The sequence below is a fragment of the Salvia splendens genome, chromosome 18 (genome assembly GCF_004379255.2).
Source record: "Salvia splendens isolate huo1 chromosome 18, SspV2, whole genome shotgun sequence".
Classification (NCBI taxonomy): Eukaryota; Viridiplantae; Streptophyta; class Magnoliopsida; order Lamiales; family Lamiaceae; genus Salvia; species Salvia splendens.
This window is the reverse complement of record NC_056049.1, coordinates 6,812,685-6,873,632: the sequence shown is the minus strand read 5'-3', so window position 1 is coordinate 6,873,632 and position 60,948 is coordinate 6,812,685. Positions and strand designations below refer to the sequence as shown.

The 60,948-nt window shown below is 36.3% G+C and overlaps 9 protein-coding genes and 1 pseudogene across 10 annotated transcripts; 4 read left to right on the top strand and 6 right to left on the bottom strand.

Moving 5' to 3' along the window:
- Positions 1-221: 221 nt before the first annotated feature.
- On the bottom strand, positions 222-2,479 carry LOC121776477 (uncharacterized protein At3g28850-like). The gene has a single exon (XM_042173651.1). It carries the CDS (start codon positions 1,707-1,709, stop codon positions 552-554), a length of 1,158 nt encoding a protein of 385 aa, XP_042029585.1. The 5' UTR covers positions 1,710-2,479; the 3' UTR covers positions 222-551.
- A 116-nt stretch (positions 2,480-2,595) lies between these two features.
- On the bottom strand, positions 2,596-5,314 carry LOC121776478. Of its 2 annotated transcripts, none has more exons than XM_042173652.1 (10): positions 5,061-5,314; positions 4,410-4,505; positions 4,144-4,228; positions 3,919-4,040; positions 3,807-3,831; positions 3,631-3,714; positions 3,512-3,541; positions 3,326-3,428; positions 3,099-3,163; positions 2,596-2,908 (listed from the first exon to the last, which is right to left on the bottom strand). In XM_042173652.1, the coding sequence occupies exons 1-9, from the start codon at positions 5,151-5,153 to the stop codon at positions 3,100-3,102; spliced, it is 702 nt and encodes a 233-aa protein (XP_042029586.1). In that variant the 5' UTR covers positions 5,154-5,314; the 3' UTR covers positions 2,596-2,908; position 3,099. The 2 variants fall into 2 exon arrangements, with proteins under 2 accessions (XP_042029586.1, XP_042029587.1); XM_042173653.1 differs by lacking the exon at positions 5,061-5,314 and adding an exon at positions 4,658-4,747.
- Positions 5,315-10,076: 4,762 nt separating this feature from the next.
- Positions 10,077-11,574, top strand: LOC121776391. Its single transcript, XM_042173565.1, has one exon. The coding sequence runs from the start codon at positions 10,548-10,550 to the stop codon at positions 11,250-11,252; it is 705 nt and encodes a 234-aa protein (XP_042029499.1). The 5' UTR covers positions 10,077-10,547; the 3' UTR covers positions 11,253-11,574.
- Positions 11,575-15,815: 4,241 nt separating this feature from the next.
- LOC121777941 lies at positions 15,816-22,243 on the top strand (annotated as a pseudogene).
- Positions 22,244-23,517: 1,274 nt separating this feature from the next.
- Positions 23,518-25,165, bottom strand: LOC121776106. The gene is made up of 4 exons (XM_042173241.1): positions 24,985-25,165; positions 24,455-24,515; positions 24,197-24,389; positions 23,518-24,023 (listed from the first exon to the last, which is right to left on the bottom strand). Exons 1-4 carry the CDS (start codon positions 25,108-25,110, stop codon positions 23,981-23,983), a joined length of 423 nt encoding a protein of 140 aa, XP_042029175.1. The 5' UTR covers positions 25,111-25,165; the 3' UTR covers positions 23,518-23,980.
- Positions 25,166-25,950: 785 nt separating this feature from the next.
- LOC121777960 lies at positions 25,951-28,008 on the top strand. Its single transcript, XM_042175307.1, has 3 exons — positions 25,951-26,108; positions 26,355-27,155; positions 27,682-28,008. The coding sequence occupies exon 2, from the start codon at positions 26,409-26,411 to the stop codon at positions 27,147-27,149; it is 741 nt and encodes a 246-aa protein (XP_042031241.1). The 5' UTR covers positions 25,951-26,108; positions 26,355-26,408; the 3' UTR covers positions 27,150-27,155; positions 27,682-28,008.
- An 11,044-nt stretch (positions 28,009-39,052) lies between these two features.
- On the top strand, positions 39,053-42,291 carry LOC121775759 (delta(7)-sterol-C5(6)-desaturase-like). Its single transcript, XM_042172799.1, has 3 exons — positions 39,053-39,410; positions 40,034-40,339; positions 41,660-42,291. Exons 1-3 carry the CDS (start codon positions 39,194-39,196, stop codon positions 41,950-41,952), a joined length of 816 nt encoding a protein of 271 aa, XP_042028733.1. The 5' UTR covers positions 39,053-39,193; the 3' UTR covers positions 41,953-42,291.
- A 416-nt stretch (positions 42,292-42,707) lies between these two features.
- LOC121776658 (LEAF RUST 10 DISEASE-RESISTANCE LOCUS RECEPTOR-LIKE PROTEIN KINASE-like 2.4) lies at positions 42,708-45,762 on the bottom strand. Its single transcript, XM_042173843.1, has 4 exons — positions 45,759-45,762; positions 45,008-45,673; positions 44,872-44,925; positions 42,708-43,956 (listed from the first exon to the last, which is right to left on the bottom strand). The coding sequence occupies exons 1-4, from the start codon at positions 45,760-45,762 to the stop codon at positions 42,797-42,799; spliced, it is 1,884 nt and encodes a 627-aa protein (XP_042029777.1). The 3' UTR covers positions 42,708-42,796.
- Positions 45,763-46,044: 282 nt separating this feature from the next.
- Positions 46,045-47,151, bottom strand: LOC121776657 (PR5-like receptor kinase). Its single transcript, XM_042173842.1, has one exon. It carries the CDS (start codon positions 47,071-47,073, stop codon positions 46,045-46,047), a length of 1,029 nt encoding a protein of 342 aa, XP_042029776.1. The 5' UTR covers positions 47,074-47,151.
- A 191-nt stretch (positions 47,152-47,342) lies between these two features.
- On the bottom strand, positions 47,343-48,701 carry LOC121776656 (G-type lectin S-receptor-like serine/threonine-protein kinase LECRK2). Its single transcript, XM_042173841.1, has 3 exons — positions 47,878-48,701; positions 47,490-47,823; positions 47,343-47,393 (listed from the first exon to the last, which is right to left on the bottom strand). Exons 1-3 carry the CDS (start codon positions 48,699-48,701, stop codon positions 47,343-47,345), a joined length of 1,209 nt encoding a protein of 402 aa, XP_042029775.1.
- Positions 48,702-60,948: the final 12,247 nt, after the last annotated feature.

The following is a 60,948-nucleotide window of genomic DNA, read 5'->3' as shown; positions in this document are numbered from 1 at the left end:
TTATTCTTTTTTCACATATGGTTTATTTACCGAAACGTAAAAATTAAATGAGATACTTATTAATTTATGAACGGATAAAAATAATAAGTAGTTGAGACAATTATTTGCTGACATAATAAGTTTATTGTCAAATGGATCCCATCTTGATCCAACAGCACATCTAATTTCACCATACATCTCTATCTCATAATCATCCAAGAAGATTGAAACGCATCACCAACAAAAACAGATAAATTCCACATTTCCTTCTAATGAACCTCCACAAAATTTCAACAAGTCGTTTTCTGCATATTTTATTTCGACTAAAAATTGAATTCCCAAATCATGTTTGGTCGACCCATAACCTCCTCGTCCTGTCACTATTCAATCCCCATATCTATGTCAACAACATTTCTCAAAAGTATCAAACAACATTCAATGCACAGAAAGAGACACTTCGCGAAGCTTGCAAATTACACCCTAAAATACATCTCAGAATGCAAAATCAAAACTCAATCCATAAGGCTGCAAGCAAATCAATCCTTACACAAACAAACAGCAAGTGAGATAACTTACACACATTTAGGGCACTGAATTAGCCCATTCTCATTACACTTGCCACACTTAACACTCTTCCTCCTATCCTCCCCCACAACCCTACAACTCCCACTGCACTCCACACACATCACAAACCTCACCCCTCCGCACCGCCAGCACCCGGCCTCGGCCGCCTCCGGGATCCCCTCTAGCAAAATCCCCAATTTGCCCTCCTCATCCAGCCTCACCATCTCCTCCGCCCCACCAATCAACCTCCCCTTCACAAACACCAATGGCACCCTCACCTCTTTGCTCCCCATCAGCACCCTCACCTCCTCCTTAAACGCCGAGTGCATCGACACATCCCGCTCGATCACCTCCACGTTCCGTGACTCGATCGTGGATCTTGCCACATTGCACTCCTCGAACGTCTTCCTGATCCCCCTCAGCGTCGTTGTGTAGATCACCACCGCATTCTCTCCCCCGGGAGGGCATTTCTTCTTGTAAGATTCAAGCAATGTATTCGAATTTCCCGATGTGGCCTTGTTCTTGTTCTTAATCATCATCTCTTCTTCCTCCTCCGACACCTCTCTCTCTAACGAAGCCACGAGCTCGGGATCGAACAGCGGCCCTAGGCTTCTCCTCCTCGACGACGCAACGACGCCTGAATCGAATCTCGTGCTATCGCATTTCTTGATCGAAGCCCACAGTTTCGGAGAGGGCTTCTTCACGCTGTGATTGTTATTAGCATTGCTCTCCTTCAAAATCGGTTTGGGGCTACTTTCCGTTGACCTAATTCCCTTATTCTCCTTCCCCGCGGCCTTCTTCGCCTTCCTCGGAGAAGCCAGGAACTTCATAGGGCTCATTGAGTCCCTGAACAGCTTCGATTTGGGGCTTTTTTTTGATTGGACGGCGATGGCAATTTCCTCCTCCAAACCCTCCATGAGCTCCCACGCGTTGATTATCTCCGCCGGATCTTCCCGCAGCGGCGACGACGAAGATTTCCTCGCTGCTTCCGCCGCGCATTCCTTCTCCTCCGCAACCGGATTTTGAACCTTTGCTTTGTCTAAGGAGAGAGCGCCGTAGGTGGTTGAAGTGAGGGAGACGACGTGGTGGGCGTAATCGGCATTCCTCAGAGATTTTCTTTCCTCCTGAATTTGTTTAGATACAAGCTTTGACGAAACGCAGCCCATTTGATTTGGGGGAGACTGATTTTTCAGAATGTTGCTCTGTTTTTTTTAAGACGGTAAGAAAAAACCGTTACTACACTGTCTATTGGCCAACGGTCTGAAATTTGAAAAATAAGGTGGTAATATTTTGGGGCAAGCCCTTGTATCTTCTGTTATCTTCAAAATGGACCCACAAATATTTTTACTTGTGAGTGATGGCTGGGGTCCAAGACAAAGAGTAATGGTTAAAAGGAAAATACAAATTTGTAGTGGAACAAACATATTGTCCAAACTTCGATTTTTTGAATTTTAAGTGGTGTCAAAAAAGATAAAACAACACTACGATTTGATTATTTACCGAACATATTCGTCAATAATTTGAATGTCTTTCTATATTTGTTGTAGTTTTGTTTTAACTAACAGAATTAGAATGATAACTAACAAGGGAGAGCATTAGTCTCTTGAAACTAAGCTATTGTGACACAATCCTCTCCTTGATGGTAAATAACTTGAGAAGGGGAGAATTCAGTGTGCACGTTAAACGTTGAAATGACCGTGTTAGAATGATGATTCAGTTCAATCTACAGTTGTCTGAAAAGGAGTGAAATGACCGAGCACAAGTGGTCCTTCCATTTGAGAATCAAGGTATTGATTCATCTTGAATTTGTAAATGATTCTTATTGACATTGAGTAGGTTTGTGCCGAGAAAGAGGATTCGGGCAGGAGAAGATGATCCATTTTCGTGATTCAGACGACCAGATGCCTTATTCAGACGAGGACCCTGACGATGACTTGGATATATGATTCTGATCTATCTTCTTACCAGTTAATAAAATGTGTTTAGTTTGTAAGGCTGTGTTTGGTTAGTAGGGGTTGCTAGTGCTACCTCAAGATTAGGCTAAATAGAGCCTTAAACTAATTGTTTACTTTTATGACGATAGTTGAATTTGTAAACACACTTATTACAGGTGCTGTATCCAGTTTTGGCATTGAATCATATGCTATAAAATTTGAGTATTACAATCTGGAAATAATTTCTAAAATTATAACCATTCGACAGAATTGGAACCAAAATAATTCAATTTTTGTTAGAATGCGAAGCTCGAGAATCCAACTTGATCCTGCAGCCAAATAAATGAATTTGATTGCTATGGAGATATATCATATATGTATGGATAATGTTGTTGCAACTCCTTAATAGGCCAACTCCACTATTTTCAACCCTGAAGAAATGAACACTGAAATTGTCAAATAAGGACTACACAAATCCAACAAGAAACTAAACTATTTTCTGAGTTGAAGATTTCATAAAACTTTGCATCTTTTCTCAGTGGTCATTAGAAAAACTACCATGGTTAACTTAAAATCTCTCATCATATGTTTTCGTGAATATATTACAGCAAGGTAACGTACCTCAGGACAAGATGACGAGTCCAAGATATATCGATGCAGAGAGAAACAGTAAGGATATCATTCCCCTACAAGAAGGGGTTTCGTCAATCATTAGTAAATTCTTTAAAAACAGAAAAAACATTGAGCTTCATAAGCATAAGAGATTTAAAGGCTGCTAAGTTGTTTCTGATCATATCCTATTAAACTTGCACTCATTCATTTGTAATTTTACATGTATACGTGCGTACCAGATTACTCCCCAGCCAACTCCCGTGCAGCAGGGGCAAAGCTCTGCGAATTTCTCAGCGTCACTTGAGTGAACCCTTCGAGATATCAAATCATCGTATATATCTGCATCATAAAACACGGTAATATTAAGTCCCACCAAGTGATGAGGAGTTTAATTTACTGATGGCGACAAGTCGAGTTTCTACCGTAGATGGAAAACAGGCTATTCATAACACCTGCCATCAGAGAAGAATGTGTAAGAAACACAAGAAAATCTATTGAAAGCCGGTTGAAGAGACATCAAATATAATGTGTAAGCCTATACCAATGAAGAGAATAATGTAGTGAAGGATACGAACTTTGGTTGTTTCTTGAAGAACCCAGACGACAGCAAGAGAAACAATGAATCCTGGTAAATTAAACCACATTATCCAAGAAATTAGTATCTTGAATTCGTAGAAATTACAACATCTCAAGAGCAAGAATGTTTGACTGGCTTACCGATACAAAGCACTCGTAGAGTCCACTGTGCAACGTTTGAATGAGTCAGTCAATCATCATAATATCATAACAGATGTAGTACAATTCAGGGACGATTTCCTAAGAAACTTACATTTTGTGCAATGAAGAGCACAATAAAGAGGGAAAGAATAAGACAACCAGCAGCGATTCTCGAGGTGAGGAGGTTTGTCGAAGCAAGTATGAGAGCCATACCCCAAAACGATGATCCAAGGTCTGTAATAGGAATTAGGATGCCATAAAAATGATTAGATGGCATGTGGCATATGCATCAAAATTAACCAAAAACAGAAACATAATATAGAAAATGAAGTGTTACATCCAGCCGGTAAGATCAACCAATATACACCACCACGTGTTTGAGTCATGCCACCTTCGTTAGCATGAACTTGAATGCCCTCGACCTACATCACATGTAACGGGATATCAGATGCCTCGGACTCAACAAAAAGGAATGCACTTTAGGGCGGTAGGAACACACACAAAGCAGAAATATTAGTAACATATTTGCGAAGTCTACTGAACTTCCTAAGTCAATATAACCAAAAGCCCTAATGCAATACTGAGCTTAAGAAAGATTTCTACCTCGCCACAAGTAAGCTTGCACGCAATTGCGTGGCTTGCTTCATGAAGAAACACAGTGATGAGCTTAAAAGGTGTCAGCAAAAATGTCCTCCAGAACTGTCATCATCACCACAGGAAGATCAAACTGGAAAGTTATTTCACCGAAAATGGCTTCTCTAAAGTGCGAAAAATCGAGAAAGATCTGAATTCCCCAATTCATTAGCTATACATATAGCATAAAATTACAAAACACACACACAAAATCTCACCATGAAATGCTTGAAGCTTAGAAACCCAGCATTCATTCAATCAAAGATCTCTAAATGTGACTTAACTTCAACAAAAGCTTCAAGCTTTACAGCGTAATCGACACCGGATCGAGCCAAATACAGGTAAGAGAGAGCCAGTTGTGAATCCTACTTAATTCCTTTCATTTTTTTTTCAATACAACCACATTAACAAAGCTCAATACACGAAATTTAGATCGAATGACTTGGCCAAAGCTTCAAAATTAAGAAAGATTTCACCAACGAATTAAATAGTTTTTGCAAACAAGCTAAATGCCTATGTTTGTTTGCTAATTAAAGCTCTCCAATTTCAATAATACCCAAATCTAAACCAATAAAAACAACGGAGTTCAATAAAACCAGAGAGATACATACGAAGACTTACAGCAAGAATAACAACGGTGAAGATGCCAATGGTTGCTAGAAAACGGACTTGTTCATGTTGACAGCAATTCGTCAGCTCCCAGTTAGGCTTCATGTTTTCAGATTAGAGGGAAAAAATAAAAAGGGCCCTCGAATATACACAGACCGAGGATCAAGAATCCACTTGCACAAGATAGAGTGAGGAAATTTTCAAAAAATTAAAAATAAGGGAGTCTCTTGATATTTGAGAAATTTTGAAATCTTCGAACTGAATTCGTTAATTTTGTATTTAATTCAATTTCTGTATCGACGAATCAACCGCGGACGTTTGTTGTTGTCGGTTGACTATAGTCTCAATTACACTATTTACAAGAAAAAGTCAAAAACCTTAAACTCAATTCGGAGATTAAATGACTAGTTTTGTCATTTTCAAAAGAGGGAACATCATTTTTTGTCTACGAACTTTGTCAAAGTATCATTTTAGGTCTGTAAACTTTGAAAATATCATTTTAGGTCCGTGAACTTTTAGTTAGTATCATTTGAGCTACTTTTTACTATTTCCAAGTTTTTTTGAATGAAAATACCATCAATACCTTAAAGTGTATATATTTTTAATAAATTTATCATATATTCATATTTTTTTATAAATATCTTTACAATATATTTTTGACAAATTTTCTAAATATAATTTGACCTTAAATATTATCACTTAATTTTGTGACATGCAAGTAAAATTGCTTCTTCAATTTTTTATATTAATTTTTTTAAATTGAATAAAGAACTTTCTTTAATAATAAAAATTTGAATAAAGATCTTTTTATAAATATCTTTACAATATATTTTTGATAAATTTTCTAAATATAATTTGACCTTCAATATTATCATTTAATTTTGTGACATGCAAGTAAAATTGGTTCTCACATTGAGTAGATTGAGGGTGTATTTAATGTCTATTTTTTGTAAGATTCCAAGTGGAACAAATTTTGTGGGACGGACGAAAATGGTAAAATGGGACAATCTTTAGGGACGGGGGGAGTAATAAATACACTACAATTACAGAAGCGAAACCACTAGATGCATCATTTTACAAGGTGCAGGATGAACAAAACGTGATATTGAACTCAATATCTCTAGTTAAGGAAAGTCTAGTGGTGCCTCAACCCCGTCACTTAGCATAGACTATGGCAAATAAGTAGGAGTATCCTATTTTCGAAAAAAATGAGTATGGAATTATTTCAATGTGTGCATATATGTAAGTCCAAATGCACAAATTAATACTATTAGACCAGTTGACTCCAACAGTACTGCAAAACCTAAAATACAGTATAATAATATCTCCAACAGTACTGCAGAACTAATCTCATTATAGATTTTTGAAGAAAAAATATACGTATATCTTTAGGTTTGCACTAAAACTATATCAAAAACACTTTTCAAATTTTGATTTATTGCATTCCATTCTAAATCAATTTATATTTATCAAAATAGAAGAAGGGAAGGAAGAGAAATAAAAATACAGAGGCAGAAAAACTTACATGAAGAAAGCAGCGGCATGGAGAAGAAGAAGATGTGAAATATTAACCTAATTTTGTTCTATATTTGATTAGTTATTAATTAGTGGGCTAACCCATATTAGTATATAGTATAAGTTAACATTATTCAACATAATTGGAAAAAGATAATCTATTATTTAAATTAAACAAAAGGACGATAACTATTTTGTTTTGTTCCCAAATAGAGAATTCAGTTTTGCTTTGAATATAAATATGTGGACGACAATTCAAGCACATATTAATTAGTTAAATTAATCTATAGTTACAATAATATTATTCACGTACATTATTCAATATTAAGAATTGTTTATTTCAAAATTTGTAAATTATGTAATTTTTTATTTAATAAAATAATGGAGGTCATATATAGTTATATTAATTAATAAATTTTATCATATTATTTAATTTAATTTAAATTATTGAAAGTATTATGGGGTTAGGGTGTAATTTAGATAAAATATATAGATATGATTGAAAAGTATAAAAAGTTATGGAAAAAATATTCTTTTGAATTTAAGTTTAGTGTAAATAATTGAAGTAAAATTAATATTTAACATGACATTTACGCTAAAATTGTATTTTATGTAATAATTTGAGATTTCTATGCACTACTATAAGAACACCCGCAACGCGTTACGCGGGTGGCACGAGTCCCGTTCCTCCGTGATGAGACGGGCGCGGGACGCGTTGCAGCATCCCGTCCCGTCACCAGCCCGCCGGATCACCCGTCACGCCGAGACGCCGCGCAAGACGTCTCGGCACGCGCTCCCGCGACGTGGCGCGCGCTGGGGCCATGCGTGACGCCCACTCGCCGGCCCGCGAGTGGGTTTCGTCATTGGAACAAGTGATGAGCTGTCATCTCTTAAGAGATGCAACGTCTCACTTATTATTGCTTTAAAAAATGTGTATTTTGTGTGAAAGTTTCTTTTTATTCATAACTCATTTTCTTGATTACATAATTTTAAAAAAATGATTATTAAATTCTAAATTAAATCATAGTTCTTTCTTGTCTAAAAATTTCTTTTTAATCATAATTCATTTTCTTCATATAATCGATGCAAATTTAATAACTATTTAGAGTTTAATCTATAATTTCAATAGTTCTCTTTTATTCTTCTTTTTCTAATTCTATGCAATTTTTTTATTTTTTTTAATTTGTCAGATTTAATCAATACGTGACTATTATATTGGAAATATGACAAAAAACATGCTATGCAATAAATTTGTAATTTAATTTGATTCAAGTACTCTCTATATTATTTTATAGAGAATATATGGTACCATTTTGAGTTATGCATTAGACTAGTTTTATTTATAAATATTAATGCATATCTTACATTAGATGTTATTTTTCAGATAATACAGAGGTTTAACATTTATATCGTTTAAGTTCATATGAGTGGTAACACAAGAAGGTCATTTATGATTATAAACTAAAACGATCGAAAAATGACCTCTGTATTTCGTTGTCTACTTATACATTTTTTTTAAATTTCAACTCTCTATCTCTATACATATAATTCAGCCCCTATTAACAAAATTTTCTGCGTCCGCCATTTACTATAATGCAACTGGGGGTGAGCATATAAACAGCAAATTAAGTTAGATGACTACATAAAGCACAAAATAAATATAAAATGGAATAGAGGATCAAAGCATGTGGATAATTGAATGCCAATGTCCTGGAAATAAAATAATGCGACCATTATGAAGTGAGAGCATTTAATAATTAGTTTTGGAGATGCGAAATATGTAGAGTGTGGGAGTGGGCTATGTATGTACCACATACTATAATTAGTTATTTATGTTATTGTTGGAAGAAGCACATGTGTGTCTTCATTATGTCCCAATTTCTCCTATATACTCAAAGCATCCCTCCTCTTTACTCCCTACCCTAACTACCTTCATACTCACTCTTTCATTCATCATACTAGTCACAGTTGAAGTTATAATTGCAATGTCATCCACAATTATTATTTTTTTAAAATATTATCAGACCGTCCCATTATATTGATATAATATGGATTTTACAATTTTTAAACTCCTTTTAGACTAAAATACCCTCAAAATATAAGAGATACGAGTATTTGTTTGTTTTTTTCATAAGAAAGAACCTTCACTTCAACAACATTTGGTTCATTTGTTTATGTTGTACTCTCCCTAAAGAAGTCATCAAAATATGTGGCAAATAATTGCTCCGTCACGACACATACTGAAGGGAAATGAATGAACCAAAGTGACAGTTTTCTCTTCTCATGAAAAAGACATAAATAACTCTTATAACCTAGAGGATGTTTTGGTCTAAATAATATAAAAGTTCTTCCAACAGCATCAATGTCTAGGGAAATCGGATGATACATAGAAAATGCAAATGATGTTAGTCCAATGTCGAAAGACAGAAAATGGAGTTCTTTTTAAAAATATTTTATCTTAGAAACTTATATTTTTAAAATATTATTTTTCATTTTTCTAACCGAAAAATTCGCCTTTATTAGCTTGTGGTCCTCCTCAACTTAAAAAACAATATAGAAATTAAAAGCATAACACAATAATATAGTTATTTCATTAGCCGACGTATCCTACAATCACGCTAGCAGTTAGTTAGTTCTGCGTGTCTTCAAAATTTAAGTTTTATTGTAAACTAATTACTTTATTTTTGATATACCTCTCTTCGACTCTCTTATTACTTTGATAATATAAATGGAAAATTACCTAAAAAACTCATAAAATTTGTCAAATTATACTTCTTTTATCCTATTAAAAATAAAACGTTTTCTTTTTCTGTATGTCCCATTAAAAATGAAACATTTCCTAAAATAGAAACAATACTCTCTCTACTTTTTCCTCTCTCTTACTTTACCTTCTCTTCATTAACTCACAAAACAACACTACATAAAATCTCGTGCCGAAACCCAAATGTTTCATATTTATTGGGACGGAGGGAGTATATTATAACTTCAACAGTTTTCTTCTCGCATAATCTATGATTTGACATATGAAAATTATTATCCAGATAAAACATTCGGTCACTTAATATTGATGTCATTTAATACACTTGGTATCACGTCATTAATTTTTACACTTGTATGTGTTACATCGATAAATTAATAACATAGTATAATGAATTTTTTTGCCATGAGACAATGGAGAAAAATATCAAAATTATGATACATTTGGTTATTTTTTAAATAGTAAAATTGACCAAAATTTGACTAATATAATTTTTTTTTGCCAATTTACCCTAATATAAAATACACAAAACATTTTTTTGTTTTAATAAAAGACAAATTGAATATTTTTATGCTCAAACAATGCACAAGCTGGTCTGTAAGGGTTCCATAAGGTTATACTAAAAAAAACTTATCTTTTGGGAATACAAAAAATTGAGACGCAATCACTTATGTCAGAAAGTTTTAAAAAATAGCAATCACTTATGTCAGAAAGTTTTAAAAAATAATAACACTTGAGACACAATCACATGATTTACATTGCTCCTAGCAATAGAATAAAGATAAAAAAACAATTGAAATACACAATTCGAAATAGTACAATACTAGTAGTAACGAGAATGGCAAATGTTGAGGAAGGCGCGGGAACACAATGGGGTGGAATGGGGCCATGGGGATTACTATGGAATGACAATATGAAGATGATAAGATAAAAGTGAAGATGTGAGAGTTTGAAAAGACGAGGAGAGGGTTGAAGTGGCATGGATTTTATTACTCCATCCATTCCACAAAACTCATATATTTGGAATGTTAAATTTAAATGCACAATTGATAATTAAGTGCGAGGGATGAAAAAAGGCTATATGAGCATGTTTATTTATCATGATTCAGTCAATTCACTACCTACAACCCACCTTTAAATCCTTGTCCTCCCAATTCCCATCATCATCCAAACAAGCCTTCCAATTGTTCGATGTTTTGACCTCTGCAACAAAATAGCGACTAACAATGGCGGTCGAAGTCCTCCCCGACAGCCCGAGCGCCGAGATCAGCCCTCGCATCTCATTCTCCCACGATCTCCTAAACGACGCCGTTCCAATCGAGCACTACGTCCCTTCCTCTTCCTCCTCCAGCATCGACTTCGACTTCTGCGTTTTCCGCGAGAGCTTCGACCACGAATCCTCCTCCGCGGACGAGCTCTTCTCCGACGGCAAAATCCTCCCGATCGAAATCAAAAAGCGATCCTCATCGTCGATTGTCAGATCGGCGGCGCCTCCGCTTCCTCCGCCGCCGCGGATGAATCCGATAATTTCAGGTTCGGAGAGGCAGAATCAGAGGGCGGCCGCGACGACGACGTCGTTTTGGCCGTTCAAGCGGAGCGCGAGCTTGAACTGCGGCAGCGGGTACGCGAGGACGTTGTGCCCGCTGCCGCTTCTGTCGCGCAGCAACTCGACCGGATCCACGGCTAGCGTGAAGCGGAGTAATCAGAAGCAGAATTTTCAGAATTACTCGTTGCCAAACAGCGTCTTAAAGGAGTTTCCGTCAAGTAACTACCATAAGCCGTCGGTGAAGAAGGTCGGCTACTCTCCGTACAATGGCGCCGTTAAAGTTAACCCCGTTTTGAACGTTCCCTCTGCGAATCTGTTTGGGTTGGGTTCTATATTTTCCGGTGGAAGGGAAAAGGGCAAGAAGAAGGGATTCTTTTCAATTTAGATTTTAATAATTTTTCCATGCTTTAGCACAAAAGAAAAACTATTAAAAAAAATAAAATGTTTAATTAGGAAAAACGGGATTTGCATATTTACCGGTGAAATTTGTCATAGAAATTGGCTGCTTTTTTAATCTTCTTTTTCCTGCACATTATTGTCATTTTAGTTGTATATTCTCATTAGTCTTGCTTAAGAGTTAAAACTAGGAGTTTATGCTCAGTTGGGTTCGATCAGGTGATTCGATCTTAACGTATTTATTTCATGTTCGGTTTTTGAGATTGAAATTCACAACATAATTTGGGATGGTCAATCACATAATAAAGAATTATAATCATCTCTTCCAACAAAATTAATCTGCGATTAGCTTGAGATTATTTTTTTATTAAATTAGGAGTATTTGAACAAATTATTAAATACACATGCATACAATGTGTACACAATTATGTTTTTCATCCCAATCAAACAATTTCCTTTTTTTTTATCATGATTCAATCTTTACAGTTGCAATGCCCTAATTAAATTCACAGTTGCGGCCAATCGAATTTAGTGGGTTTTTGATTTGATACTTGGAGATGTATTTGCATCCTTTGACACCCTATTTAGATCAACTTCATGCTTGTGTATACTAGGTTTTTTATTTGATAAATATTTGTTAAACCCGCAACGGTATTAATCAATTATCTAAAATATAGGACCCACAAATTATTATTGTGGAATTAAATCTTATCCAAACATCATTTGATTGATAATGGTGATGGACTAGAAAGAGCAATTAATAATGTCTGAGTGAGTTTACCATTTTTGGTTGTCAGTTGTCATACACCAACCTATCTATGACAAGCTTAATCAAAATTATTGAAGCTTAATAATGACCAAGGGAAGCTTAATAATATCTAGCATGCTAGAAAACGTATGTATGTAACATATAATTGATCATCATGGAAAATGCATATATACTACTCATTGCCAAAATTCTAAAATTATTTAATAAGAGTAAGATGGTAGTAATAAGATACTCTCAAATTTAAAATTAGATAGGATCAAGGGAAAAATTTGTACATGTTAATCGCATTGATGTCACATGGCTTTATATATAGGGGATACATATATCTTTGCGGAACTTTTATTTGGTTGGACAAAAAATAACAAAAGCTAAATTGTTACAGAAATCTTATACTATAAATTAATGGGTATAAATGTAAAAATGACTAATATGAGTATTCTTTTTTTCATAAGCTGTAGCCTATAGTTACAAGTGTGGCCATTAAAATAAAAATCAGCAACAACGATAATAGTATTACATTATTTTATATGAAAATTTATAAGATTGTTGACGGAGAAGTAGAGCTGATGTAGCTTTGTACGTTTTCTGTTTTGTTTTATTTATTTGTTTTTTTTTCAATTAATTTTTTTTTGTTACTTTATTAGTTTCAGCATGTTTCTGTGGACTGTTCTGCACGCTGTTTGCATTAATCTCATTTGTAGTTGGCCCATGTATGTTTGTTTTTGGGCTCTGCATTTTAATGGACCGTTTCATATAAACTCTCACTTTTTTACTCTTACTGTAGCGTGAAGCCCTTATATAGAATAAAATAATAAAAATCATCTTATTATTAGAAATTTAGAACCCTCAATTAAAATTTAGATCCTCAATATATAACTCCAATAAAATTATAACTATACCGATTGTAAAAAATTCTCTGAGAAATAAAAACCCAGGGTTGACAAATCATGCGGATTAGACCGTTATTGGTATCGACTCAATTCAATAAGGACAAACCCTAACCAACCTGAAACGGTCGGGTTCTTATTGTGTCCCAACCTATTAAATTCGTGTGTGTTCGTGCAATTGTCGAAAATTGTCAAGCCTACCGTTTGTTAGTAAGTTATAATTTAGTTTGAAACGACATGATAACGACCTATACATGATGTTAAATGAATAAAATCTGATATTACACTATAAATTACTCCATTCCTCTCATAATAGAAAACACGTAGATTATGGCACAATATTTAAGAGACACTCCCTCCGTTCCACCATAGTTGAGTCATTTTTCCATTTTGGAAAGTTCCTTCATAGTTTAGTCATTTCGATAAATGACCAACGGGTCGTAGCGCAATTGGCAACGCAGAGCTATGGTGACCCTTGAGGCCACGAGTTTAAACCCGCCACCCGCTGAGAGACTTTCGGCCTTTATCCGCAAACCCGATCGAATAGGATTACTCAGATTTCGCCAAAGTAGGTTCGGTACACCTATGGTCAAACCAAACAAAAAAAATAGTGATTTCGCTATATGTCAATAAATAACTCACTTTCCTACTACATTTTCTCTCTTACTTTGATCTCTCTACTTTATTCAATTTTCTACTTTATACCCTCTACTTTTTCATCTTTATTAGTACTTTTCTCTCCCTCCAGTTAACATAATAAACATATTTTTCTTAATTCCCGTGCCAAAAGGAAACGCCTCAACTATGGCAGAACGAAGGAAATACTATTTTGTGTATTAAGTGGAGAGAGAAAATCGTTTATTTATATTAATGTGAGAGTGAACTTTTTTCAATAAAGGAAAATGTGACATCTTTTGTGGGACAAATTAAAAAGAAAAGCGTGACGTCTATATGGAACGAAGGGAGTATTACACAATTAAAACCTGTTATATCATCATTAAAACTTTATCACAACCAAAATTTTGATAGTAAAATTAAAGTTTAATATTTTTAATAAAATAATAAAATTAATAATTTTATTTCTTATCCGATAAACGCAACTCGACTCAACCTGAAATCATCAAGTTTTTATTGGGTCAACCTGGTAAGGACCCAAAAGCAATAAGAATTGACTCAAGCCCAATTAATTTATGCGTATTCATGTCGAATTATCGGGTTATACAAAAAATTGTTAGCCTTATAATAACCCCAACCCAAACTCAGATTAAGGAGCACTCCATGAGTGCATTCAATAACTTGAAATCAGGTTTAACCCCTACCTCTGATAAGACACAAATGAGCTTGTTGTAAGGGGAAAATTCTGGACAACTTAATAATGGGTTGAAATTTTTTCCCAAAATCGTGAAAAATTATCCCCTATTTTAAGACATAAATATAGCATATATAATCCAAATCTTATGTAATGTTAATTTAAAGTTCAAATGAGTTCCTATTCCTATGAATAACATGAATTTTACTATATAACCTAACCATGTTATAAATAAATATATGTATGTATTAATTATGCTATATTTACACACACACACGCACATCATATTTTTTGTATAAATGATATTGGCGTAGAAATTGGATCATTTTCTTTCCTACTAGTATAAGTTCAATTCTAATATTAGTATATATATTAATTAACAAAGTTTCCCATATATTGCTCATCATAGAGCACAATATGACATGTATGTCGCACAAGTGGCAATAAAAATCTAGAATAGAGAAATTATTTGAAACACAAACCACAAGAGATGGAAACTCCCTTATTTGAATTGATGCAGCAGTTTCAGTTGACACTAAACTCTAAGCCCAAATAAAATGGGTGGTATTGGCAATTTTTTTAGGGTTTAGTATTGGCAATCAGTTCACCATATTCTTCTTTCATTGTAGTAACAAGAGTATATATCACCAACGGGTTGTAGCACAGTTTGTAGCGTGGAGTTGTGGTGACCTTAGGTCACAAGTTCAAACCCTGCCATCTGATGGGAGACTTTCGGTCTTTATCTGTTAGAGTAAAAAAAAAAAGAGTGTACATCTTTACAACTTAAAAACTAATTGATAATAAGTAGACTCATAATAATCAAACAATTATATAAATGGGTTGATTTATCTTTTTGTATTTATTACGAATCCTTTTTTTACATCAATGTTAGATTTGTTAATATTCATTTGTCAATATCCTCCCTTAAATTGAATTTTGCAAGGGATATTGAGGTATTTTTTAAATCAATTTTGACCAATTCTATACTAAACTGACCATGAAGTGAATTTTGCAAGGGATATTGAGGTATTTTTTAAATCAATTTTGACCAATTCTATACTAAACTGACCATGATTTGAAGTTATTTTCATGTTTTGATATACATATATTATTGTCTCAAATAGAATTTCAGTCCACTAGTTCTCCATTGAACTATATCACATTTGAAGCCTATATATACTATTAGATCTATCACTTTCTTGTTTCAATTCAAATATATTGATAGATCGGTTAAGTTTCAATTCATATGTCGGCAACCCACTATAACACCACGATAGAAATTCACATGGTTCTACCTTAAAATCAACTAATAATAAGCGGAGTAGAATGTATAATATTCCCCCTCATGTGTTCCCATTTTTACTTGCCATTTGATTTTGCAAAATACACTATCTATGTCGAAATAAAAAAACCTAATTCATTTGGACATACGAATTAAGTAAGTTAAAAATTATATGTAAAGTATTGATATGAATCATGATCCATTAAAAATAATTAATATTTTGTTTGCAAAAATTCCATTTTAGAATGTACCCATTTGTAATTAGACAAACTAGGAATGAGGAAGTACAGAAATGGATAGCTTAGAGGAATTACATAGCCGTGCAAGTATAAATATTTTATTTATATCAATATGCGATTAAATTGATCTATATATTGCAATTGTAATGGATAGATAGATAGAAAATATTAAACTTTTGTACCTAATTGGAATCTATATAGTCTATTATATTTATACATCACCTATGGAATCACGAATTGTCTGTTGTCATATAACTAGATACTGTACAGCCTTATCCATAACTTTATTTTCACAGTCTCTGAATTCAATTTGGCTCATTGGTAATTCCGTGCTGGGAAGATTGATGTGGCGCGGTTAAAATGCACAAAATCCAAACAAATCTATGATTGATTTTTTTTACCAGTCTTACCTTCCGGTTTCCTCAAAGTAGTAAGCTGCCAACTCATCCGTTACAATCCACGTACAAATTCGATTAACGCTTACACCGCAAACCGCCAAAACCACCACCATTCACCAATCATCTGCCGGATTTTCTCCGCCTCCAGCCCCCGTCGCCACCGCTACCGGTAATAGCTCATCTATCTCAGTGTTTTTGCGAGAATTTGGATCACAGTGGTGATCTTATGGTGATTGGCGCTTGAATCGATATGAATCGCATTGCTAGTGCCTAATTAGCGATCATAAATATCACTTTCTGCGGCCTCTCGAACTGCATTTTATAAACACTTGTATTTTTATTTTTTCCTGATTTGGACTTTTATGAATTTCAGCGTTGACGAGTCAGTTTAGTGTTATAATGGAAGCTTCCGTGTATACCGTCAACACAAAATCGTGTTTCAACCTCCACAGCCGCGGGATTTTGCCGAGATCGACGATTGGAGTAGGATGCAGTCTTCGCGCGACGAAGAGGAACAACGCTTTGAGGATTAGCTGCGGTGGTTCGACTTCAATGGGGAGAGCGGGAGGTAGTATTCAAAGTTTGTTCAGTTCATCGGCCAAGGCTAGATTAGTCAGAGCTCAAGCTTCTGGTTCGTAATTTTTGGTTGATTTCATGTTTTTTAACACTTAAGGAGTAGAAATGTTGCTATTGTGTGAGATGCATCTGGGGAATCTAACATTGTTGTAGATGCCTTAAACTAGGGAATGCCAATATGGATCAGTGATGCTACTTTGTTGGTTTATTAATGTTTACTTACAATAACAATCGTGCAGAAGGGGATATTGAGAACGTCGCCCCTGTGAAAATCCCGGTGAAATCGTCTGGTACTGTGTTGCCATATGTTGGTGTTGCTTGTCTTGGAGCATTTCTATTTGGATATCATCTAGGGTATGTTCTTTTGTTAGCTGATTTTTTTAGTTGAAAAACTGGCTAAATGCGTCGTTCTTGCATTCGTAACACATCCATGCTTGAGCGAGATACAATTTGTATTGCTTTTGGGTTAGGTTTTCAGAAGCTTATTTGTTTTGATCTATTGTAACACTTATTCTTCAGAGTGGTTAATGGAGCTCTGGAGTACCTTGCTAAGGATCTCGGAATTGCAGAGAACACGGTGCTGCAAGGCGAGTTGTTGTTGAACTCCTCTTTTACTTATGAGGTCCATTTTGTAATTGATTAATAAAGGGTTAGAAAGATGATCAGAAGAAGGATAAAGATGCAATCTAGGATTTAGCATACCTAATTTCTGCAAGGGTGTGTTCTCTTTGGTTGTAAATCTTTCATAGGGCAAAAGGAGGGTAATGAAAATCCTCACCCCTTAATTTCCTCCTTTCTTTTCCCTCCTTCACCCATTCTTATCCCTCCTTTTCACTCCAATAATCCAATGAGGGATAATGTTAAAATGAATTATTGGTGTGATAATACTATCCCTCATTGAATTGAAATGGAGGAACAAGAAAGGGTGGAAATTTGCTTCTCCTTATTTTCCCATGATAAATTTACAACCAAAGAGAAAATGCACCCTAAATGTTAAGGGATAAGGACCTGAGAGAATATATCTAAATATTGATCAGAAGTGAGTGATCTCTAGAGTTTTGATTTATCTTCAGCTTAATAAATGTAGAAAGGATGTGTGTGCTTAATCCTGTACCTCCAATCTGTAACCTTGTGTTACTGGCATCTGAAGTACCTTACATTGTCGATTCCTTCTACTTGAAAGGTCATTTCAACTGTGCTGGAAAGATCTTCGCTGTGGCTGTCTAACCCATCATCCTTTTATGCATCCTACAGATTAGACCCGTAGATTGATATATCTTAATAAGATTATACTGATAACACCTGCCTGATCAGCAGGGGTTGGTTCACTGTTGATGCAGTATATGTTGTTTTTTGCTCAGGATATGTATGCTTACCCGATACCCACTGACTCTCAGTATACAGTTTGGAGAGCTACTTTGGTGGGCATGGATTTTATGTTATTATATGAATCAACCATTGTGCCTTTTGTTTGTTTGTAGGTTGGATTGTTAGTACACTTCTTGCTGGTGCCACAGTTGGTTCGTTTACTGGAGGTTCATTGGCAGATAAGTTTGGGCGGACAAAGACTTTTATTTTGGATGCAGTTCCACTTGCTGTAGGAGCATTTCTTTGGTAAATACTTTTAAATGGAGAGTACAATTTCTTCGAAAATATCTTTGGGTGGGGGGTTGGAAAACAATGCCTAAAACTTCTTCTAATTGCAGTGCCACTGCCCAGAATATATAGACAATGATAATAGGTCGGTTACTTGCTGGCATTGGGATTGGTGTTTCTTCTGCAATTGTGCCACTTTACATCTCTGAGGTACCAATTTCTCTTAATTTGCATGTCAGTGTTTCATATTAGATTTTACTACATCCCTAACCTTCTTTCTCTTGCCAGATCTCACCAACTGAAATCCGAGGCACACTCGGATCCGTCAACCAGCTATTTATATGTATTGGGATTCTTGCAGCATTAGTAGCTGGTCTGCCGTTGGCCGGGAATCCTCTGTGGTAAACAATTATCCTTCCCAAATTCATTCTTAAAAGGAAATAGGAGTTCATGCTCGACTGGAATAATTTGCGTAAATAGATAATTTGGCTAAGGTTGTCTTCCAACTCCAAGATAATGGATTTTAGTCTATAAACCTGGATAACATCAATCTAGCCAAGTTGCTAAGCTTAATTTTCTGTAGTGTCTCTTATCTAATCTTCTTTACTTTGATAGAGGCAATTAGAATTCTCTAGCTGTCTTGACTTTATCTGAAGGATGGGGTAGGATCCTATGTTTGTTTTCAGTACCATCTTGTTGTACTTCAATTCATACAGGTTCCTATGTTTGTTTTCAGTACCCTCATGTTGTATTTTAATTCATAGACACCCTGAGAATATATCTGGACATAAGCCCAACTGAAATAATTTCTGAAGTATATGACAATTTACTGGTCTAGAATTTGATAATTTCAAAGGAATTTTTCCAGTCATTATTTTCTTCATTTATGAATCTTATATTGTTATTTATGGGTGTAATATGATTTTTAATGTTTCATAATATCTAGGTTTATTCACATGAAGAAGATTATCCTCGTACATTTTAACTGATTGTCTTATCTCTCTATCTCTACCCTGTATTAGGTGGAGGTCAATGTTTGGTGTTGCACTTATTCCATCTGTTTTACTCGCACTTGGAATGGCATTTTCTCCTGAAAGTCCACGTTGGCTTTATCAGGTTTCATTGTGAACTTCATTGCAACCTCAATGCTTCTGTGGCTGCCTATTTGTTGTGATGGTTTCTTGATAGTGCTAAACAATCCCGTTTTTGTGTTTGCAGCAAGGAAGAATTTCTGATGCCGAAGTATCTATTAGAAGGCTATATGGGAAAGAAAGAGTTTCTGAGGTTATGAGGGATTTGGCTGCAGCAGGACAGGGTTCCACAGAACCAGAAGCAGGCTGGTTTGATCTTTTCAGCAGCCGTTACTGGAAAAGTACATATTACCATTATTGAATTGTTCATTTTGACCTCATTTAAATTTATCAAATATGGATCTGATTCATCATTACTGTTTATGGATATTGGTGTTCTCTTTCTTGTTGTCCCAATCACTGATTGCACTCTGAATTATAGAAACTTAAATAATGATCTCTTGGGTCTGCCAAAAACTAATACTCGTCACATGTTTCCATGTAGTTGTTAGTGTAGGTGCGGCTCTCTTCTTGTTCCAGCAGCTTGCTGGGATAAATGCTGTTGTTTATTATTCAACTTCAGTATTTCGCAGTGCTGGAATAACATCTGATGTTGCTGCCAGTGCTCTGGTTGGAGCTGCAAATGTATTTGGTTAGTCTTTACATTAAAATGTGTAAAAGGTTGGGTTGTTTAGGGCCGCAAGTGTTTTTCCTTATTGGGTAAATCTGTTTCTAGGCACAACTGTTGCATCCTCATTGATGGACAAGCAAGGACGCAAGAGCCTTCTTCTTACAAGCTTTGCTGGAATGGTATGTTTTTGTTTGTAGGATTCTGAATAATGAGTCTTTGCAGAGTATTATGATCAAAGTTACTAACAACGAAAGGGGATTGTAACACAAGGTACAACTTGCTTTGCTATTTGGCATCAGTTCTTGTTTTTCCAAAATGGCTGACACAAGTTGCTAAAAGAGTCAATTGAATTTTCTTCTAACAACTTATGGTAACTGATTTAATGGAACTAGAATGAAGCAAAGTAAGTGGCCAGTGTTACTGCTAGTGCTAGGTCATGGCCAACTCTGATTGAGACCAAGGTGTTGCCTTGTGCTCTTTGATCTGTCCGATAATGAGAACAAAAACTTGGAGCAATCTGAAAAATCTGTTGCTTTGCACTATATGGAAGTTATCGCTGGCTGTTGTATATTTTGTAGGTTCCTTGTTAGTGAAACGTGAACATCCGAAACCCTATTCTGGCATGAAGTGAATTATTTATTGAACTTTGCTTGTGCAAGTATATATATATATATTTTTTGAATACGTGGTCTCCAGTTTCTTGCTTTAGTTATTTCCCTTGTTTTGAATGATTATTATTATTGTTTTTATTGATTTTCTGTGAAAGGCTGCTTCGATGTTGTTGCTTTCTTTGAGTTTTACTTGGAAGGCCCTGGCACCATATTCGGGAACACTCGCTGTTCTTGGGACTGTTCTGTAAGTGATGTTTTCTGGAAGCTCATGTTTATTGTATTTGTTGTAGTGATAATGCTGTCTTGTAATCAACACGTCTCTTTTTTGTCAAACAGCTACGTATTATCTTTCTCTCTCGGTGCTGGTCCTGTGCCTGCTCTCCTACTTCCAGAGATCTTTTCATCTCGAATCAGAGCAAAAGCAGTGGCATTATCTCTGGGAATGCATTGGGTAAGAAATTATTTAAGGAAATGTTTTTCTTTATTCTTTTATTTTTCATATGCTTCATTTTCACATTGGAGCAGCCTCTGCCGCGGTATTATAAGTAGAGTTTCATTGAGTTTTGTGGGCGAGCATGTTGACTTGCTCTGGTGCACCTGTACTCTATTTGGATGTCTATCTACTATTTAGGTTTTAGGAACTAGTAGCACTTTGTTGAGATTAGTCGTACAAAGATCCTATCAAAAAAATTGAAAATGAGAGAAAAAGGGAATTAAATGACCTTTTCCAACATTCTTTTATTGATTAAGTTGTTTATTTGATGATCTAAACATTAGATGCCTTAAAATTTGCTTCTCCCGTTCTACATTGCATATGCTACTAACAAGATGGGACCTAAAATGAGAATCATAACCCTGAGAATGGTTGAGATAGTTCAGGACAAAAGCTAAGCATACAAGAACTTTAGAGGAAAAAAAGTATGGATATGTCTGAACAAGGAAAGCATGAATTTGCTAGGTTTGGATGAAATGTTGTTTAGTTAGATGATTCTGAGCGTAGCTAATTGGGACTAGTTGTATACGCGCCTCAATGTCTTCATGGAGACTGAGGCACGTTAAGCACCTCATTATGTAGCCGTTTCATATAAAAAATACCAAGGCCAACTTAAAGTAGTTGTATCATATGACACATGTTAAAAACACTGACTATTCTGTAATGGCACAAAATCAGAGTTTTGAATAGTTTGTTAATTGGGATTTATCTCTAGTATGTTAGGTAACCATATTTCTGATATGTACAGATATCGAATTTTGTGATTGGGCTCTACTTCTTGAGTGTTGTAACTAAGTTTGGAATCAGCACGGTGTACCTGGGATTTGCTTCTGTGTGCCTCCTTGCAGTTATGTACATATCTGGCAATGTCGTGGAGACAAAGGGGCGCTCCTTGGAAGAAATTGAACGCGCTTTAAGCCCCGCTGTTTGACACATTTTTTCTAGTATGTGTGTACGTCAAACTTTTTATTGTAGTAACTTAAGTCGTTTTTATGCCAACTCCAGCTAGGACTATAGAGGAGTTTGACGTACATGGAATAATATAAGCTCCCTTAGGTAACATAGAATTGGAATTGGAATTTGAATTTGAATTTGAATAATATAAGCTCCATTTGGTAACATAGAATTGGAATTTGGTAAGATGGAATAGGAATTGAATTTAAATAATTGATGTGAACTTGAATTGGAACGAATTGTGCACACACTATATATATATATACACTACACACAACAATGCACTATGTATGCACACAACACTGTATACATACTACCTATGCAGGTATTGGATACTCGTTACCTGCAAAAGTCCGGATGCAAGTCGAGAGCAAGTATCATATTTAAGAATTTTACAAGTATCAGGTTTACACGAGCGGATACTAGAGTACCCGAATACATATACAAAATAGCCTTAATTAAGTATTGTACTAATCAATTCACTTGCCTTCAGGGGCATGATCCATTGCTAACTTTTTTTAAGTTGCTAACTTGCTAATTTATCAACGTAGTGGGTGTTCGATTGCCAAGATTAAATCTTATGATTAAATATGTATCATATTTGGTTCATAAGATTGAACCCTACAACTTAATCCTAGATGGATAGTCTAATGATAATTAGTCATAATCTCCCCCCTCCAACTAAAATAATCCCACAACTTAATCCTAAATGGATAGTCTCATGATATTAGTCATGGCAACCGAACGCCACCGTAGTGTATTAAAAATGTCAACACAATCACATTAAAATGTCAACACATATTTGTGTTAACATTTTAATAAACCGTGTTGACATTTAAATATTATTGTCAACACAATGTATTAAAATATCAACTTAAGTTTAGGTTGACATTTTAATGTGATCATATTGACATTTTTAATACACTACATTGATGAGTTAGCAGGTTAGCAACTTAAAAAAATTTAGCAACGGATCATACCCCTTGCCTTCCTTTGTTACTTTCTTCATTTGTAACTTTCCCGGGTATTAAGGAACTTATCAGTGATCAAGGATTAGGACTTGGGATTATTAGATTTCTATAAAATAAGCTCTTCATATTCTTTTTGTAAAACTTGGTCTCCATTAATTAGCTTTAATGATATCTACGTTTTAAGAAAAAAAAAACATTATCTAAATATGAGTATTTTCATACAGTACACACACAAATAATGTAAGGTCATGATGAATCCAATCTTATACTCCCTCCGTCCCAAAGAGTGTGAACTTTGGATTTCGCACGAGTTTTAATGCATTATCGGTAAGTAAGAGAGAGAGATAGATAAAGTTTTTTAAGTATTATTAGTGGAGAATGGGTCCCACCTCATTAGAGAGAGGAGAGTTTCCGAATTGGAATGTTTCTTCAGGGACGGGGGGAGTATTAAAACTAAGGACAATGTGATTTATCATATCAAAAAATGGATACACGAACATGTAAATCTAATTTATTCCGTGTTCATTATATATACACGAACTAGCATCACATGAGTAAAATTGTTCGGTTGACAATTGTAAGCATCCAAAATGTGGACCATAAAAATAACATATTGCAGAACTTTATTCTCAGATTTCTTGAGTGAAAATGTGGACCATAAAGATCATACTCACAATGCCAAAAGGTATGCATCTTACCAAACATATGCGATTCACTTTGTAAGGCTTGATCTCCCTTTACCATTAGTTGGAGACTGGCTAGCCGTTGATAAAACACCACAAACACAAAAGAAGTAAATCACATAATCGTCTTTGGAGCTGAGGAAGATAACCTTGTATAATCGACACAATCTCTGCTTCATCCCCTCTCCTTCAAACTCCAGCACATACCGGAAGTAACATGATTCACATAAAAACTTGTGGGGGCAATTTCACATGTTGGACTTCCTCTCCCACCTCTCTTTCGTGTCAAGCCTACACAATTTGTAAAAAAGAGCATTTAGATCTAAGTGAATAATCTCAGAGGTCAATACACTATCATCAACTGATGCAGGTTTCTTTCATTTCCTAATTCCACCACTATCTTCCCAAATTGCTAAATGAACATGAAAATAGACACGTAAATGTTAATTGGAGTCCGAGAATACCCCCAAAACAACTTCTGGCGGGTTTTCACAGCTGCGTTTCTTGCTACATTGTCTACTTCAGACGATACATTCACCACTCTGTTTTCTGGTTTCAAATCAGCAGTGCCATTCATAGTAGGTTTACTTGCTTCTTGATCAGAGCTTTCCTGACTTTCAGCGGGCTTCTTGTGGGTTTTCCCTTTCCCTTTAGCTCCTGCATATGTCCAACGATCAAAAACCAATCAATGAAACGTCGAAGAAGCACAGAACAGTATGCACCTTTGTCTTGCTTCAGTATTTTAGATTTGGCTTTGATTTGTAAACGTCTCCTGCGCAATTCCTAACAATCACAACAAGAAAAATAAAAAAATGAAATCATTGCTTACCTTACAGAGTAACCATATATGATTATGAATTAAAAACAATCCAAAAAAAGGGGAGAAAAAAAAAGTGGAAACCAATTAACTCAAATTCAATTTCAACACAGTTTCATCTCATGTTCATAAGGGGTCGGCAATTTAACTAGATATATCATTTTGGAGAAATATGTAAATGGAAATCAAGACATTAGTTACTCTATTCCCAACTGCATCTTTTCCATTGATAGAATTTAGATAATTGTAAATGCCTTAACTCATAACAAACAAATAAATATGAATGTTGCTACTTAATTATGAAGATGGAGTTTCCCAGGATCAACACACAAGGAAATACAGGGATAAGGCGATTGATGATCAAAACCTATTGTTTTGTAGGGTTTGCAGTTTCATACAAATTAAAGAGAGGGATTCAAAGAGTTGATGGGGAACCTGAAATTTGGAGAGCTGCGATTCAGTAATTCCAGATTTGGGCTTGAAATTGGGGCGTAAACACGCCGCTGAGGCTATAGCTGCTTCTCTCCTTTCGTCTGCTTCTTCTCGGCTCTCCCTTTCCATGCTCTGACTGCAATTTTCGAAGATATAGAGGAAGAAGAGAGATTGTTTATAAATGAGATAAGTAATTTAATTTTATGTGAATAAATAAAACGAGTTAATTTTAGATATATTATATAAATAAAAAAATATTGATAGATGTATTTAAATAAGAAAACGTGAGATTGCATATGCCAAAGAAAAATTTTAGTATAATTGAAACATTAAATTCTGGATTTATTAAAATTAAAATAAATTAGAAGAATAGTTAAATAAAAAGTCCAACTTTGATTTAAAGAGATACTCCATTTAGTTGTATATTGGACCATCTTCGATCATATTCCAAAAATGAGTTTTGATATAGATTTTTTTTCAAGATATACTAAATTCAAACTCATTTTTGGTATTTTTTTAAAACACTATCAAATATCGTGTTACTGTAAAAATTTTGTGAGACAAAAACTTAAAAATAGTGTAAATTTATAATTTTGTGTGAATGATTGAAGTAAAATTATTTTTTTTATGTGACATATACCGAAAAATAAATTTGGATTTAGTGTAAATGGTTGAAGATGACCTAGTTATGAAAAACTAAATAATACATTTATCATTTACTTTAATTAATACTCCTTTCCTTCCTTAAAAAACAAATACAGTAATATTTAAAATCACACGAATTTCAATGTACAATTGATAAAATAAGAGAGTGATAGAAATAAAAATTGATTGAAGTATTATTAGTGAAAATGATAGAATTGATTTGCTTTTAAAAAGTATTTCAAAATGACTAATATATTTTATTTTAAAAATGACTAATACTATTGAAGTATTATTATTTCAAAATGACTAAATTTAGAAAATAAATACATCATTATTAGGCCAATTATCGAAAGAGAAAAGAGATTGCTCTAGTAAAAAGAGAAAAAGCCCTAGTAAATTCGCCGGGCTTCCTTCTCTGAACAAATTGCTGTGCAGTGCCGCCTCATTCACGCCTGAATCTCTAACGCCGGTCTTCTCCGATTGTGAGTTGTTAATATGGCTAGTCGAAATTTTTGTTTTGAAGTTGTGAGGTGTTATTATGTCTATTCGCAATTTTTGAACACACACTGTTGCAATTTCATTAGCTTGTCTATGAAATGTTATATAGATCTAGTTGCATTTGCTAGTAACGATTTCTGAAGAATCTGAACAGACTATTGCGTTTTTGCTTAATACCTTTTGATATGGCGATAATTTGATGAACATTTGTGCATTCATCTTTGGAATAGGTCTAATTGTATTCGCTGATTAAGCGAAAACGAAGTTTGTTATTGGATTGAAAGATGCTGAGCTCTACTGTTGTCAAGAAATTGAAGCCTTTGACCTCATCCTTGGATTATTCTATAAGCTACCAGCTCCTTCAGAGATGCTCTGTCAGTGGCACTGCGAAGGGGAAGGGTAAGATCAAGACCGGGCAGCCGTTGAAGCGATCGAAGGTCACCACGAAAAAGGGGTCACCGCCGGATCCATCTAAGAAAGAAGGGCCGAGGAAGAAGAGCAATTTTGATGAAATGGTTGAGCAATGTTTGACTGCAACTGCACCACTGAGGTTCTTGAAGCCCAAAGAGAAGGAGAGGGAAGCCGAACGAGAGATGATGGGGCTCATAAGTAAGGCGAACGAACAGGCGAAAGAGAAGCTAAAGAAACAAACGGATGAATTTGATTCACCTTGGATCATAGGAACTTCGGGTTTGGATTATATTAGTTTAGGGCTAGTTGAGGCGGATAAGATCCCGAAGTATGACCTGAGTGTTGAGGATGGTAGAAGGCTTGCGAAGGAGTATAGTAGGACCATGATGAGGCAGCATAGAGCAAGGCAGGCGGCAGAGACGCTGCTGTTGCAGTGTAAGAAAGAAGCAACTGAGGCATTGCCTGAGCATCTGAGAGCAGCTGCTTTAGTCCCGGATTTGACTCCTTTTCCAGCGAATAGATTTATGGCTACACTGACCCCACCAATTGAAGGCTATAGTGAGAAGATCAACGAGGCAGCACGGAAGAGTGTTGAAGGGAAGAAGCGTAGATGATAAGAGGTTAGAATCCTATTTCACGATTCTTTCATATTCAAATGTTTATCATGTTTAAAGTATCAGGAATAATTTTGGATTATATGGTTAGTAGACAAACTAAGATTCATCTCTTACATCATTTATCATGTTTGGGTGTTCCCTCATAGGAAGTGTTTATTTTGGTTGATAGCTTACAAAGATAACAATAACGTAGGCTAATCCACCACAAAGTTTGATGGACTGAATAATTTTGAGCTTGTGATTGTCCGATTCTTCAAATTCTCAATCATGTATTGTCCATTTATTCTACCATCCATAGTATACTCCCTCTTAAATAATATTCTTAATCCCATTAAGAGTTTTAAAAAATACTATATAAATTTGGACTTTTAATTGCTAAAAAACATTTAGAATAGCTTAATACTTGCTGCTAATAAGTCGTATTCGTTTTTTTGGTCAAATTTTAGGTAATCAAGCAATCATTATATGTATCTAACTGCATTACTGATAATTACATTATAGTCTGCTGAACAATTTCTATTGTCACCAGGTGAAGCTTCGATGCCAGTTTCCAGCTTCAGTTTGTGGTGATCTTGGCCTTATGATGACTAAATTATTGCAGCTATGTAGCTTTGGTTAGTTAAGTCACATTTTGGTTGATTGATAGTTGTTGCTTGCTGCAAATAAGAATCTAGCAGTAGTCATGTTAGCAATCTTCAGTGGCTCTTTTGACTAGTATTTCGAATCATTATGGATCCTTTATTTCATTATTGGATCTTGGTTTGCTTGCATGGGAATTCTTGGTTGTTTTGTTGTATGTAGGGGATGAGTAATCGTACAAATGAAGGAATGAGAAGAAAACACCTCCTTTTGCTTTCATGGTTTTGTCAAATTATTAAATAAAATGCTGCTCCAATCTATCTTGGCCTATGATCTGGTTCAATCATGTTTCAATATCTCTTTCCAGAAAATATGTGTATTGCTGTTGCCTGCTTAACTTTGAAATTCAAGTCACTTTCCTATGTCAGACAATCCTGCAGCAGATAGCTTAAGATTCATGTTATATTGTGCCAGCTGAAAGTGATGATTTTGAAGTTTTATGTATGAGATTGTTATCATTTAGGTACTAAAGAGAGAAATAACGTCCATTTCTTGAAAACTTGGGCTTCTTATGTAGAGAAAAAAGCAATTGATTTTCTGGTAAATTTCTTCTGTATGACCAACACCTTTGAGACCTATTGCTTATAGCTTATCGTCGGAACTGGAGTGAAGCTGCATCAATGGAATACACAGTTCCGAAATTAGACCGTCTTTGTCGTCTTTGACGTAATGATATGAAATGGGGTCGAGAAGTGAACTAACCAACTGCTGCCTGGCTCGAGTGCCCTGTGGTATGAGTCTTTGACTCTCCTGCCATCACTAGAATACCCTTCATTTCATCCCATTTGACAACACAACCACAATTGTTCTTCAACGTGATAATCGAGGGTGAAGGAACATACACCTCCAAACGGGCAATGCCTCGAGCTCCTCGACTCGCCAGTGAAAATCCATCTCGAAGTGCATCTATGACATTCTGAGATTACCAATTGGGATGTTCATCAATAAGTGACTAAAACGTCAAAGCCCAACTCTAAAAAGATTTAATTGAAGAAATCACGGAGCACTTTGATCTCCTCGAACCTCGATGAATTATTAGCATATTCTAACTTACACAATTATTTTAATTACGGTCATGTAATTTTTTTTTATTTACATTATATTATATTTTTAAAATTTTGATGGATTTTTATTTATATTTTTTTTCAACTTCTTAAATTTTAAATGAATGAGTATTAATTAGTTATTATACAAAGTATAATAATAAAACGCTAACAAAATGAACAATATAATATAAATGTCATTGTTAATGCAAATGAAGTGATGCGTTAGTGATTGAGGCACGGACGTTTAGAGCATCAGCAATGGAGGCGTCAAAACCGCGACGCCGATTTTTCGCCGACGCCGGTTCTGACGCCGAACCATTGCGACCGGTGTCGGCGAAATCGGCGTCAATTTCGGCGTACACATGCCGATTCGTGTGGTGATGCCGGTTCTAACGCCGATCCTCACTGCGCCATTGTAGGCCCCGGATCGGCGTCAGAATTTAATTTTTTTTTTTCGAAAACACTATATATACGCGCTTTGGACGTCATTTTCATTCGCACCACTTGTTTTAACGAGTACTCTCTCTATCTTTCTTTCTGTACAAGATTAATTTAAGAAATTAGTGATGCCGGTGGTAGTGGTGGTGGTAGTGATGGAGATGCTGATGAGTACGAGCGTATGCTGAACGAAGAGCTAGATGCCTATACGAGTCGTGAGGATTGGAAGGCATTAGTTTTTATTTAAATTTATGTAGTTTTTTTAAATGTATTTTTTTTAAATTATTGTACTTTTTAAAATTTTAATAGTATTATTCAATTTTCCTGTATTTATCTCGTAAATTAAATTCCGTATGTTGCTACAATTGTAAATTAAATTTATATAATTGTTATTAGTGATGTGGATAGGCTATGTGAGGACTATTTGATGTCCAGTTGCATGTCCAGATGATGTGGCAGGAGGATTTTAGTGCTGGATGATGTGGCAGTGGGAAGGCTATGTGAGGGCTATGGGAGGTCCTAGACCATTGTGGATGCTCTTAAAATTCGTCTAAATAGTAGTACTCCCTTTGTCTATTTGGACCTTATATTCTTCTCCCTCCCTCTGTCCCACTCAAAATATCCATATTTTTAAGTGACACGGGATTTTAGGAGGAGTTGTTAGGTTAAGTAAGTAGAAAAAAAATGTAGTTGAATAGTTTAATAAAAAGATATGAGAGATGAATTTATTTTCAAATATAGAAAATAAACATCTTTAGTGAAACCAATTAAAAAAGAAAGGTGATCATCTTGAGGACATCCACTACGCTGTCTCTATACCGTTCCTTAAACCGTCCCTTAAATACTATTTGACCACTATTTGAGGGCCCCACTATCCTTTTTTCCTCCATCCCATAACTAAGGGACGGAACCTGCAACGCTCCGTCCCTTAACCGCCCATTATTCCGTCCCTTAATTACTATTCATTCAATTTCATTTTTTATTTTTTTTCCCAACCCAATTCAATTAAAACAAACACACTTTATTAAAAACACACTTTATTAAAAAACACACAACATAATTTAAAATACAAATTTAAAGAAAAATAAAAAAACTACTCCGCTTGCTAATCATCCTCCGAAGGCGGTCGAGGTTGAGGGGGAGTCGGAAGGCCAAGTTGTGCTGCCATATACACAATTCCGTTCCACCAGGCCGTGAATTGGGCGTACGAGAAGCGGGAAGTGTCCGCCATTGTGGCGGTCATGTACGCCACCATAAGTGTGTCCGAGCCTCCCCGCGAGCCCGATCCCGAGGCCGGCCGGCTTGATTCGCCTCGGCCCTTCCTTGCTCTAGCCGCTTTCGCCGCCTTCGTCCCTTGCGGCCGACGGCGCCCACTCGCGGATCCTCCAGCATCGCGGACCGAACCCGCAAACTCCTGAGATTCAGCCTCAGGTTGGCTGATGCCCTCAGCGGTGTCACCACCAGACGAGTATTGGCCACTCGCCGTATGCTTCGTGCACTTCGAGATTGAGCCCGAGCTGGAGCGAAAACCGCCGGCCCACCGTTCCTCGTCCTTGACGGCCTGCCAAACATCAACAAATCTGAATTGATTACGTTCGTCCTGGTAGTAGGCGCGCAAAGCGCACGTCAAAATATCGGTTGTCGTTGCGCCGCTTTGGTAGCGCGCCTCTACGGCCGAGTAGATGCCGCAGAATATTTTGACCTGTCGGTCGAATCGGTCAAAGTGAGAGCGGAGCATTTTAAATTTGCGCTTGCGGGAGCCTTTCGGCTTTATCTGGTGGTAGACCTCGCAGACCTTTTCCCAGAAACACTTCCGAGATTGTTGATTCCCGACGATGGGATCATACGAGACAGTGATCCAGGCGTTGTACACCGCCAGCGTCCTCGCCCGCCTGGGGTTGTACACCGCCTCGGCCACCTCCACTGCCTCGGCCTACTCCCGACGTGGGATCAACGGGAAAATCCTCCCGGATCTGGGATAATCCCCGCGAATACCGCGGGGCGGAGGGACGGACATATGCATCAAGGTCAAAATTAGGTGGTTGGTACCCCCCTGGCGTCGCCGAACCCTGGGTCCCCGGTGTTGACGAACCGGAACCCCCCAATGTGTTGATCATGGTCTCCCAATCGCCGAACGCGTCGAGATCCCACCCGCCGGAGCCGGAACTGCCGTAGTTGCCGTCGCCGGACATCTTGAGTTGTTATATGAAAATTTGAGAGAAAATTTAAATGATAGGAAGAATAGATGTGTAGTTGTGTGTGAAATCAGGATGAGTTTAGGAGTATTTATAGAGTAAAAAAATTAATTAAAAAAAATTTAAAAAAAATAAAAAAATGATATTATTACCGTTACAAATTTTTTTTCTTTTATTTTTTATTTTTTAAAAAAATTCGATTTTTTTTTTAAAAAATATTTATTGCGTCAGCACGTGACGACGCCCACTCGCGGGCCGGCGAGTGAGCGTCACGCACGGCGCTGGGTCGCGCCACGTCGCTTAGGCGCGTGGCGAGACAGCCCGTCTCTTGGCTCGACGGGACGCGACGCGGGACGGCGCGGGACGGGACGGTGAGCTGCAACGCGTCGCGCCGGGGTCCCGTCTCTCCGTGACGGGGACGCGAGATGCCGGCGAGACGCGTAGTGGATGGTCTGAGTGAGATGGAGGTAGTACTTATTTATTTTGTTAATATTAATTTAAAACTAATATAGATTACAAGTTATACTCATATTCTACTAAATTTTTTATTAATTTTTCTTAATACTTCATCCGTCACATTCAAGATGTCCACATTCTTGAATGACACGAGATTTTAGGTGGAGTAGTTGAGTGTGATAAAATAGAGTGAATAAAGTGATTGAATATTTATATGAGGAGAGATGAATTTATTAACAAAAATAGAAAGTGGGTATCTCGAATGGACAAATTGAAAAAGAAAGATGGATATCTTGAATACTCCCTCTGTCCCGCTTTAGCAGTCTCAGTTACTTTTTTGCACCTGTTTTTAAAAATGAGAATAAATAGTTGAAGTGGAGAAATGGTAAAGTAAGAGAGAATAATGTAGATAATGGTAAAGTAAGAGAGATATTAATGTAGATAAGTATTATCTACATTAGTCTCTCTTATTTTAGCATTTCTCTACTTTAACTATTTATTATTATTTTTATAAAACGAGTGCGTAAAAATAATCGGGATTGCTAAAGCGGGACGGAAGGAGTATTATTTTTTAAAATTCGTGACTAGTAAGACTCAGACTCCTAAGAGCATCCTCAGTGGTGCTCGCTGGGACGGAGGCCGTCCGTGCCGCTGGCGCGGCAACGCGCTGTCCGCCGCTGTGCTCTCGCCGCTAGCACTGCGCTGCTCGATGCATTGAGCTCGTCCATGCCGCTGAGCAGGCGACGTGGCGCGTTTCTATTCACCAACGGATTATCCGTTGAATTTTTTTTTAAAAATCGAAATAATACCAAAAATTAAAAATATATATATTTTCATATTCCAAAAAATATAGCCGTTTTATTACCGTTGTTTTGAAATTTTTTTATTTTTAATAATTTTTTAAAATCCCAAAATCATCTATAAATACACACATTAATCATCCATTTTTCACATCAAATTATCTCTCATTCATATTTTTTCATACAACTCATCTACAACTTCGTCTCTCACTCAAACCCTCTCTAAAAAATTCAAAAATGGATTTCACCGATATCATTGCGGAAGCGGAGCGTGAAGAACAAGAATACTATGAACAATATCGTGCCGCCTATGAAGCCTATGTCGCCACCACTACCCTCGCCCCTCATCCTCGACCAACTAGATCAATTCGCCGCAACATCCCTCGTGACCGGGAGGGACCCAACGAAAGGCTCGTTGCCAACTATTTTTCCGACCAACCGCGGTTTCCGGAAGATTACTTTTGGCGCCATTTTCGCATGTCAAAACGGTTGTTTATACGTATTGTCAACACATTATCCGCCCGTGTTGAATACTTTCAATCACGTAGAGACACAACCGGTGCGCAAAGTCTCTCGACGTTGTAGAAGTGTACTTGTGCCATCCGACAACTTGCTATTGGGCAAACAGCTGGCCTCTTCGACGAGTACTTGCATGTGGGTGAGTCAAATGGAATCCTATACCTCAAAATTTTTTGCGACGTCGTTCGTTTTGCTTTCGGTGAGGAATTCCTTCGGGCACCCACCACCGAAGATTGTCAATGGTTGCTTCATCTTCACGAAACAGTCCACGGTTTTCCTGGTATGCTTGGCAGCATTGACTGCATGCATTGGAAGTGGAAGAATTGTCCGACTGCTTGGAGTGGGCAATACTTAAGCGGCCACAAAGGCGGCGGCCCAACGCTTATCCTTGAAGCGGCCGCCGACTACTGCCTATGGATTTGGCATGCATATTTCGGTGTTGTCGGATCCAACAACGTCTTGAACGTGCTCTATTCTTCACCACTCTTCAATGATGTTTTGAATGGTGTAGCACTGGCGATCGACTTCACCGTCAACGGAAATGCATACCACATGGGTTACTATCTCGCCGATGGTTTCTACCCAAGGTGGTCGACTTTCGTGAAGACGTTCAGCAATCCGCAAGACCCGAGACAGGTTCTTTTTGCGCAGCGTCAAGAGTCTGCTCGGAAAGATGTCGAAAGAGCTTTTGGGGTCCTTCAAGCTCGATTCAACATTGTGAAGGCCCTGTCTCGGATGTGGTACGTTAAGAATATCGCCGACATCATGTACATATGTATTATCTTGCACAACATGATTATGGCTGACGAAGGACCGAGGGCGGCTAACTTTTACGACGAGGATGAAGCCGGAAGCTCAACCGCGAGGTCTCCCCCACGCCGAGGTGTGCATACGACGGTGGGCGAAAGGATCGAAACAAGACACACAATGCGCGATACCAGAACCCACATTGAGCTACAAGAAGACCTAATCAAACACATTTGGGCGAAATTCGGCCACAAGTAGTGAGTTTTTTTTAATTTTATGAATTTAATTATGTAATTTTAATTTTTTAGGATTTTAATTATGTAATTTTTAATTTTTAGGATTTTAATTATGTAAATTTTAATTTTTTATAATTTGTAATAGTATTCCGGTATTTTTAATGCATTTTAATATTGTGGAAATATTTTTATTTAAATTGAATAATAGAATGGTAGGATCTTGAGCATGTCCTTACGGAAGAGTATGAATGTGGGTGTTGTGCTTTTGGAGAAGAGCATGAAATAAAAAATTAATAAAAGCGGGTTCGGGCTCACATTCATGCTCTTGCCAAAGAGCATGGATGTGAATGCTCTAATGTGATATGTAAGAAAATATCGTTAAGTGGAGTACACAATAATAATGCAAGTGTACCTATAATGTAGTAGAAATTTTGATTTACACAATAATAATGCAAGTGTACCTATAATGCAGTAGAATTTTTGATGTCATGTCAGTGTCAAGAAAATCAGATCATCCACAATCGTGCTCTTGCCAACGAGCATGGTTGTGGGCCCGACCCCACTTTTTCTGCCTGTTCTTAGGGAATAGCACAACACCCACAGGCGTGCTCTTCCGCAAGGACAAGCACAAGAGTCCCACCATTCTATTATTCAATTTAAATAAAAACATTTCCATAATATTAAAATTCATTAAAAAAACTGAAATAATATTACAAATTACAAATAAAATAAAAATTACATAATTAAAATCCTAAAAAAATAAAAATTACATAATTAAAATCCTAAAAATTAAAAAGTACATAATTATACTCCTACAAATTAAAAATTACATAATTAAACTCCTACAAATTAAAAATTACATAATTAAACTCCTAAAAATTAAAAATTACCCCGTGGAAGACTATTCATCCGGCGGCACTACCCCCAATTGTTTTTTGGAGACCCAATATCATGGCCTCATGCGATCGAAGTTGCGCGGGGGTCATATGGGCCAAAATCACCCACAACGAGTTGGTGGGGGGTGGAGGTGGCGCATAGGGAACGGGAAAGGGAGCGGGTTCGGGAACATCGCCGGATGGAGTCGCGGCGCGGCGGCGGTTGGCCGCCGCCTTCTTCCTTCCTTGCGGTCGGCGTTGGGAACCGCTCAGGCCGGCGTCGGGGCTACCCAAGTTAGCTCCGACAAGTTGGCTTAAGTTGGCTAGCCACGTCTTCGGAGCCGGCGTCGGATAGGGATACCGTCCTTGACCGTTTGGAGGAGCCGCTAGAGGAGGATGTTACGCCTCCCCTATACTTCGGATGCGACCGCGTCTCCTGCAAAATGTTGATGTACTTGAATGGCTTGTAGTTCATGGATTGGTAGGTCGACAAGGCGGAACTGATGATGTTGATCTCGCTCCGGCCGCTCCCTGCCAACCGCTCTTCCTGGAGGTAATACCCCTGGAACTTTTGGATTTCTTCGTTGGCTCTGTATATGGCGTTGCGCACCATACTCTCGTTGCGCTCGATTGTTCCCGCCGGCCGGTTTTCATTGTACCGGCGACAGATGAGGCATCAATAATGATCGCCGGATTGGTTTGTGCCAACCTCCGGATCTTCGGAGATTGACAAGAACGCCTTGAACAATTGCTCCATCTCCGCCGGAGTGTACGGTGTGCGGACACCGCGAGTAGGAGGAATCAGAGTTTGGGAGGGGGCGCTCGACCTCGCTCTAGGCTTGGGTGTCCACCCGTATAGCCCTTCGGGGGCATCTTGGTCGTCGATCGGGTAAGGCCGGTAGCCACCCGAAACTCCCGAACTTTGGGTTTGAGGAGGGGCCGAATATTCCGTTTTCGGACTAGGAAACGGTTGTGAACCGAACCAATCGGGGTTCCAACCGTGGGAGCCCGGGGGGTGATCGCCGTGGCCGGACATTGTTATGTTGTAGGAGTGGAAGAAGATTGAGAATGGAAATGAGAGAATGTAGATGAAAATGGAAATGAGAGAATGTAGATGAGAATTGTGTAGTGTGGTGTGAATTTTTTGGTGTGAAAGTGAGGGTATTTATAGATGAAAATGTGTATTTTTGGGGGAAAAAATGAAAAAAAAATTAAAAGTTGGTAGAAAACGGACATAATTTTTTTGGGAAGTGGAAAATTTTTTTTAATCAGTTTTTTAATTAAAACCAATTTTTAACGGCATAACCATTGGCCAATCAGCGCCTGTCACGTCACCTGCTCGCTGGCACAGACGTGCTTGATGCATCGAGCAGCGCCGTGCCAGCGGCGCGAGCGCAGCAGCTGACGAGGTCTCCGTGCCGCTGGCACGGACAGACGGACGCCGTCCTGCTTGCCGTTATGGATCCTCTCAGTAATGAAGTCTGCATCCCATTCATGGTCCAACTCAAACACAATCTTAGATTTTGTTAATAACAAATACACCTAATATTGATTTGAGAACTAAACAAAAATTTAAATATACTAAATTTTAATGTAAAATTTCAACAAATTTAAATATTGAGACACCACGGCACCAAGTTAGGATTACTTCTACGCGAACCCTGCTGGATTTGAACCCCAGCCCTACATTACCATTTTTTATTTTGTTTGGTTTCTTTTCATTTTTTGGTACTTTTAATTTTTGTTTTCTCTTTTTGTTAAAATGTTAAAGTAGCATTTAACTTTTATTTGTTTTGATTTAAATTATATCTATTTTCATTTTGCTATATCATTTTTTTCTACTTTTTAAAATATTATATTCAAAATTTATTAGTTTATAAAATTAATCAAAATGTTACTCCCTCCATCCCACAATAAGAGTCATATTTGATGTGGTCACGAATTTTAAGAAATGTATTCCCTCCGTCCGTGAATAGGAGTCTCGTTTTTCTATTTTAGTCCGTCCGCGAATAGGAGTCTCGGTTCACTTTTACCATAAATGGTATTAGTGTCCCACATTTGACTAACACCTTCCACTCACATTTCATTTTAAAACTAAGAGTAAAGGTCAAAACTGGTCCTGAACATATGACCATTTTACGATTTTGGTCCTAGACTTTATCTTTTGAATTTTTGCATCCCGAACATTTCAACTCGGATCACAATTGATCCTCCGTTTACAATTCTGTTAATTTTATAACGGCCAACGGGTTTAACCCAATTTTGATCGATTAAAGCTTTTAATTATGATTTTTAACTCACTAATTATATCATTAATTATTATTCTAATTTATTTCTCCTAATAAAACAAAACAAATATATTAACAATAAATATACTAAAAACAAATGAAATTAAAATAACAAAATGAAGTTAAAACAATTCTCTAACACTTAGCCAAAAACGAATCGTCTTCTGCCTCTCCCATCTCTCCCTCCCGCGACGAATCACCCTCCATCTCCCTCCCATCACTTCGATCGCCGGCAGATCCCATCTACCATCTAGTCAACACACCCAAACTCAATTTAATCAATTTGTATAACAATAAATTTAATCTATCAATCTCAATTTGCAAAGCCACCACCAACACACCAAAACCCAATTTATTAACATCAAACTACAATTTTTGAGAGCCAACAACCCAAATACCGGACAATTTGTGTCGACGGAACCCAATTATTGATAAGGGCACTGACCCTAATTTTCGTAGTCGGAGGTTTGAAGGACGACAACTTCAGAGTTTTTTTCTTCGGCGATGGCAGCTGTGCTGTTTGGGGGAGGTGGGATTCGTTTCACGAAGGAGATGGGCGATCGAAGTGAGGGGGAGGGAGATGGAGGGTGATTCGTCGCGGGAAGGAGATGGGAGAGGGAGAAGACGATTCGTTTTTGGCTAAGTGTTAGAGAATTTGTTTTAATTTCATTTTATTATTTTAATTTCATTTGTTTTTAGTATATTTATTGTTAATATATTTATTTTGTTTTATTAGGAGTATTCAATTAGAATAATAATTAATGATATAATTAGTGAGTTAAAAATCATAATTAAGAGCTTTAATCGGTCAAAATTGGGTTAAAGTCATTGACCGTTATAAAATTAACGGAATTGTAAACGGATGACCAATTGTGATCCGGGTTGAAATGTTCGGGATGCAGAAATTCAAAAGATAAAGTCTAGGACCAAAATCGTAAAATTACCATATGTTCAGGACCAGTTTTAACCTTTACTCTAAAACTAATATATATATAAGTAGCCCGTATTTCACTAACTTTTTTCCATCCACTTTTCTTAACATTTCCTAAAAACCGTGTCGCAAAGAAATGAGACTCCTAATGATGGACGGTGAGAGTAAAAAATAATAGGTTAAAAAAGTTTGTGGAACATGATGTCCATTTTTTCGTATTGATTTTATAATTAAAAGTGAGTGAAGCAAATTAGTGGAACGTGAGACTCTAAAAAGAAAAGTAATTAAAATACTACTCCATCCGTCCGCGAATAGGAGTCCCGTTTTTCCATTTTAATCTGTCCGCGAATAAGAGTACCGGTTAACTTTTACCATAAATGGTAATAGGGTTCCACCTTCCATTAACTCATTTTAGTCGCATTTCATTTAAAATTAATATATACACTAATACAAGTAGGACTCCTATTCCACTAACTTTTTTTCCACCAACTTTTCTTAATATTTCTTAAAACCCGTGTCGCTAAGAAATGAGACTTTTAATAAGGAACGAGACAATTTTCAAAATCAGGAAGTGAACTGATAGTTAATAAAATAAAAGGAGGAAGTAGTATAGTTAATATAATTGACACCATTTTTTTGGGGGGTAAATATCATTATCAGAAATACTGTATTATGAAACCAGACTTCTAAGGATTTAGAGAACAAAAGAAATTGGAACAGAACTAAAAAAATCTTTAATATAGACAAATCTCCTCCACACCTCACTCTGGCTCTTCCTTCTCTCCCCATTAAACTAGTCCCAATTGGAACTCTCTCTCTCTCTCTCTCTCTCTCAAAAGAGGAAAGAATCCTCTACTTCTCCGCCGGGGCGATGGAGGATCAGCTGCGGCTGTTCGTGGAAGAGACTTCGTGGTACAACGACATCGTTCTCGGGGCGGTGCTGCCGGAGAAGTGGTGGACCCCACTCCCTCACTTCTACAGAGGCTGGCTACGGAACTACATTGGCGGCACCTTGATCTACATAGTCTCCGGAATCTTATGGTGTTTCTACATCTACTACTTAAAGCGCAATGTCTATCTTCCTAAAGGTGACCTTCTCTCTCTTTTCCTGCTGTTCGATGAATGAGGATCAGCCGCATTCTCGAGATCTGATCGTGTATCCGCTTTCTAATCTGATGTCAATTTTTGTTTGCACTCAATTTTGATTTGAGCATCTGCCTAATGCGTGTTGAGTGCGGATTAGTTAGAAAAATTGGATTCTATGATTTTGGGGAAGTAAATGATTAATGTCTGACGTAGTATTTTCATATGTGCCAAATTTGGATCGATTCGGAATCTGTTATGGTGATGCAGTTTGTGACTGGGTTTGTTTGTTTGTCTCATTGGAAGCCTTTTAAAGAGATTTGACTGTTGCAAATTTTGTTCGGTGTATTTGCTGTTTTAAGCTCTCTCTCATCTGCTAGTGGCTAGTATTTTAGATTATTCTTTTTAAATTTTTTGGTCAAAATCATTAGCTGATAGTACTTGATTTTAAGGCTATGTTTTGTTCATCTTTACTATTTTATTTATGCAATTGAGCAGGTGGAAACTAGATTTATAAAGCCTAAATCTGTGTTTGTTGTTCTCCTTTAACGATTTTAGCTGAATGAAGCATTTAAATATCAGTTTAGTTTGGCAGGATATGTTACATTGATGATCTGTTTGATTTCAGATGCCATTCCTACTAGAAAAGCCATGCTTTTGCAGATAAAGGTTGCAATGAAAGCTATGCCATGGTACTGTGCTCTTCCAACAATCTCTGAATACATGATTGAACATGGATGGACTAAATGCTTTCCAAGAATAAGCGATGTTGGGTTCGCTGAATACCTCTGCTATATTTGTGTCTATCTTATAATTGTGGAATTTGGAATATACTGGATGCATAGAGAGCTGCATGACATAAAGCCTCTCTATAAGTATCTCCACGCCACACATCACATATATAACAAGCAAAATACACTCTCCCCATTTGCTGGTAATTTCTTGTTCTATCTCATATCTACACATGATAATTTACTCCGTTCCATTGCTTAACCATTTCAAGGAGTGTTCACTGCAACCAGTAGACACTTCCTTTTGAAAGTAGCCAAGTTGCAGCAAGGTTGGATACTTCTAACATGGAAACCTTCAAATTTTGTGGCCTTGAAGAAGAATTATTTCTGAAATCCTCTACTTTGTGTTTTGCGTTAGCTTGTGCTTTTGCTTTTGTGTGAAGAGTAAACCATGCAATTGGTAAAAATCAGCACTAGAATGATGTTTATACAGAGAGGAAAAGTACCCTTACAGTAGTTCTTTTAAAAGGAAGTATTTCTTTCATTGTCACCTTAGAATTGTGTGTGAACTTTCCTGTTACATCAATACTCTAGATTTTGTAATTGACAGACTTGGAACTGCATATGACTTAATACCCCCCCGCACCCGCTCGATGGTTACATCAATGCATTCCTTGGCACAGTTGCCTTGTAAAAAAATAAGGCTTTTCAGGCTATGTATTACATTTACTTTGAACTAGTCAAGATCTTGAGAAACTCGGGCTCCTTGGTAATTATCCATTTTGTGAAAGTAACTATTCTTATGTTATCTCAATATCCTTTGCAACTAGTTTTCTTCTACTTTCCACTCTACACCTTGCACAACATTCTGTGGCCTGTTAAGATGCCCGCATGTGCTAAATCCAACACCTTTTGATCTGTCAGATCTGGCCTTTAGTCTCTCCATAACTGAAAAAAAGAATCAGCATTTATAGCAATACAATGATGAATAAATAAATGTGTTGAAACTTTTAACATTTTATGTGTTTAAAATTTATTTTCTTTGTACTCATGTCATGAATATTTCAGTGTACGTGTTCTATTTAATTTCAATTTGTTATTCACATAATCTAATAGATGCAAGGTCTTTGTAAACTAGTACTCTCTCCGTCTCTGAAAATTTGTCACATTTCATTTTCTGCACTCATTTTTGAAAAATGATAATAAATAGTTAAAGTGAAGAAAGAGTAAAATAAGAGGGAGAATAATGTAGATAATGAAATGTGACAAATTTTCAAGGACGGAGGGAGTACTATACATTCTTTATTCTGCTTGATAGTACTCTATTTAATTTCAATGTGTTATTCATGTAATCAAATAGATGCAAGGTCATTGTAAACTAGTATACATTCTTTTTTCTGCTTGCTGAAATTTGTGCATCACATTTATAATATGATCTTGTTTTGTTTCTTGTGGATAATTATAACGCTGTACATTGAAAATTATGACTGTGCTAAGTATTTAGACGGTTCTTTTTGAATTAGGTCTGGCCTTCCACCCAGTTGATGGTATACTGCAGGCAGTGCCCCATGTGGTAGCTCTCTTCCTGGTGCCAATGCATTTAACGTCGCACATAGCCCTTCTGTTCATAGAGGCTCTGTGGACTGCTAATATTCACGACTGCATACACGGACAAATATGGCCAGTAATGGGCGCTGGCTACCACACGATTCACCACACCACGTATCGCCATAACTATGGCCACTACACAATATGGATGGACTGGATGTTCGGAACCCTACGTGATCCACTGGAAGATGACGCCAAGAAGATATAATGCGCGTTGCTGTTATTAGGGTCCTAGTATTAATTCTTCTTTCCTTTTGATGATTCATCAGGAAAGAAAAACTATCTTTTGCATGCTTCAGATGTACATTTTGTCAATTACTGGTTTGTTTTTCTTTGAAAATTCGTTCTAGAGTAGGGAAATGAGACCTTTTATTTGCATTTGCTTTGTTTCTATCATTCCAGACACCTTTTATTCTCATTTTTTCCCTCTCTCAAAACAATGGAACGTGGCTAAAGGTGATAGTTGTAATAAGCAATTAAACATTTGGATCCCGGCTGTAGTATATGGTTGGAGATCTGATTTGCAATACAAATATTGTTTGTGGCAGATGAAGCTTACATATTTGAGGAAGCTTGCTCGCCTTCCCAACTCTTTCTAGGTTGTTACCTTTTTCTCTTGTTTTAGAATATTGTTCTGAACTCCAATCAATAGTACTATGTTTGTGTTTGGGGTTGAAATCATCATATCAGATCAGATAAGCTGGTTAGTAAGTATTCCTTCTAGTTCATAATATATAACTTACTGGGGTGGTGATTTTATGATAGATTGATAGTGTTAAAGCAGTTTTCTTATTTGCATAAATGATGAAGTTTGTTTATGACTTTACATTGCAAATTCATAGTAATGATGGAACTTGATATTCAACCTTTGTTTTACCAAAAAACTTGTATACAATAGGTTAATGAGAAACACTCCCAACAGCACATCTTCTTCCCTCTCCCCCACAATTGCATCTGCTCCTTCTTCATCCCTTGCCGCTGTCTACTCCCTCCTGCACAACCGTCGCCTCTCCCTCTTGCACTCTGCTGCCGCCACTCAAATTTACGTGCGCTCACGGGAGTGTGCCTCTAGGTTGGTAATGGTTTATTAAACCATATGGAGCAGCATATGTTTCTACAATTACAGGAAGAGGAAGTGAACATGAGAACTGTGGTTTCGGGGAAGAGAGCAAAAATGGCATTGGGGGAATCTGTATAGACTTCAGATTCCCTTGCAACATATCCACTACTTTATTCATCGAAGGCCTATCTAATGGAGCTGTCTGAGTGCACCAAAAACCTACCATTAACATTTTCCTCACAACTTCTTCCTCCTCTTCTGTCATGAGATCATGAATCTTTTCATTTTGCATTACCACATTCTCATAAATTTCTTCAAGGAAATAATGTTCACTTGATTGAGACGACTTAGTCTCAACATTAGTCCCTGTTTCCGCCATTCGAAGAAGCATAATACCATAGCTGTACACATCTGATTTGTGCGAAACTATGCCGAAATTTCTTGAGAACACTTCAGGAGCAATGTACCCTATAGGTCCTCTTGTTCCAAGCATAGATATTATGCTCTGCTTCTTCACACACAATTTAGCAAGCTCGAAATCCGATATCTTTGGGCAAAAGTCTTCATCCAAAAGAATATTCTGAGGCTTGATATCAAAATGAACAATCCTGGTGTTGCAGCCTCTGTGCAGGTACTCAAGACCTTGGGCAACCCCAACTGCAATCTCGTACATTTTCCTCCACCCCAATGAGCAATTTGGATCCGCAGATCGGCTCTTGTGGATGAACTTGTCTAAGGATTTGTTGGGCATAAATTCATAGACTAGAGCCTTATTGTTTCTCTCATAGCAAAATCCCAAGAGATTGACAATGTTGACATGGGAGGTTCTACTGATGCTGGCGACCTCGTTAACAAATTCTTCCGCATTGTCATGAGTTTTCTTTAAGACCTTCACTGCCACAAGCTGACCATCAGGTAACTTTCCTTTGTACACAACACCATAGCCTCCTTGGCCTAGTTTCTCTGTGAGGGATTTTGTTATTCTTTTGATTTCATTGTAGCTATATCTTTTTGGAGCCAGATATCCATGGTTGAGTACGAATTTGTCGATACTCTGTTTGTTTTCCTTTCCATGATTGCACCATCCACGCTGTCTTCTAACGTAGTAGATAATGCTGGATATAAGTAGACCAAGTATACCAAGCGATACTCCTGCCGAGTGGTACAAATAGTATAGGTTGCAGAATTTTAACCAAATAGATACTGGAAAAAACAAACAATTAGGTAGACTAGGGCTGGGAACCGAACCGAACCGAAAAGTCGGTTAACCGACTCTCCAATTTTCTGAAAACGAAGAACTGGAACCGGAACCGGAACCGAGAAGGAATCGGTTTGGTTCGGTTAGGAACCGATTTTACATGGTTTGGTTCGGTTCTAACCGATAGGAACCGAATTGGAAAAAAAATAAACAAGTTGTTACCGGGATTCGATCCCTAGTCAATGTGTGAGAAAAATGGCCAGCCAACCACTTGCGCTACAATGCTCTTTATTTTTCTTATGTTTGTAGAAATAATTATGTTTATATTTCGTATTATAAATTAAAAAAATAAAAACAACCTATTATAATACGCTACAATGCCGCTGCTGGGAGGATGAGAGCCACCGCTGCTGGCCGGGCTTGCTGCTAGGAGGAAGGTGAAGTGGTCGCTGGTGCTGGGAAGAAGAAGGAGAACCCGCCGCTGGGAAGGGAAGGAGTAGCCGCCGCTGCTGGGAAGGAGTCTACGGCCGGTGGGGAGGAGTCGCTTCGAGGGAAAATAAATAATAGGAATCGGGGAATTTTAATTTCGGTTCCCTCGGTTCTTTCGGGTATAACCGATCGGTTATCGGTTAACCGACTAACCGATCGTGGCTTCAAACGGGAACCGAAACCGAACCGATAACTGAATTTATCGGTTAACCGAGAACCGAATTTTTCAGTTTGGTTATCGGTTAACCGACTAACCGATGACCGAATTCCCGGGCGTAAGGTAGACTGCAGTTTTAGCTACTGAAACATACTTGTATACTATTTGCTTGACATACAGTTCTCGTGAGATTGTTATACACGATTATTAATTCGGTACTTACCTAGTAATGCACGCTTCTGCACATCGGTAAGCCTCTGTCGATGTCCTGTCAATCCTGAAAGAAATCTAGCAGCCTCAGAAATGCATAAATATGGAAAAGAAATTGTGAACTGTGTGATAGTTCATAACTGTCTTGCCTGGATGAATATAGTTGAGGCTGTGCTCTCTCACAAAAGCCATGTCAGTGGCATTTGGAGAAAATCTGCCATAGCTTAGCGGAAGCTTTTGCTTCCGACATTCTCCATCTCGAAACAAGGTTACGATACAGTTGCAGTCTTGTAGACAGCCCTCTTTGCAACTTTCTTCTGTCGTTCCTCTCGAAGCACTGTAGTAATTGTCTTCCCAAGTTACATTCAGAACACTCCTCATCACATAGCTTCTACTTTGATTCGTGTCTCTGCAGTCTACCTTGAAATCGGAGGTGCAGCCAGCGCTCCATTCTCCTTCACGAGCGATATCAAATCCAGGGAGGCATGTGCACTGCGCTCCTCCATCCGTGTTAGTGCAGTAGCTATTAATGCCACACAGGCCCTTCGGTAAACATTTGTCCTCCGTGACTGACCATATTGACTTCCAATTGTCTTCTTTCTCCAGTGATTGATTGTACAGACGAAGAATGCCATCCCAGTCGAGCCTCACGAGATAGATGGCCCCTACTCTAGGGTTCCCTCCCGCGGTTAAACTCTTTTTCCAGACACTTCCGTTGTACAAACAAAGACTGCCATCATTTTCAAGATTCAAGGACACATCGGTGCCCAGTTTAAAATTTTCCGAAATTTTCCAATAATTCAAACCGAATCGAACTGAAATTCAAAGAAAAAAGCAAACCAAGTTTAAAATTTCAATTTGATTTGGATAAAATATTCTGTTTTCAGGTATTTTGCTCACCCATGCTGATATGCTTATGGTATCTTTAATATTTAGGTGCTATTAGTTTGCTAGAGATAAACTTATATCTTAGGGTTTGATTTGGTTTAGAGTCTAATATTTATTTTGTACAGTTTTATAAAGAGGGATTTGTTCCCTAATTTTGCAGTGTTTGTAAATGAAATTTAGTTTAGCTATTTTGATGGTGGTCTTTTCGGAGGATGGCCTCTTAGTCATAGGAGGAATGTTCAATTAATCGTGGACAGAGGGAGAATTATCATGTCTATTGTGCGATATGCTTCGTATGCTATTCGGAACGAGAATGAAGCAATGACATACTATTATTGACACCAACCTTGCAGTTGAGTGGTGTCTCGGCACCTACCAAAGAAGAACAAGGTGTAGGATGTGAATCCAACTCCAATTTTGTACATGTAGAGTTACAAGAAATGAAAGATGAAATTTGTGGTAGTGATGAAGAGAGAAAAAATGGCTTTGGTGGAATCTCTATCGACTCCAGTTTCCCTTCTAACATCTCCACCACCTTGCTCATTGTTGGCCTCTCTATTGGAAATGTTTGAATGCACCAAAATCCCAACATCACCATTCTCCTCACGGTCTCCTCTTCCTCTTCACTCATCCGATCATCCGCTCGCTCGCTCTGCACTAGCACATGCTCGTAAACTCTATCCAAGTTACAGTTTTCGCTCGTACCAGGCGACCCCATCTCCACGTATTTCGACTCCACCATGTGAAGAAGCATGATCCCGTAGCTATACACATCGGACTTGTGGGAAACCATGCCAAAGTTTCTTGAGAATACCTCGGGAGCAATGTAGCCTATGGTCCCCCTCATCCCAAGCATAGATATCGCACTCTGCTTCTTCATGCACAGCTTCGAAAGCCCAAAATCCGATATCTTGGGACAGAAGTCCTTGTCTAGAAGGATATTCTGAGGCTTGATGTCAAAATGCACGATCCTCGTGTTGCAGCCTCTGTGCAGATACTCAAGACCCCTGGCCACCCCGACTGCAACCTCATACAGCTTCTTCCACTCGAGGGAGCATGACTTGTGGATGAACTTGTCTAACGACTTGTTGGGCATGTATTCATACACGAGAGCCCTTTTCTTTTTCTCGAAGCAAAATCCCAAGAGATTGACGATGTTGACATGGGAGGTTCTGCTGATGCTTGCAACTTCGTTGATGAATTCATCCGCGTTATCGTGAGTTTCTTTTAAGACCTTCACCGCAACTAGCTGGCCATCCGGTAGCACTCCCTTGTAAACAATTCCGAATCCTCCTTGGCCTAGTTTGTCTCTGAAGCATTTTGTCATTTTCTTTACTTGTTTGGAGGTGTATCTCTTTGGAGCCAGAGATCCATGCTTGAGGAGAAGTTTGTCGATGTTCTGTCGATTTTCTTTGCACCATCTACGTCGGCTTCTAGTGCAGTAGATGATGACTAATAGCGATACAAGTAGACCAACTGTTCCTAATGATACTACTCCTGCAGGTTGCAAGAAGATTGATAGAAGCTGATAACAAAACCCTAAATAGTTTTACTTAATCTCTAACTAGAATGAGTATTAGGAATAGGTACCTAACACTAGATGCAGATTAGAGTGCCTCCTTTTATGTCGAAAAGGCAGCGGAGATCCTGACAGAAAAATCGAAACGTTAGAAATGCTTCAGGAGCTGTTTAAACGCACGATATGTTGTTACCTGCGGCTGTGGAAGAATTGGCGACTCTAACGAAAGCAACATCCTCAATAACCGTCTGCCATCTCCCGTATCTGAGAGGAAGCTTCTGCTTCCGACATTGTCCATTTCGATACAAGGCCACACGACAGCTGCAGTCCTTCAAACAAGCCTCTTCACAGCCTTGTTCACTGCTCACATCCAAAGCACTGTAGTAATTGTCTTCCCATGTAACGTACTGAATCCTCGTCATCCCAAACTTGCTGCTCTGATCCTTGTCGGAACAGTCCATGACAAGGTTGGAGATGCAGCCGACTCCTGAGCTGATGCGGTCGTACCCAGGGAGGCATCTGCAGTCAGCTGCATCCACATCCTTGTAACCGCAGTAGCTGTTGATCCCGCATAAACCTTTAGGATAGCATTTGTCATCACTTACTGCTCACATTGGCCTCCAGTCATCTTCTGGCTGCCACGAGCGACTATACACACGAAAAATTCCATCAGGATCAATCCTCACTAGATACAGAACCTCAAAAGTAAGATTCCCTCCCGTGGTTATATTCATTACAACAGAAGTTCCATCGAAGAGACAAAGATGACCATCATTTTGAAGAGTCAAGGAGATGTTGTTTCCCCTTCCAGCAGTCCCTGATTCATAGTAAGCGTCTATGGACACGTCTAGGCTGTCTGAATCGTAGAGCACGAGGTTTCCATCAATCTGCATCTTGAGCCTGAACATCCCTTTCCTGAGGTCTGTCTCTGAGGCATGGGATAAGAGCTGAGTGCCCGGTGAGAGGGACTGCCCGGGCACAAGGCAGTCTGTCGGGTGATCAAAGGTCTGCCACGTCACACTGCCATGATAATCGAACAGCACGAAGTTGCCATTGTCGAGCATTGCAGCGCCTCCTATAGGCCGGGAAGAGTTGCCAATCATAACGACTGTTTCACTGCTATCAGTACTTTTTAAAACTAGGCCATCTTCGGTTAGCAGCATGACAGCGTTGTCTGGGACGATTGGATCATCCGTGTTAGCAGTCCACACCACGGTTCTGCTTTTGTCGAAGTAGGAGGTGAAAGAAACGCAGACGGCATAGCCATTTGGTGTGGGGTAGAACCCGAAGGCGAATTTATTAGAATGTGAGAGCCATGTAGAATTGGTGGAAGGTGTTAGAGAAGATGATAGGCTGATAGGGAACTTTGTTACTTCATCTGCATTTGAAGTGATGCCAGAAAAGAAGAGGAGCAACAACACTACAGCAGCAGACATTTTGTGGATACTAAATGAGTATCAGCAAAGAAACATTGGCTTATAATAGATATTCTTGTCTGAAACCACAAAATAAACCTTCACCAATGTTTCTTGAACTTTCAGTTTTTTGACAAAAAAAATAACTTTGGTAATCACAATATTGCATTGTTCCATTTGTCTTAATAGTGTTGAGTTGTATGAGGAAATGGACCAATGTTTTAAGAATGATAATAAGTCAAAATGGTGAAAATAGTTTACAGGTTAGAGCGGGTGTAATTATGCATTAATCATATGCTAATTTACATAGTAAATGATTAAGAGCTCGAAAACATCCCTGTAGCCCGCAGCCGTGATGTCTTTTCTGAGATTGCGGATAGATGGTGTCGTAGAATCTCAAGGCTAAGATCCCGGACGGTGAGAACCATAATCAAAGGCATGCGCAAAAATTTATTTTAGTAAGGGCTATATATTCTAAATTTTGAGTTCGGAATTTTGAGACATGATTTAAGTTAATTTACTCGGAGGTGGGGACTACTAAAGTGTTAAAAGAAGTTCTATTTTTTCATGCATCCCATATTTTCTAATAATGAATGTATCATAATGTGATAGTATTCCTTAGTTACAAACTTTGGATGCATCATCTTCTCGAAACACAGCAATCAAACACAATGTGCATATTCTTATCAACCTAAGAACCTCAGAAACATATTAAGCAGTACCTAATATTGTCGATTAACAGATAGAGAAGAATATTAGTATTAATTTTCATTCTGGATTGGGTTATAGACGAATCTAACGCTCAATTTTTGGAGGGACATAAAATTAAGTTAGAAAAATATGCGGCCGAAAATGATAAAAATTACACATCTGTCATACCTAGTAACATCAGACTAAAGCTCCTCTTAATACGATTAGTGTTAATACTTAACAATTAGTAAATCATTAGATACTTTGGCTATTTTGCATTTTTATAACGAGGGAACACCTTTTTTTATCCACGAACTTTGTCATACTCTCATTTTAGGTCCGTGAATTTTGAAAATATCATTTGAGGTATGTCAACTATGCGTTAATATCGATCGAAGTACTGTTTTTACTATTTCCAAGTTTTTCCTGATGAAAATACCCTCAATACCTTGAAGGTTATATATTTGTAATAAACTTATCACATACTCATATTTTTTATAGTACTCCCTCCGTCCCTAATAATTCGTCACCATTTGACCCGGCAAGGGTTTTAAAAATGTAATAGAAAGTGAGTTGAAAAAGTTAGTGGCACGTGAGTAATACTTTAATATATTAGTTTTATAATAAAATGTGAGTGTGAATGAGTTAGTGGAATGTATGGTCCACTACAAAAAATGGTAAAAATGAAAGGTGACAAATTTTTAGGGACGGATGAAAAAGGAAATAGGTGACAAATTTTTAGGGACGGAAGGAGTATATCTTTACTATACATTTTTCTTAATTTCTAAATTCTAAATATAATTTGACCTTCAATATCATTTAATTCTGTGACGTACAAGAAAAGTTCATTCTTCAACTTTTAATAATTAAAAAATTTGAAAATATTTTTGATGTATGAATACTCGTAAAAATTAATGTCACAATCAATAGACGATACTTGAATATTGATAAATTAATGTCACAATAAATAGACGATACTTGAATATTGATATATATATATATATATATATATATATCAATATTCAAGTATCGTCTATTGATTGTGACATTAGTTTTTACGAGTATCCATATCTTAAAAATATTTTAAAATTCTTTAATTATAAAAAGTTAAAAAAATAACTTTTATTGCATGTCACGAAATTAAGTGATAATATTGAATGTTTTTTTTATTTTAAAAAATTGTCAAAAAAAATAGTAAAGATATTTATAAAAAAATATGAGTATGTCATAACATAAGTTTATTATAAATATATATCCTTCAAGGTATTGAGGGTATTTTCGTTCGGAAAAACTTGGAAATAGCAAACAAGTACTTCGATTGAAATGATATTTTCAAAGTTCACGAACCTAAAATGAGAGTTTGACAAAGTTCATGGAAAAAAATGTTCCCTCTTTTATAATTTATGAACTTCCTAATTATGCATTTTCCCACGATGTGGTAAAAACACCACATAATGATTGGGTCTGAAAATCTGCGTTGAAAGTGTGTAGTATAAGATTAATTTTGCATTTCTTGATCTTAAAGTAGTTCCGCCTCAACAGAGGCGTTTCATTTTCTGCATCCATTTTAGAAAAATAATAATGTAGAAAAGACTTTTTTGGCTATTTGGATACGCTTGTTTTCACGTCTCTTGCTAGCATTCATGTAGTCATGGGGTCTCTCCAACCTAAATGTTGCTCTTCTAGTTCTTGAATAATGTTGTGAATTTTGTAGAATCAAGATTAAATGTATGCTGATATATGCATATGTGATCGTAGTTAATTAGCTCCACTCGTAACATATTTATGTGGTTATAGTCTCTCACTTTGCTGCAGTGAACTTTATTAGTTCAACCACATGGAGATGGAGTGTAGGTTCCCTTTTCTATGTTTCACTTAATTTTATCTGTATATAAATTGCATTAATAGTACAAATGCAGTCTTTTATTATAATAAAATAAAATGAAATTAGAAGAGCTTCATGACCAAAAGATTTTCCTTGAGTCGCGTTTCTTATCTTTGACTGAATGAAAATGAATGTAGTGGAAAATTTCTTGAAGAGTATGCCAATATTTGAAAAGTAATAATGATATTTTTACGTGTGGGATTAATGATGCTAGTCAAGGCCATGACAACGAATAGAAAATATTAATCGGAAATCCAAACCATTCAACAATTTGATCAAAAGTTCGTAGGTTTTTATTTCAAACACAAGTAAATTTGATAGAACTTTTGGTGTCAGTTAAACTATTATGTAAAATGTTAATTAAATTCTTGTTTCTTTCTACAATTAGGCGTAAACCTCTGCTAAATCTACACATAAACTGAAACCGAAGGTTTGGAAAATTTGAGCAGAAGCAGTCGGCCGTTTGAATTTTTGTTTGCATGTATATTTTCCACATTCAAATGCTTGTGTGAATAATTATAGTTTTCTAGATGACATAGACATCAAATTGACTATATATTCAGGACGAGATAAAGTAATAGAAATACATATACTTCCTCCGTCTCATAGAAATAGGTCATTTAAAATTGATACGAATTATAATACGTAATCGGTAAAATAAGAAAAATGAGACAAAAAATAGTTGAAATTGTGTAGTGTATAGTGAGGCCCATAAATGATAAAGTAAAAGAGAAAGAGAAAAAAGTTGTCATAAATTGATATGAACTAATTCTATGGGACGAACGAAAAAGGAAATATGATCTATTTCTATGAGACATAGAATTGAACCATTAAACTTAGGTTTCAGATTTGCTTACACTCTATCTCAAATCCTTTTGTCTTTGAGAGGTTGGATATTTTTAATGGATTGGACCATCCTTCTATTGAACTAACCCAAATTTAAAGCTCATTTATTTACTGGATTAGTCATTTTTCAGTTTTGGTCTAAATATATTACCGAGAGTCAGTTAAATTTAGTACACGATCAATAACCCATTTTTCAGTTAATGGTAACATGGGTAGTGGCTCAAAGCATTAATTCTCTCTTTTCAGCAATATAGAATATTAACTACAATTATTGTTGTTTCATTTGCCAATAATGAAGTGACTAATTAATATCCTAACACCTTGAGGATCGAGTAGAATAGAAAAGGCCATAGATTGGATATTATTTCCAAAGGAGTACTGTGTGTATTTTGCACCAAATAAAGCGTACAAAAACTCGTATCATCATTTTATCCATATATGTTTAGTGAAGTAGTAGACGATTTCATATGCTCCCCACGACTTTTTAGCTGCAATATGTAAACAAATTTATATTAGCAAACCGATAACCAAGGCATATTCAAATACGAATTACCTATAAATAATCGGGTATTAGTAGTTCATACTAAGAAAAAAAAAAGAATCCGAAATGTGAAGGCTCGAAATTACCTTGGTGTAGAGAGAGCCGAATCGGTATCAGCACCAACGTGGCATGCGAAGTAACCAAGCAGCCCTCTCTGCTTAGCATACGAAACCTTAGCAGCGATGGATTCAATATCGTCGTAGCCGATCCCGAGTAGCAATAATTGGTCACGATCGTCGAATTATACCAACTTCCATCCTCAGCGGCAGCCGTGGTTATTCAGCCGCCACGCGTGGCCATAAAATGGCACGCCTGCCTGAATCCAATCCGCAATGCCCTTGCTGCCGCCCGCTTACCCAGTTCACCGGGTCATACAGCATCGAGGGCGTGAGTTGATTGGTGGAGGGGTTGAGGTTGGGGAATGCGCAGAAGAGGTGTGTGAAGAGAGTGGAGTCTATTTCTGAGGCGGTCAAGCCTCCCTCTGGGAACCAGTAGCCTCCATTCACGGCGGCTGTGTAGAAATGAAGTAATTGGAGGAGAGAGAGAGAGAGAGAGCTGAGAGTAGGAGTACTGCTGATGTAGCCATTGGTGTCAAATTGATAGATATCTATGCCTTTCATATATATTGTATATCATTTCCCATAAAAATATGAGCAATTAATATGATATGAGAATTAAAAATTAAGATAAAATTAGTAAAGTAAAAGAGATGGAAGAATGATATAGTAAAGTAAGAGAGAAAGATAATGATATGGTAAATAAGAGAGATGGGAGAATGATATGGCAAATTAAGAGAGAGACGGAGAATGATAGTTAAAGTGTTGTTAGTGGATAGTGAGACCTACATTATTAAATTGACATAACTTTCCAAAAGTGGAAGGGTACATATTTTTGTGGTACCGACAAAAATGGAAAATGCATAAATTTTTATAGGACAGATGGAGTATAAAAGTTCTAACTTATGATTTGGATTGATATCGTTTATAATATATTGACTTTTTTTGTTGGTATTATTTTATTATCTATTGATTTTTTCTAACGGCTCAAATCATAGTTGGAATTTGTACGATATTTAGAGTTTGCATTTGATAAAATTTGATTAAATTCTTGGATAGATAGGTATTGTTTTCGGTATAGATTTCGTGTAAAGAGCCTATTCCATCCTCCACAAAATAATGTTCCTCAACTCAGTAAGAAATTTGCTACATAGCGTATATTTATAATATCAATAATACGGAATAAGCTGTGTGTGTGAGTTTACCAAGCGGTAGAGAGGTTAATAATACTTAAAGCCAAAGGTCCCAGGTTCGAGTCCTCCGGCCACGGCTTTAATTTCATGCAAAATAACAAAATTTTAGGAACATTACCATAATTAAGAATAAAGAGATAAGACCATGGGCATCATCCTAAAAAAATAAGCGGATTGACTATACAGATTCAAACAACAATTGGGAATTTAAAGATAGAATTTTCTTATCCATTCTTTTCTTATATAACAAATTTAAAAATAAAAATGATGTCATCCTAAAAATGAATTTTGAAATATTTGTATGCTGATTGCTGAGTTCACGGTTCACCTATGACTGTGTGAACCTGACCATGCACATCTCGATAGACTTTTAGGTTCATTAAATAGTTGTTGCCTTGACTTAGAAAAGTGCTGAATAAATGGAAACGCGTGGAAATACTATTCAACGTAAGATTTATCATACTCTCTCGTCCCCGAAAAATAGATCACATTTGTCATTTTTGACCGTTCACAAAAAATAGATCAAGTTTGAAAAAAAACTCACATTTGCTATCTAACACATTTAAGCACGACTAATAATATGGACATCACATTGCATTAATACTATTTTTTTTCCTTCTCTCTCACTTTACTAATTTCACATTAAAACTCGTGCAATTCACAATAATTTCACATTAAAACTCATGCAATTCACGATGTGGTCTATTCGGTATCTTTCCGCTTTCCTTCATGATTGCAAATTTGTCACTGAGAAATCAGTTTAGAAAATTCTCTCCTTTAAATTCCTCATTTCTTTATCCTATTTTTTATAAAAAGAATTTCAGCATTTTTTCCAAAATCATTAGGGATATTTTTCAAAATTTATCCCAACGATTAACAAATACGGTTAAAAGTAAAAAAGGCTATTAAGTAATTGGTCCAATAAAACTGATCATTAAATATAAAAAAATTTCACTTTACTAGCAAATATGCATACTCTCTAAATAAGAATTTCATTTTTTTTTAATTTTACCAGCCATAAAATTAGTGTCCTGTGGTATTTCATCCAAGAATAAATAAATCTATACATATATAAAAGAAGAGTTTTGGCTAAATTTTGAATAATTTATAACTTTTGGGTGTTACTGCAATTAATTTAATTTTATGTAGAAGGAGTAATAATTTTAGATAAATACGGCAGTTTCATATGTATAAATGCAATCCACTATATAAAATAATTAATTTTCCAATCATGCGTTTAGAAATTTTTAGGGTTATTATAATTTTCCATGTGTTTAGAACACTCAGTAAAAAAAAATAATTTTGATCAGTTTAATGCATTAAATGCGCAAATAACTAGACGTTCTTATTCAAATGTTATTAGGGAAGCAAGACAAAATCTGTAGTAATAAAATTGATATCTATTAATGATTATGATTTGCAATGTCAAACACTTAAAAGTCATTTATTATTAATTTAATTTTATAATAAATGGCATTGGATTCAAAAAGTTATTTAGAATGCGAAAAGCAACTAATTTACTATAAATTTGTTTGTACAATGATGATTTACATACAATGATGATTTACATTCATGGAAACACGAAATCAGATTTGACTATGTTCCAGAAGAGAATTTAGTTTCGTGAGAAGGCTCAAAGAATTAATAGAAATTCCTTTTTGATAGGGGCAATTTCAACAATACTGCAACTCATTGTTAAATTGAAATAGCTTTAACCATTCTGCAAAGGGAACTCATTCTTCTTCTTTTTGCAATTTAGCACAATATCTATCATTTATTGTGTTGAACTATCGTGATCCCTATTAAGTTATTTTTTTCAATTTTTTGAAAATTTCATTTACATTCATGTTGTTTTGTCTATTATCAAATAGAGGAAGAGAGAGATGTACTTGATTGAACTGTTCGACAAGTAGAACTTGGTAGGAATAGGTTTGTCATCTGGAAAAATGAAGATACATAAATATTTGGAGAAGAAGATGAGACCGAGCGATTTTTTGCTAGGCTAACATGTAGTAGTAGTAATATTTAACTGGCATATAGATTTCTCAAATGTCCAAATATGCAAAAATGAGTTACTGTTATAAAGGTGTATAATTGTGTAATTCATGGGCTGATTATAGGATATTTTTCTTTTTGGAAATAAAACTTTATATATGTGTAATCTAGGAAGCTGTTTTTAAGGCTAGATTATAGGGATATTTTCTTTTTACTTGGAAATAAAAATCAAATATATGTGATATTTTCTTTTCAGCCGAATATTGCTATTTTCTATGAACTACCAAATATTCAAGATTAAAGATTATTGATACAGTAGTATTTTTTTAATCTGATAATGATTTTTCACTATCTTATTTTTTATTGTACAGGAATTATTATGTAATGGTTTTCACATTTTTATTGAAGATTGTTGACAAAGACTTTGTTAGTACATCATATTCATATGATATAGACTATTGTTGACAAAGACTTTGTTAGTACATCATATTCATATGATATAAGTCTATGAAGAGACTCACAATTTGAATTAATTTAAAAATTAATGTGTTATTGTGTGTGGTTTTAACATTAATAGTAGGATTTTAGTATTTTATTGTATATGGTTTTAATAATGTGTTATTGCGTGTGGTTATTTATAGTAGAAATGTAAAAATGTTAAATCAAATTTGATTTAATTCAAAATTTATTCACTTTAATTGTCTAATAAATACTCCGTGTTTGTGATTTTTTTTGTCATTTTGTTCAAAAGATTAATTCCCAACATAGAATTACAATGATAGAAATAAATTAATTCGTGCAACGCACGGGTGTGAGACTAGTATAGAGTAAAGGTCAGGTGGTATTTCATCCAAGAAAAAATAAATATAGAGTAAAGTCAATTTTGATCCAAAACATTCACTTTTTAAAAAACAGGTCCATAACAAATGAAATCATTGTCGGAGTGGTCATTTTTTTTACGGTTCCGTAAAAAATTTAACGGTCATGCCATTGTGTAAAAAAGTAAATCTGTTTACCCGTATATTTGAAAAAAAATGTTCCAATATTCACACCATATCGTTGTATTGCATACAAGTGTCTACAGTACAATAAACAAGAGTTGGAAAGTTTTAAAAAACAACAACAATATAGGAAGAAAAAGAAAGCGTCCCTAAATTAAGGACAAATTAATTTAATCTTTTATTATTTTAGGACGCTTCCATTTGTGTCATCAAATTTTAAATGGGACATCAACAATAAGAAAACACAATTAGCGTCGTTAATTATATTAAAAAATATCCTTAACAGTTTTTTAGTGCTATTCTCCCCTCAATATTTAATTATATATTTGTAGTAGTATTAATTATGGAGTGTTAGAATAAAATATATTGTAAAATGTTATTTTAGTTGACATATATACACACTTTCATCCCTGTTAAGTTCCTGCTCACTTTTTCTTTCCTTTTCCTCGTTCTTTATGAAAAATAATCATCATTTTTTCTACTACTGGTAGTCTAGTACTGTATTTGTTCTCTCACTGTAACGCGGGGAATAAATTTTGCTACTGAACCCAAGAATAAACTTTTAAGTATTAGGCGCAATTCAGACTCCATAGAAATAATTAAGAAAGTTAAAAACTCTATAATTTGAACTTTTCTATTACTCTCTCCGGCCCATGTTACTCGAACTTTTCATTTTAGGCTATAAATTTGAGATTGATTTTTTAATATAATTAAATTAGAATTTTAAGTGTAACGAGACAAGACTTAATAAATGACCTCTTAACTTAATCTAACATATTAATTAAATACATTAATTCTAACTTAAACTATAAATAGTGTAAGGAGTTTGTGACGAGTCAAAAAGCAACAGTGTAAGTAACATGGAACGGAGGGAATATTATTTAGTAATTAATTTTACCATAAAATTTTCATATTTTCTAAAAATATTAAAATATTGCATGAAATTTCAAAAGTGAATATGAAGTATGGAAAAAAACTTTGATTGGGAATATGAGTGAAATATTTTCTGATGTCAATATCAAAATGGAAAAAACGTGCATTATATGTAAAGACAATACAAATAAATTTTGCAATAACATGTAGACCGGGTTGGAAATTAGTGATGACAAGAGTAGACTACTATGTCAATTGTGTTACAATTGACAATTATTAATGTATTTAAAATTTGTAGCACTGTTGATTTATATTTCTCCATATAAATAAATTGTTTATGGTTGAACATAGTTGGAAAAATAATTGATACCGAATTTTTGGATGCAGGTGTGATTAAATAAATTTACAAAACTCTAGAGATTAAATAATTACTGTTAACAAATGAAACAAAAGTAACTACTGACATTATCCCAAGTTGATGTAAAGAGAAAATTAAATCCATCTCCACCACAATTATTTTCTCTCTCTCTCTTTGACAAAAATTCTTCATAGTCCGCGTCAACTTTTCGGGTAGCCCGACCAGCATTTAGTCAAAGTTCGTGATATTATTTATTTAATTGGAGGAACATGAAAAAAATCAAATTTTTTGAAAGTATTGTGACATTTAAGTGTCAATAACCCTTATAAAATTGGTGTATTGTGGTTATTGATATTCTCATTAATTATTAGTGCTCCTCACGGGTATAATATCTAATTTGCATATATATATATAGGATAGTGATCAAGATATAACTAATCTTAAGTGTATATCTAGAGAACAAATCTCAGCCACACATCTTAATGGAATAAATATTATTTATTTTAATTATAGAAAATATGCTTAGGGTATTTTAGGAAATTACTTTGAAATTCATAAACTGGAATTGACGTATCTGGATATCAATTCCAATTTCATTCTGAGCTCCGATTTTTTGAGAAATTCCTCCAATTTCACCGGATCTTCTTCCACCGCCACTTGCGCCACCGCCACCTCCGCCACCGTAGTCTCCGAAACCGCTTTCGCCGCCGCGCCGCTCAGCTTAGAAAACACTTGATTCTGCTCGTTTAATTGAATTACTTGATGTTGCTGCAGCTCTGTTCAAAATTTAGAAATTGAAGCTTCTGTTTAAATGCTTTCAGGAGATTAACTCATCTTTCTTAGTTTTATTTATGTGTGTTTTGATAATTGGGGGTTTTACGGTATTATGTGTGCTTTTGGTAATCCTGATCTAGTGAGTTTTTGTTTTGCATTACTGTTTGAATTAAACAGAAAGAAACATAGTAGTTTGTGCGGTGATTAAAAAATTTGGGGTGATTTTGCAAAGATGGGGGAGTCAATGATAAAGGTAGCTGAAATGGATGTGGAATTAACAATAGAGGAGAGAAATGTAGGGGGTATATGCTTATAGTGATGTGTTTACAAAACACATCACTCTTAGCGTGATTTTACTTCACTCTTGTTTACAAAACACATCACTCTTATTAAGATTTTACTTCACTCTTGTTTACAAAACGCATCACTCTTATTATGATTTTACTTCACTGTTATTTGCAAAACACATCACTCTTATTATGATTTTACTTCACTCTTATTTACAAAACACATCACTCTTATTATGATTTTACTTCACTCTTGTTTACAAAACACATCACTCTTATTACGATTTTACTTCACTCTTGTTTACAAAACACATCACTCTTATTACGATTTTACTTCACTCTTGTTTACAAAACACATCACTCTTATTACGATTTTACTTCACTCTTGTTTACAAAATACATCACTCTTATTACGATTTTACTTCACTCTTGTTTACAAAACACATCACTCTTATTAAGATTTTACTTCACTCTTGTTTACAAAACACATCACTCTTATTACGATTTTACTTCACTCTTGTTTGCAAAACACGTCACTCTTATAATGATTTTACTTCACTCTTGTTTACAAAACACATCACTCTTATTATGATTTTACTTCACTCTTGTTTACAAAACACATCACTCTTATTATGATTTTACTTCACTCTTGTTTACAAAACACATCACTCTTATTACGATTTTACTTCACTCTTGTTTACAAAATACATCACTCTTAGCATGATTTTACTTCACTCTTGTTTACAAAATACATCACTTTTATTACGATTTTACTTCACTCTTATTTACAAAACACAACACTCCTAATAAAAATTACACTTTAAGAATTGTTTTATATTTATAATTACTCACTAACTACTCCATATTAATTCACCATCGCCATTTTTTGTTAATAACAAATTCAGCGACGCTATTTAGATTATTCCAATAATTTGCTAAGGTAAGAATTACAAATGTACTAGTATAATTTTGAAAAAGTCACAATCCGAATAACCTTTAAATGAATATACCACAATCAATATGATAAGTCCGAGTAAACACCGCCTTCTACGTCTCAATCTCCGGCAAATTCGCCGCCGCATTTCTCGCTGCACAATGCTACATCTCCGATCACCCCAGCCCAACAGCTCCAAGCCTTCCTCCAGCTCAAATACCAGTGGATTCACGATCCCAGCCAGTCCCCATTCGCCACGCATCCAATCGCAAATCGCGTTGCCGTCGCCACCTCCGCCCTGCACTACCTCGGATGCGCCGCTGCGCTCAGTTTCCCCCCTCTCCACCGCCTCGCGCACCATCTGATCGTCTCCTCCGGCTACGCTGCGGTCGCGGCTCTGTTGCCGGTTATCCTCCCGGATTCCGCCGCCCAAGGCGTCTACGTTGTTTTCGGATTGCTCTAGGCCGCTGAATTTGCAGAAGAGACCGAGAGATAAGAATTTAGGGAACCTATTTTTTTTCTATGCAATGACCATAATACCCCCGCCTTGTTATTATGGACTAAATTTGTGATTGAGGGAACTAATTTCTCCTTAAATTCAAAAATTAATACCAGCCCTTGATTTTTTTATCTTGTGGCTATTATTTGTTCTCTAGTTATTTGGTTAAGAGGTGTTTGCCATAGATCAATATATATATATATATATATATATATATATATATATATATATATATATATATATATATATATAGGAGAGCGTTATTCTCCTTTTCACATCTTAGATCATTTTTCCTTCTTAATATTACGCATTAGATCTAAGGCATCAACGGATCAG

Bases quoted from the DNA above. Each gene is read 5' to 3' on its own strand.
- LOC121776477 (XM_042173651.1), bottom strand. From the start codon at position 1,709: ATGGGCTGCGTTTCGTCAAAGCTTGTATCTAAACAAATTCAGGAGGAA.
- LOC121776478 (XM_042173652.1), bottom strand. From the start codon at position 5,153: ATGAAGCCTAACTGGGAGCTGACGAATTGCTGTCAACATGAACAAGTC. The intron at 4,506-5,060 runs GTAAGTCTTCGT...TGATGATGACAG, and splicing joins TCACCGTTGTTATTCTTGCT to TTCTGGAGGACATTTTTGCT. The intron at 3,832-3,918 runs GTAAGTTTCTTA...AACGTTGCACAG, and splicing joins TGCTCTTCATTGCACAAAAT to TGGACTCTACGAGTGCTTTG.
- LOC121776391 (XM_042173565.1), top strand. From the start codon at position 10,548: ATGGCGGTCGAAGTCCTCCCCGACAGCCCGAGCGCCGAGATCAGCCCT.
- LOC121776106 (XM_042173241.1), bottom strand. From the start codon at position 25,110: ATGGAAAGGGAGAGCCGAGAAGAAGCAGACGAAAGGAGAGAAGCAGCT. The intron at 24,516-24,984 runs GTTCCCCATCAA...TGTGATTGTTAG, and splicing joins CGCAGCTCTCCAAATTTCAG to GAATTGCGCAGGAGACGTTT. The intron at 24,390-24,454 runs GTGCATACTGTT...GGACATATGCAG, and splicing joins AATACTGAAGCAAGACAAAG to GAGCTAAAGGGAAAGGGAAA.
- LOC121777960 (XM_042175307.1), top strand. From the start codon at position 26,409: ATGCTGAGCTCTACTGTTGTCAAGAAATTGAAGCCTTTGACCTCATCC.
- LOC121775759 (XM_042172799.1), top strand. From the start codon at position 39,194: ATGGAGGATCAGCTGCGGCTGTTCGTGGAAGAGACTTCGTGGTACAAC. The intron at 39,411-40,033 runs GTGACCTTCTCT...GTTTGATTTCAG, and splicing joins CAATGTCTATCTTCCTAAAG to ATGCCATTCCTACTAGAAAA. The intron at 40,340-41,659 runs GTAATTTCTTGT...TTTTTGAATTAG, and splicing joins TACACTCTCCCCATTTGCTG to GTCTGGCCTTCCACCCAGTT.
- LOC121776658 (XM_042173843.1), bottom strand. The intron at 44,926-45,007 runs GCAAGACAGTTA...GATTTCTTTCAG, and splicing joins CCTCAACTATATTCATCCAG to GATTGACAGGACATCGACAG. The intron at 43,957-44,871 runs GTAAGTACCGAA...ACCACTCGGCAG, and splicing joins GCAGAAGCGTGCATTACTAG to GAGTATCGCTTGGTATACTT.
- LOC121776657 (XM_042173842.1), bottom strand. From the start codon at position 47,073: ATGACAAAATGCTTCAGAGACAAACTAGGCCAAGGAGGATTCGGAATT.
- LOC121776656 (XM_042173841.1), bottom strand. From the start codon at position 48,701: ATGTCTGCTGCTGTAGTGTTGTTGCTCCTCTTCTTTTCTGGCATCACT. The intron at 47,824-47,877 runs GTGAGCAGTAAG...CGGGATCAACAG, and splicing joins GAAGATGACTGGAGGCCAAT to CTACTGCGGTTACAAGGATG. The intron at 47,394-47,489 runs GTTAGAGTCGCC...TTTTTCTGTCAG, and splicing joins TTATTGAGGATGTTGCTTTC to GATCTCCGCTGCCTTTTCGA.